Raw genomic sequence first — 72,089 nt, 5'->3', positions numbered from 1 at the left:
ATGTGCCAATTATTGCATTCTGTCAAAGCCTATTTAATTAGGCTTGTTATCGTTTTATTTTTCTTTGGTAAATAAAACATTATCTTTTCTTTTCTTTTTCTTTTTTTTCATGCCAAATTAGAAGTTTTTTGTTTGGTTGTCTTCATTCTAGTACTTGAATAGTGATATTTGAATGATTTAATAAGGCTTTCTAATATCGAACTGACATTTAACTTAATACTCCCTCCTTCCCAATAATGAAGTCCCGTTTCTTTTGGACACGGGTATTTAGGAGAGTTAAAATAGATGTAAAAACAGTAGGGACCACATAATTAGTGCTTTAATTAATATTATTTTATTAACTAATTAAATTGACTATTGACTAATACACAACAATAATCAGTTGTGGCAGCTCATCTTCTCTGCCATTCTCACTCTCTCTTCTCTCAAACCATTCTCCACTGCCCCACCACCTATTGCGGCAGTCCAAATCCCCGCCCAACGCCTGAGGCTCAAACAGCAACAATAATCTCCAACAATAATCAGTTGTGGTGGGTGTTTTATAGAGAAGAACAAGGTGGACGGTGAATGGTGGACGACGGCAGATCTTTTATTTTTACCTCTGACCTCGCGCCGGCGTTGCGGGAATTGAGAGAGGAAGAGGGAGGTCGTTGACTCAGAAATTCGGCAGCCACAGCAAGCCGCAACCCCTACTCGTCTGAAACCCTAAGCCCCAAATTTCTCGCAGCAAGCTTCGACTTTTGGCTTCGAGTTTTTATTGTCTTCATTCCCGCAGAGATATGGTTTTGATTTTTGATTTTACTGGTATTTGGTCGGATTTGAAGGTTTCTGGAATTGGGGAAGGAAAACGGGCGGCGGTCGTAGGGGAAGGAAGGCCGGTGGCGTGAGGGAAGGAAGGCTAGCTGCGAGCCTTGTTTCAGAGAGAAAAGGCGAGAGAGAGAGAGGGGGGAAAGGAGGGAGGCGGTGAAATTGGGGGTTGGGTGGAGACCCTCGCCGCTGCTGAGGGGCCGGCGAGTCGCTGCCCTTATTCCTGCTGAGAGGCGGTGGAGGCGGCGGCGCCTTGCCGTCGCCAGGAGAGGGCAGAGCCCTGGTCGCCGGAAAACGGGCGGCGAGGCAGGGGAGGAAGAGGGCGGAGGGAAATCTAGGGTTTGCAGTGGTGGCGGTGGAAGGTGAAGGCGGTGGAAGGTGGAGGGATTGGAATTTGGAGGTGGTGAAAGAAGAAGAGGAGAGAGGGGGGAGATGACGATTTGAGAGAAGAGAGAAGAGAGAAGTGAGGAGAGAGAGAGAGAAAGAGAGAGGCAAGTGGGTTGGTTTGTGAGAGGAGAGAGAAACATAATTAAATCTATTAATTGGATGCTAATTAATGCTAAAAAAGGAAAGGGGACTTGAATATTGGGACGGCCCAAAAAGGAATACGGGACTTGAATATTGGGACGGAGGGAGTATATTACATAAATGTACTATTTAGGGTTAATTTATATATATATTTTTTTACAAAATTTGACCAATTTTAGTTTGAGACATATTTTATAAATTGTTACATGTAATAACACATTTAACATTTTCTTTAGCAAAATAGGCATGGACACATTTTTTGGTAAACGGCCGGAGAAATGGTGTCGAATGCTTTCATAAAATTTGACATGGACTTGAATACTGATGTGGAAAATCATGTCATTATTTATTGGTATTTGGAAAACTTTGCCTATATATAAATTGACAAAATACAATTTTCTTGCAACAATTTGTAAAACATAAATACAACCTTGGATCTAGCTAGGTTGATGAATTTTTAGCAATTGGTCCCAACATTTATAATTATTGTATGATTCAGTGTTAAAAGAATAGATAAGACTTAGGTTTATATGAAAGCGTATAATATAGACAATAAAAAGATGAAGAGTGACAAAAGTTAGTGTAATATAACGTACCTCTATGCATAATTCCAGTAAAATCAATAATATGAGAAGAAATAATGTGTTTTAATTGGTGTGAATGATCTCGAGACAGATATAATATGGCAAAAATGTGAAATTTGACTATATTATTGAAAGCCAAGTTCATACAACTTTTCACCTAACTCGAAATTTAAGTCCATATTAGTGAACTTAAAAAACATGGATTAATTTATTAGTACATAATTAAGGATTTTACACGTGACTCCTAAACTGACTTTTTTAATAAACCACAAAAATTAAAGAAACATATTCCCTCGTACAAATTGTGTATTGGTGTCTGGGATTACATACCAAACAATCATAATTCGGAATCTAATATTATACGTATTTAACCTTTATTTATTATAATATATATTTACCTACAAGACTCTTTTGGTCATATTTGATACAAAACACCAGGCCATTTTATAAAACTTAAATATATAATATAGATTTGTGTGATTTTATATACCACATTCCAAAAAATATACATAAGACAAATCAAAATTATAACAATTATTAATTACAATGAAAAACATAAAGAAAGAGATAAAATGTAAATAATTTAAAGCTCCAAAATAAAACTAATATTATGAATAGAATAAAGTATATTTTTAATATATCTATATATTATAAATATTCTAATATAATCTATCATATATAATATTAAAATATTACTATAAAATAAAAATACTATAATGCATTTGAAAGTGCCGGCGGACGAGAACGTTTCCATATATATCCCTATGTAGGATGACTATAATTTTATGCCCATTTATAATTTATACTTCATATATACACCTTTCTTTGATTGAAATCTTTTAATTCATTATTTAGTTAAGTAGGAAAATAAGTGCAAAAAGAAAAAGACAAGAATTAGAAAATTTTAGGGGGGGATAGGTGTTGGGAAACTTTTATATTTTGATTTATATCAAAATATATCCCTTAATATGTTGATTTAGCAATTGTAATTAGGTTTTAGCTTATTTATTAAGAAGACGGGTTTATTTTTATAAGTACTAAATCAAGGAGAAACTCAACACGATGTAACAAGTTAACAACTGAAGAGCACGTACGTTTAATAAAAGTTGTTAATCAAACTAAAACTAAAGAATACACACTTAGCTGAAGCTAACGTACCAATCAACAAAAAATCTTTTCACCTGATCACAAGATAGCTTACGAATCAATGAAAGTACTTAGTTATAAAGCCACTGAAGTACTTAGTTGAAATATACATTGTCTGACACAAAATCTACAGACAATCTAATATTTATAGATTGTGTACTATGTTGTAAAATTGACAACGACATCTCACCAACCTTCAACGCAAAGTTTTCTAACGTGAAACAAGAAGGATCATTTGAACGGGCTTTCCGACGGCTCTTTCTCAAACATCCTCCTATATATACCTTATGGGTTCAAACACAATAATACCTAAAACTCTGCACGATCAAATTCTACAAGTCTTCTAAATATCTCAAGCTCAAGAACACTCTTTTAGTATAATTTTAAAGAAGGAAATTTTACAAGCTTAGAAGATCTCCAAAGTCTACAAATTATTCTACTCGAGATCTCATAGACATTTCCTTCGTGATTAGACGTATGCTATTTGTATACTCTAGCCTACTCGCTCGACCAAAATGATCTTTTAGTACTATTCTCATTGTTACAATTTGCTCATCCTAGTTGCAAAATACTTTTCAAACAACTTTCCTTCTATAAGAGTTAGGTTCAGTGTTAGAAAGTAGAGCGCAAATAAGCAACAGAGTGTTAGCCTTCTGAAAGCACAAGAGAGATTTTGGTCACAATCGGAAACCTTAAGTTCAGTCTAAGGTTAACTGCCATAAAACAAGGAAGCTTATGGTTAACTAAATTTTCCTGTTCAAACATGATTGAGGGAGTAGGAGCAATTTACTCCAAACCATGGTAAATCATTTGTGTGCTTTACTTTTCAGTATCTCGATTTGCTATATCAACTGTCATACAATCAGCACATGAGCCAATAAGTATTCCATTAAGGTTTTACGAGCAAAGTAAGTAACTAAAACCACCACATTCCGCACACGATCAATTATATGCTCAACTAATAAGCTCTTCAGCCATCAATAGATTTGCTAACTGATCATCACTCTAAAACTTGTTTAACGATTTTCTAATAGAACACTATGTGGACTGAGTCAGCTCACGACTAGTGGGCTGATCTTAAGTCACTTGAAAAGTCAACTGTTTTATAGACTTACTTGCTCTGCCATTCTCAAGTTAAACGAAAAGTTGTTAACTGTTGGATTCTTCTCATACACCAGTATATAGTCACTCGGGACCTATATGAGGGTTGTCTAAATGATTTTGGTAAATTGATGTTTATCGAACTAAATTGTATCAACATCAGTAGATTTGCATCCATGTTGTGGTGATGATACAAATTCTTTCAGACTCCCTAAAAGTGATAAACAATAATGATTTAATTGTCATCAAATATTCTTACATGTCAATCCTCTGCTTGTTGCAATAGAAATACTTTCACGAAAAATTAGCAAATCTCTGAGAGTCCACTTGCAGATAATAATGGACATCAGATTTTAGCATAATTTAACTATTTTTTATCAATAAGATTAGATTTAATAGTTATTGAAGCTATATAATAATAATTGCTAGGTGGAGGAAAAAAGAGAGCATATTTTAGAATTTTTCATATTGAAGTCATTACTTATCCTACATAATCTCGATGATATGCACATTGAGAAAAATGTGTTTGATAATATATTCAACATAGTAATGAATTTTTTGGGTAAAATAAAATACACTAGTAAATCTCGCAAATAATTAAGTAAGTTTTGTCGCAGGCTCGAGTTGTGAAGCATTGACGCCTTGGGGCGGTATCCAAAGGCTTTTTACAGATTTGATAATGATGAGAAAAAAATCTTATTAAAGTGGATAGAATACCTCAAATTTCCTAATGGCTCAACATCGAATAATGTTAGGTGTGTGAACTTGATCAATCTTTAATGTTTGGAATGAAAAATCATGATTGTCATGTTATGATGCAACGAATCTTGCCCGTTGCATTTAAAGAACTTCTCCAAAACTGTGTGTAAGAAAATAACTGATCTTTGTGTTTTCTTTAAATAATTGACATCCCACAACATTCAAGTTGACAATCTTCGGCAAATGTATCAAAACATTCTAGTCCTTCTATGCAAATTGGAACGAATTTTTCCACTAAGCTTTTTAGGCTCCATAGAACACCTTCTAGAACATTTGGCAGATGAAACACTGATAGCATGGTCGATTCAGTGTAGATGGATATATCTATTCGAGAGATACTTAGAAAATTTGAAAATAATGATAAAAACAAGGCCTAAGTCGAAAGATCAATTACAAATACATGCCTTGCTAAAAAAAGTCATTGTATTATGTTCTTATTACTTTGAAGAACATGTAAGAATAAAGCAACGAAATGTTCTTCATAAACTTTGCTTGTGGTTCATTATCAAGTGGTATGGAAAAATTCCCCCAATATGTTGTATGTTTTTAAGTATGCCGGTAGGGGATTTAGAAAGAAGTCAATCATATTTTTGCAAATGATGAATATGACGCTACACATTTGTATATCTTAAACTATTGCTTAGAGGTTACATAAATTTACACATGCATGGTACATGACTTCTCACTTACATACGTTATGACTATAATTGCAACACTATTATTTCCGTTTAACTTTCAATTATATATAGATTATTTGTTGATGAAATCAATACAAAACAAATTTTTCATCGAATCAACTTCAGATCAAGCTCGATAAGGAGTTTCCCGATTGGTTCAAATTACATGTAAGCTTTCGTAGACCCACACATTTGATAAGTCCCACTTTTCTATGGTTTTTAGTGTTCTTAAGATGTTAATTTTTTGCAGGGAATTGAGTGTCTGATGATTATTTTGTACTTAAATTGTTTTAACTTGTGAAATATGATACTTGCTCATACTTTGATTAAATCTACAAAAATATTAAGGTCGAATGAAGTTGAGTGATCTAAATGAAAATTGTAAATCATCTCAATATGAGTTCGTGGGCACAAATGGATCGCAAATTGAAGTTCAAACGAGGAAGATATATGATCAAACAAAAACACTAAGCGTCGAGACAGAGAGCACCCGCGGTCATTTTCCGCAGCAGCGGGAAAAGGTTGAAAATCTTAAATTCGGATCTCAGACATATTTTTATCTGTAATTTTGAGTTTTGTACTGTGTTTTTTTTCTGTGCTTATATATAGATCCTTTAATTGGAATTAAACACCTCTCTTCACTCCCTTTTTACAAGACAATGCGTTTTCAAAGCACTAAATCACTTTTGAGATTCGATCTTGTGTGAAGGTTTATAGTTTAGCTCTAAACTCATGCAAAAAATTAAAAGGGTCGAATTAAGTTTATTTTGCAAAAACATCCAAAGTTTGGACTGAAATTATAATTTTTTTCTTAAATTTAATATAAATTGTATCTATATACATCTCGAAAATCATAAGCAATCAGTATACTATAGTATACTCGTATAAAATATAATTTAAGCCGGACTACCCTTACCAATCAATAGTCATAGTCAAGGTGATTAAAAATAAAAGAAGTGGATATGGACATTTCTTCTAGATAAGCCATGTAAGAAACCACGTTACTCCTACCTAATAATTTGGCATTTTCTGGCATCATATATCAAATTACTAATTCCACAAAATCCTTCTATCTCTTTCTTATTTGTCTTCTCAATTTGGAGCCTTTCTAACTTGATTAAGGCATGGGATCGTGTTCATACTTTCTAAAAATTGGATTATGACATTTATAATAATTAAATACTTTATTTGTGATTTTATATATTTGTACAAACACAGAGACACACGAAGACAAATGTACACGATTCACAATTTTGATTTTAATAAGCTATTTATATAGTTTAGTATTCATTTTGAGAAGAAAAAAAAAACCTTGCATTTTAATAAAGTTTTCTTACTTGTGAGTTGTGAATAACGATGTAAACGAATCGAGGCGAATATCATTGAATTCGATTCATATTCATAAAAATAATTGCATATTCGAATCAGTATTCGAATATCTTTTGAATCTTATTTGCTACTTGTATTCGATTCATACACTAATTTGCGAATATTCGAATATTCATTTCAATTTTTGACAAGTGTATTTTAAACGATATAAATGAAATATTCTATTCAACTTTCTATTATTTCATTCAAATTGAATATACTCAATTCACAATTTTAAAGGAGAAAATATATAAAATACTCCCTCCCGTCTCATCTAAGTTGATCAACTTCTTTTTGGCACGAGATTTAAGAAACTAGTGTTTTAAATGTGTTTGGTAATAATTCTAAGCAAAAAATGGTTTTGATAATAAATTAAGTGAATAAGTGATTAGATGTTTCCTTACTTATTTTTATTCCATATAAGGAAATTGATCAACTTAGTTGGGACGATTCAAAAAGAAATATTGATCAAGTTAATTGGGACAGAGAGAGTAATATTTTAAATAATATGGACCTCACACATAATACATTTAACTAAAAAAATTCAATACATTAAAGCAGAGACGTGGTTAAGGCAACAACAATCGACAACATGCAGGGAACGAATTGCATGGAGAATAAAGAGTTTGCAGCTATGGTTTAGATGTTTAGATTTTATTTTCAAATTATGAAATACTTTCATTTGATTTTAATTTGGAATCAAAATTCTTTTAAAGCTTTTATTATTATTATTATTATTATTATTATTATTATTATTATTATTATTATTATTATTATTATTATTATTATTATTCCTTTTTTATTTAAGTAAATATTCTCTTTTTGTTTATTTTACTTTATATTCATTTTATTATTTATTTTTAATATGTTGGAAATATGGTTTTAGACCATTTCTGGAATTAAATATTTGTTATTTAATTGAAATAATTAGTGGATGTTAATCTACGTCTCGAGTAGATGAACGTGGTATACTTGAAGTCTCAAAACCGATTTCCGGTGAGTGAGATATTGTATATCAAAGTTTGGATGTTGAGAAGGGAAATAACACTTGTGAAGTGTTATTGTCTCACATTGGAAAACAAGGGAATAATACTCTTGTATAAGAATAGCTATGCTCATGGAGCTAATAACTTGTGGGCTTGCTAGTGGGCTTGGATGAAGGCCTTGGCCTCGCGCACACACACACACACGCGCCGCCGCCGACGATTGATTGGACGGGCGGGTCGGGTACGGGCCGCGGCCAAGGACTTGGATCTTGGTGCTTTGGGTGGTGTTTGGGTCCAAACTATATAATTTTTTGGACAAAATACTTTTGGGCTTTTGATTAAATTTTATTCTTGGCCCAACAGTTTATTATTTATTTCCAGCCCAACCAATTTTGCATCAACCCAAGCCTTATTAACGCTGAAGAAGCAGAAGCAGCAACATGGCTTGGCAGTTTCGAAACTGCACACTGTTTGAATTCAGAATTTGAATTCTTTTGAATTCTTGCAGCTAACTTCAATGTTGTAACATCCAGACAGTTACATAGTGGATTAATTTTCCATTATGCAGATTGAATTCCCCTCATGGTGAATGGCTTATAAATAGAGGTCTTAGTGCATAAGCATGACACACGAAAAATCTGCATTTCCTCACTCACTCTCACTGCATACTGCTCAGTTCTTGATTCCATTACGTTCGCCGGAGCTCGCCGGATTGTGGTGCTACATCCAACGAGACGTCGTCGTTTTACCTTTGGGGAAGATTCGCCAACACCGTGAGCACTACAGGGGCGATAATCTTCTTGCGGGAAGAGTTTCATCTCGACTCGACGCCTTTCTCACGTTTGTTTTTATTTTGTTGTAATCTCATTCTAGTCTCCTTGTTATTTCTAATCTGTTCATTTTCTTAGTTCAGTTTTCTAGCATCGATTGTTTTAGTTAGAGTTGTAAAAGTTCACTCGGTCGTGTACCCCGTTGTAACATAATATATATATATATATATATATATATATACATATATATAATATTTTTGAATATCGAATTAAATATCATGATTTTCGAGTCGTATTTGATAATCGAGAAAAAAAGCATTTGTATTTCATTATTTGTATTCAAATCATAAAATTTTGTATTCGAATATCAAAATTTGAATTCAAATTAAAATTATTTGACTCATTTACATATGTAGCGTGAGGACGCCTTTATCCATCATTGAATATATATTGGAATAATAATGGCTGAATTTTCACAAATATCACTACTTCGTTCGTACAAATATGTACTATTCACGACTCACACAAGACCTTTAAAGATGATGTCTCACTTGCGGATATCATAATCTAGTAACACGCTTATAACTTTTTAATTACAGTATCACACTCTGATTTTTTATTTTTATAATTACAATATCTCCCATTTTTTTGGTAAACTTTTTGCAATGTGCAGCTTATTAAACGACGTAATTTTATTATTAGAAGAAATTGGCGTCGATAGTTAAACAATTTTCCTCACTATTTAAAACCCACCCTGCAAATCCTATACAATTTGTCAAGGCCCAAATATTTTCTGTCAAAAGTCCTATGAATTTGAGTAACCATAATACGAGTACTATCCAAATTATAGTGGGCTCCCAGCAACCGTCACCAAAATAAGCCCATATTTAAACAAATTCCAAATTGTTTCACCATTGTATTAAGGTGAACACTGAGCAGAATCGAATCTAAATTCTAAAAAAAAAAAAGGCCCGAAAGAAATTAATAATTTTGGTTGGATTTTTCAATTTTTAAGATTCAATTTAGTTTGAAATTTTCAAACCGAATTATATTTTCAACTTTGTCACAAAAGTTTTGATTGAAACTGAACAGATAGAAATATAATATATATATATATATATATATATATATATATATATATATATATATATATATTCTTTTCTTGAGAGGAGATAGAAATATATATTACAATCAAATTATCTGAACATTCAGCCTTTTTGATTGATTGGAATTTATAATATTGACAAGTAGAACATTCATTTTTCTTTTCAAAAACATTTACGTATAAGTGAAAAGTTGCATATTGGTGTTTGTGAATTGGGCTAGTGGTCGGTGATTAATGCTCAAAGTCTGAGGTCCTAGAATTTGAGTCTATTGAGATACGATTTTTTTAAAAAAAATTATTTACTTGTGTAATTTATCAAAAAAAAAGGAAAAAAGTTTCATACCAAGTTTAAACTATCCTAATTGATTATTTTTCAAGTTCAAATTATTATGACAAGACAAACTCTTATTGAGTCATTTGATTTTATTAAAAACGGGTAATTATCACATCTTAACCTCCTTGTCAACTTTATTTAACTAGTAAAAAAAGCCTTTATTTAACTAGAGACACTTTAACACTTCATTCTTTTCTTTGAAAAGGTAAAAGGTCTAATATTCTATAAATTTAATACGTGGACTTCACTATCGTAGTACGAACGGACCAAAAGAAATTCAAGAAGCTAGTTTCTTCAGGGAATCAATAATCAAAATTAGGAACCTGACATTCTTAAACACAAATGGTTAAAAAATGAAAAATTATTGTCATTTCAATCCTAAACTTTAGACTTTATTGTAAATTAGACTCAACTTCAATAACAATTTTCTCTTTAAAAAAAACCTATTTCTAAAGTAACAAATCTTAATTAAAGTAGCATTTTCATCAAAATTGTTACTTTATTTTAATGATGTTTTACACATGAAGACAAATCGTGTTCATGACAAGGAGACAGGTAGGATAAGATAAAGTCATTGAATTTGATTGTCACCTACCTTAAAGGTAGAATGATATGATATGATATATATTATTATTATTATTATTTATAATTTTTTTTTATTGTGGCTTGTGACTTTGTGAGTGGTTGGAATGGATTTAATTATTGACATTTTCATATAAAATCGTGAGTCTCGAGTACTTAGTTATTTTTACAATTTTTCAACTATTGTATGAAAAATAAAGTTCATCTAGAATGTAGTTAGTTCAAGGTAACTGATGCCAATTCATATATTCTCGTCATAGTAACTAATTAACAAATCCATCTAGTGGGGAGGCGCTGTAAGGTGATCCCCACCATTACATCTCCCTTCTTCAATGCATTGATTATATAAGAGGCGTTATAATATTTATTTTTATTTAATTTTATTTTTAATATTTTATTTTAAAATCAAAATTTTATTAAAATAAATATTATATTAATTAAAAAACAAATACTTAAAATAAAATAAAATAATTAAAATTAAATTACAATAATTTTTTATGGCTCAATCGAATTAAAACGAGACCAAATGTGTTCATTCAAATCTGAGATGAGCCGAGCGTGAAGGTTCGCTATCTTGCACGGAGGATTGTCGAGCCACATACGTTCGAAATTCCGGCAGAGCTCCGATGCGAGAACGAGATGCGACTGAGCTGCTCGAAGCTTTGTTGGTGACCTCTTCTTCTTATGATGATGCGTAGTCGCCTTCGTCTTGGATGATCATATTATGCAAAATGATGCACGTGAACATGATGTCGCCTCCTTCTTCCAAAAACGAGCTGGTCCTTTGATGATTGCCCAACGAGCTTGAAGCACGCCGAAAACTCGTTCAATGTCCTTGTGAGCGGCTTCCTGCATCAACTTGAATCTCCTAATCTTCTCGTCCGAAGGAAAGGGAGGGCTCTTCATGAAAGTGGGCCAATCGGGGTAGATGTCGTCGGTCAAGTAGTACCCACTCGTGTAGTAGGAGCCATTGGCTTCCTTCCTTCCAGCCATTCGTTAAACAACGTCAATGCGTTGAGCACGTTGATTTCATTGTTTGAACCAGGAATCCCAAACAACGCGTGTCAGATCCACATATCTTGGGATGCGACAGCTTCGAGGAAGATCGTTGGCTCCCCCTGATCACCTCGAATGTATGCTCCTTGCCACGCCACTGGACAATCCTTCCACGCCCAGTGATGCAATCTAGGCTTCCTAGCATCCCCGGACCCATACTCGTGCAGTGCAAAAAGCCTTTGACAGTCAGCGGACATCAGCCTCCTCAAGTACTCTGCGCTAAAGAGTTGGACGATGACTCGACAGGATTTACTCAAGCACTCCAACGATGTAGACTCTGCAATACGCAAATACTCATCGTATTGGTTAGTTGCACCTCCATATGCAAGTTGCCGAATAACAACTGTGCATTTTTGGAGAGGTGTGAAGGTAGATGTGCCAAGTTCGTCATCCGAACTTTGTTGGAAGTAATGATCGGACTGCACGGCGTTGACGATCTGCAATAACAAGGGGTGGCGCATACAAAAACAGCACCGGAACATGGAATTAGTGTAGACAGAATTAGGGGCAAATTAATCATCGTAGATATTCCTGCTTCACGATCCCGATGAATGTAAGCTTTCTTCTTTAGCCTCCTTCGTCTAGGAGGGTTTCTGGCGGACCAACAACATTAGTAATTTCGTAAAATTGCAACACAAGTTGGGCGAATTGGTGAACACGTCGCTCGTCGCCGCTTGAGTCGGAGAAAGAATGGGAAGATGATGATGATGACATTTTGCTAGAGAAGAAGAAAGTATGCAGATTGGGAAGAAAAATAGGATGTGTGAATTGAAGTAGAAATGATGAGGTATTTATATATAATAGAAAGGAAATAAAAAAATGTGAGGGAGGGGGAGATAAAGAGAGAGCCATTGCTGAACGAAAAAAAATCACAGCCAATAGTCAATTTTATAAAAGAAAATTCATTTTTTTTCCCTCAAAAACGCGTGCTATCCATGCGATCACATTTTCTCCACTCCGTGCCTGGCACCAAGTAGCACGCCTAACACGAGTCCCGGGGGCACCCCAGCGCGCACGCATGCACAACGTGCCGACTCGGTCCGGCACGCCCCCGGCGCTAGAGATGCTCTTATGAAAAAAATTGTAAAGAAGTATAGGCATTTATAATTGTGAGTTTGAATTTTCACGTAAATGACATGCACGTCATCGAAATTCGTTGAATTAGCAAAATTTAACGGTACACTCTGTTAGAAAAGTGGATTTAAAGTGTAAATATTATTATTGATGGTAAGAAACATTGCTTGAAATATTTTGAAATTTTAATAACATCATTTTACTTCTTATATATGTGATGCCCCTTAATTATAAAATAAACAAATAAACAGTTGCATTTCTTCTTCTTGTAACATTTCTAAATCTACCTAATTCGACAAAAGAACTAAGTATATATCGACAACATAGTTGGCAATAAAGTTTGATTTGAAATGAGATACTATACCATGCATATTATTCTTTTGATTAATTACGTGGAATCCGATTTCCTAGATTCTTCACAAAGGATTTTCTAGTGTTTAATTTCATCATATGCATGCATATTTTTAGGGTCAATTGCTTCTAAAATAAAGAATTTTATAGTTAGTTCTTTTTCATGAATTTGAATTTTAATTTGTAATACTAATAATATGTATACATGTATAGCTTGTTGTAGTTTCCTCCGAGAGTAGAAATCTTAATAAATTAATTAATTCTAATATATTATAGCAATATGGTACAAAACTTTTCTTAGACTATATAATATATATGTGCTCTAAACTCCATGTTGGGGTGGGTTTTTAGCCACAACAAATTAAATCACTAATCTAAAGTGGAAGAGAGAGAAATTCGGTGTATAAAGGAAATTTAGTCGAGAAATATTAAAGATACGGTACAAATCTTCGACGTCCAAGCTCCCCAAATAGAGTTATGGCTAAATTCTGATGATTTGTCAGAGATGATAATTGTAGTCGAAGACAAGAGGAATATGACAGTGAATTAAGGTAGAATAAAAGTAAAGAACGATGAATATTTAGAAAATTGGAAAACTTTAGATCTGGAAAGAGTTTATAATGCGGGAAAATAAAGATTAAATAATGTGTCCATATATACAAAGGAAAATGAAGGGTATAGACGAATCTAAGCTGAGGGCATGGTCGTCTTTTCCTCAATCTTTTTACACGCTTTCTGGGGATAAACTTATCCTTCACAAGTTCACGTGTAGTATGCTTGTTGATGACGCCAATCGAATTTGATATGCCAAGATCCCCATATAAGATAAGGTTTATCTCTTCAGGGCATTGAACGTTTTGAGAAGCATGACATAGAGCATGTGCAAACTCCTTTATTCATTTCAATGTTGATTTGTTAATTATTATCGTGTCTCGCAACTGAGAGGAAAATGAAGGGTATAGACGAATCTAAGCTGAGGGCATGGTCGTCTTTTCCTCAATCTTTTTACACGCTTTCTGGGGATAAACTCATCCTTCACAAGTTCACGTGTAGTATGCTTGTTGATGACGCCAATCGAATTTAATATGCCAAGATCCCCATATATACAAAGGAAAATGAAGGGAATAGATGAATCTAAGCTGAGGGCATGGTCATCTTTTCCTCAATCTTTTTACACGCTTTCTGGGGATAAACTCGTCCTTCACAGGTTCACGTGTAGTATACTTGTTGGTGACGCCAATCGAATTTGATATGCCAAGATCCCCATATAAGATAAGGTTTATCTCTTCAGCGCATTGAATGTTTTGAGCAGCATGACATAGAGCATGTGCAAATTTCTTTATTCATTTCAATGCTGATTTGTTAATTATTATCGTGTCTCGCACTGAGAGATCACCATTGATTCTTTTCGTCAAGACTGATTTAAACGAGGTCTCTCAAGCTCTCCGTCATTCAATAAAGAATAATAATAAAATTCTTTATACTAATAGGTTTTCGGACACATCAGCTCTACTTCTCCAACAAACCTTAATTATCTTTTATTAGCCACACAAAATCATTCACATCAAACAATTTAGTTTGACTGTGGTTTGGGGGGACTTTTGGCAACAAAATGTAAATTCGCGTTATTTGTACTACAACTTAAAGTTAAAGAAAGAAAAATAAATTATTGACGCAGTTCATGATTTTAGAAGAAATTAATTAACTTATATTTTTATGATGGTATAGTATTATTATATTATATGTGTTTTATTTTATTAATGGTGAATAAATTCATAGATAACCTCAAATAATTTAATTATTTAATATAATACCTATCAAATATGCACTGAATATCTAAAGTGGCACATTAATTAATGCATATAAACTAGTTATAATTATTGACAAATGGCCAAACACCAAATACATATATTTAATTTGTCTAACTAATAATGCACATAAAAGCAGCAAATATACTAAGGCAAATAAATTATTGGAACAGTCCAACTTAATTGGAACTTTTCCTCAATTGACAAAACATCTCCATTAATTTAATTAGAGTTTTGTAAGTTTCTCAATTTTGATTCTGTTTATTGATTCCCATAAGCCCACTACAACCACACATATCAACACAAAATCAAAATGTTTCCTAAAATCAAGATCAGGTACAACTTGAAGGTTGGAGGGTCATTTTCAAATTTATAAATTTACCTCCCAAATACAGTTTGAATTATTGTCTTTTATTGAGGTGATCTTCGTCAACTAAATTTCTTTCAAAATTAAATCATCAATACATGTCCAAATTAAGAGTTTTGTTACTCCGAAAACATTTACAACATTTTTTTCAAATTAACTAATTGAAAAATACCTAGAGGGGGAAAAATTAACCTGGATTTGAATCCTGAAGTGAGCGAAAATTTTACTAATTTTCTGACATCGTTATTCAACTATATACTGTCTTATTCATACCTTATTCATTAATCTCACATCTTACCAAAAGTAACAATCTCACTAGGTGGATATTTACGTTGTAATCAAGTCGGTCGTCACGTGCAGTTCTCGCTGCATCATTGTGGCCGTCGGGTACTTTCTATTTTTTGTTTTTTCTCAAAATTTGTATTCCTATTTATCCGGCCCCAACATTTTTGGTACTAAAATGCTCTGTCACGTGTCACATTTTTACTGTTCCACATGAACAAGATGTGTGGTCCAGATTAGTATTACATACTCCCTTCGTTCCATTACAAATGTCCTATTACTTTTAGGCATGAAGATTAAAAAATGTGTAATTAGTAGATAAAATGAGTTGGTAGAAGAGAGAGATATAAATTGGGATTTGTAAAAATATAAAGAAAGAGTAAGTTGTGGGCCTATTAGTTAATTAGTCTTTTAATTATTTGCCAAAAAATGAATGAAACATTAGTAATGGGATATTCAATTATGGAAACTGAGATATTTATAATGAGATGAAGGCAGTAACACTTAAGGACATGATACTACATGAACCTAACCCTAGGTCAAGTACAATTACTTTATAAGTTAAGTGTAAAGGGTTTGTATTTTATACAGTCGGTCTTGCATGCGGCGGTCGCACTCCAGTGCAACGGGTCCACCCCGACCAGCGCCCCAGACCCGAAATCCTGAATCCTAAATTATTACATTTATTTATAATAATTATTACTTTGAATAAGCATGAAATATACATTTGTTCACACAAATGTATACTTATATAAATCTAAGTATTTACCTTCATTTAATATAAAGTATTATATTTTTCTAATCCCTAAATTCTATAAACTAAACCCTAAACCCTGTAAACTAAACCCTAAACCTGAACACCAAACCCTAATAGGAGTATTTACTTTTAATAAGCATAAGATATACATTTGGTCGCATAAATGTATACTTATATTAATATAAATATTTACCTTCATTCAATATAAAACATTATACATATCAATAATTACTTTTTCTTACGATAATAATTATTTGATCAAATAATAATGTAATTATTTATGCTCATTAAAAATAATCATTGTTATAATAAAAAGTAATATTTGATATGGAGAAATAAATGTTTCAAAATTATTATATTAATTGTAATTATTGTTGTAATAAAAATTATTTATTATTATAATAAAAAATAATTATTATTATTATAAAGAAAGATAGTGTTTTTAAAATATTACAATTTTCACAATATTGAAGTTAACTGCTTATATTAACATAAATATACATTTATGCGAACAAATGTATATATTATGCTTAGTAAAAGTAACAGTTATTACAAACAAATGTAATAATATTGGGAGCACGGATCAAATCCAAGTGGATCAAGAGCACGGGTTTGGATCCAGGTCGACCCGTCACACGCCTGTGCTACGGTCGCACAGGATAATTTGCATATTTTATAAGTTAAGAGATATTTTCATTTGATCCAATCCATAGACATATATATACTTTTCGCATATATATTTATCATTTGAGTCAATGCATCAAAGTATTCATAAGCAAAAATAAAAAATATCCACTAAGATAAAATGTTAAAGAGGCATTCTTGTGTACTCCATGGAACACCGTGCTCTATGACGCTAACACTATTTTGAAATGTCACTAACACTATTTTGTTTTACAAATGACACTATTGCATTAAATGGCACTAACACTAACACTATCTTGAAATGACACTAACACTATTTTGTTTTACAAATGACACTAACACTAACACTATCTTGAAATGACACTAATATTATTCTGTTTTACAAATGACACTATCATGTTATATAAATAACACTGTCGCGAAATGACACTAAAACTATAGCATGATAGTGTCATTTGTAAAACAAAATAGTGTTAGTGTTATTTTTATTTAATGCAAGTGTTAGTGTCATGGAGAGTACACAAGAATTTGCGAATATTAAAAATTAATCAATTTTTATTTAAGTTTACATTATTGCCCTTGCATGTATTTTAATCACAAAATTAGTATATATGGCCTGAATGGTTTGAACAGATCTTTGATTTCACCTTCTCCAAATCTATGTGATTTCCCCTTCACCAGATCTATGATTTATTCTCTCTTTCTACTTCTCTATTTTCTCTCACTAGAAAAATGACTGGTGAAGGAAATAGAGTTGAGACATTATAAAGTGGACTGCGATGACTTTAAAGAAGGAACTGAGTTGAGACACTGCTGCGCTTTTTTACGCGTGCAAGCGGTGATCTTTCCAGCTATGGCGTCGTCGTCTTCTCTTTTGTCTCCAAGCCTTCTGTTTTCTTCTGAAAATTTGTATGGGTAACTGAATATATGAAATCATCAGATCTTATTTTTAATTTTATAAATAAAATTCGAACAACCATTATTTTATTATTCTATGAAACTTTATGCATCAGGATTGTATTATGCGTGAGAAAATAATTACTACTTTTTGGCACAAGTTTACAATAGCATCCATAGTGAAGTGCTGAGCAGAAGCGCTATCTCCACTCTATCGTCTCCCTTCCTTCCACAGTGCATTGCGTCTATAAGAGATGCTATAATTTTCATTTCCATTTAATCGTATTTTCACTTTTTTATTTTAAAATTATATTAGTTAAAATAAAATATAAGATTTTAAAATTAAAAATATTACAATAATTAAAAATATTATAATAATTAAAAGAATTTAAAATATTAGAATTTTAAAATTAAAAATATCAAAAATAAAAAAAAATAATAAAAAAAAAAACAAAAAAAATGCTACCCAACCCCGGCCCAATTCCTTTATCTTCTTTTTCTCCTCTTCATTTCTTCACCCACCGCCTCACCTTTTATCCTTTTCTTTTTCTATTCTTCTTTCCCCATTTCTGTGCAACTCCTTTTATTTGAAAAATATATATATATTTTTTAAAGGGAAAATTGCACCTAAATACACAAACTTTGTCGAAAATCCATATTTGACGCGAAGTTAGGATTTTACATTTTAATACACCAATTTAAGAAGTTGTTCAATTTTGACACAATTTTGAATTCCGGCGATCGGGATATTGACGTGGCAGCCGGAATTGCCACGTCACACACACACACACACTCCACTCTCTCTCTCTCACACCCCACTCTCTCTCTCTCTCTCCACACGTCAGCTCCCCCACCCCACCCCTCCCCCCCGGTCGGACCCTCCTCCTCCCCACACCGCCGTCGCACCCACCGCCGCCCCTGCTCTCTCCACCACCACACCTCTTCCGTGAAGGTTGTCGCCTCGCCCTCAATTCTCGGTGACTGCAGCAGGCGAGCCCAAAATTTCAGTCGGCGCCGATTGTATATCAAGCAGCAGCGCCGCCTGAAACCCTAGGCCCCAAATTGTGGCCACGATTTCTGGCGAGCAGCAGCGATCCCCCGCCGTCGTCTACAACCTTCTGGAGACCGACGGGCACGGCGACTCAGCGTACTGCAGTGCCTTTGACGAGGAGAGCGAGTTCGACTGGGAGTCGAGATCGTCGACCTGACCCGAGGTCTCGGCGCCGGTGGACGCAAGGGCAAAGCGGCCGGCGGCAACCTGGATCTCGATCTTCGGTGGATTTTCGGGGAAATTGAACTTGGCGTTGCCCAGATCTTCGCCGAAGGCATACGCCGCCTTCTCCACCATGGTCAATCGGCGGCGGCGACCTGGATCTCTCAGTAGAGGGCGGCTGGGGGCTCGACGGCAGCGGTGTGGGGAGGAGGAGGGTCCGACCGGGGTGGCTGGGGGGTGAGCTGACGTGTGGAAGGAGAGAGAGAGAGTGGGGTGTGTGAGAGAGAGAGAGAGTGGAGTGTGTGTGTGTGTGTGACGTGGCAATTCCGGCTGCCACGTCAATATCCCGGTCGCTGAATTCAAAATTGTGTCAAAATTGAACAACTTCTTAAATTGGTGTATTAAAATGTAAAATCCTAACTTCGCGTCAAATATGGATTTTCGACAAAGTTTGTGTATTTAGATGCAATTTTCCCTTTTTTAAAAATTGGCACGTCCACATGATGCGCGCGCCCCATCCTTCTATCATGCCCAGCACCAGGCAAGGAGCCCAGCACGCACCACGGCGGCATGCCAGTGCGCGGCTCCCTCGACGCGTCGACTTGGTCTAGCGCTATAAGGAGTGCACTGTGGATGCTCTAAAGTGTCGTTCAATAAATTGATTTTAATTTTTTTTAAGAACATATATATATATATATATATATATATATATGGGCGGTTATTCAATAAACCACCCTTATTTTAAGAATTACGAACCAGCAAATATGCATGAATTTTATGTATAACACGCATGAATAAAATGTAAAAAGGCATGAATTGCGAAAAATAATTTTTTGCTACCTTTGTGATTCGAACTCAGGACCATGAATTTATCCAACAAGGTGATGAATCAACTGTAGATCTTGATGATCTAAGGGCTGAAAATGGTTCCTAATTTATATTTTAAGAAGCGTTTTTATTTTAACCTTCCCCTATATATATATATATATATATATATATATATATATATATATATATATATATATATATATATATATAAAAGCTCTTTTAAAATAGTCATTTTTAATAAGGAAACATAATATTTGGCCACTAACTGAAAAAACACAAAATCTGGCAATTTTTTATGTTTTAAGAATGTTTTGCCCTTAATTAGGAGTGACCGAATTCTGATTTGCGCGCGGGTTAGGCACATATGGCACTATTAGTGCCAAAAACACCAACCGAAAAAAAAAATCTAAGTAAATTAGTACTTTTGGCACTATTAGTGCCAATAATGTCATGCCCGAATGGTACTAGTGACCATAAGAGATAGTATATGGTATGACACTAATGGCACTAATATGACCATAAGTACCATTCGTGCAATACTACATAAGAGAGATTAATATGACACTAATATGACCATAAGTACCATTAGTGCAACACCCTAAATGGAGAATTTAAACCCTAAATGAAGAATTTAAACCTTAAATGATAATCTAAAATCTAAATGGATAATCTAAACCCTACGGGAAAGTGTTCAAAATGGTTATATAATTGTACTTATCTATATAAGACAAGACAGTGTATCAACACAAGTGTATGACACTATTGGCACTAATATGGTCACTAGTATCATTCGTGCATGATACTATTGACACTAATAGTGCCATGTGTGCCTAATCTGCGAGCAAACTCGAATCCGATCCGCCCTAATTAAGGGCAAAATAGTACTAAAACGTAAAAGATGGTTAGATTTTGTATTTTTCAATTAGTGGTCAAATATTGTGTTTTTTCTTCAAAATGATCACGCAAGTATATTGTTTCTAAAGAATATATCTTGGTAGCCTAATTCTCTGAATTCGTTTATGTTTGAGTGGGAGATTATTTTTGTTTGAATATTGAGTTTTTTTATATTTGTATTATTAAGATTTTTAAAGTAAAAAATTTTGAATTTACAATCAATAGGTTTGTTGTGAATTAAAATAAAAACTGAATTCACAATCAAGAATAATTTTGGATTGTGAATTATAATATAAAAATTCAAATTCACAACTCGGAATAGTCTTGGTTGTGAATTTGAGTTTTAAAGCTAGACTTCACAACTAGGAATACTCTTGGTTGTAAATTCGATTTTTAAAGATCAAATTCATAATTCGAGTTTTAAAGCTAGAATTCAAAACTCGAAAGTAAATTTAAATTTTAAAATTAGATTTCACAATTAGAAATAGTTTTGATTGTGAAATTGAGTTCAAAAACTCGAATTCACAACTAAAAAGTTAGTGGATAGTTTTTAAGTTTTGTATGCGAAGGATAAAGAGGTAAGTGTGTGGCTAAATTATTTACTTCCTCCGTCCCACTGTATCTGAGACTCTTTATATTTAAGGCGTCCCACTGTAAGTCAGACTCTTTCCTTTTTTGATAAAGATTTTACCCTTTAAACACATTTTCACTTTTTCACCTACAAACAAAATTCATTTTTCTTAATTTCCGTGTAAAAAAAATGTCTCACATACAGTGAGACGGAGGGAGTATTATTTTTTTTAATCTTAGTAGATAATCTTTAGTTTTACTATTTAATTTGAACATTTTTAAAGACCATTCTTATCATTTACCAATACCTTTACATGCCATGAGCTTGAATTCGTATACCTGTTAGACACGATACAAATCTTTATTAAAATATACTCCCTTCGTCCATCAATTTGTGTCCTAGGGGAAGGGTTATTTATCACTTTCCCTATGACACGAATTGGTGGACGGAAGGAGTAACATAAAAGATCCAAATATTTTTTAGGGTTAATAGTTACTTTTATTCATTTTTAAATATAAAAAATAAAAAAATTAAATACCCACTATAAAATAAAACTACAAAAACTATACATTTTGAATTTGAAATGACAAAGTTATCTTTACTTAAATCACAAATTTTGTTGAAATCGCGAACTTTGTTCGATATGCTCAACCAATGCAAATCGAGCTTGTCGAGCATTAATGGTAAATGCACTGATGCTCGACATGTCCGGCCATTGCGAGTCGATTATATCGAGCATTAGCATATTTATAGTAAATACATTAATATTAATGTTCGACCTTTGCGATTCGGGCATTAGTGGTACATACACCAATGCTCGCGATATACTCAATCATTGCAAGTCGAGTAATAATAGTCAAGTATTTTTAGAAAATGCACTAATGATCGACATTTGTCAATTGCAAGTCAAGCATCAGCGCAAAATATATTAATTAATACTCGATATAAGGGATAAAAAAACCTAAATTCATTAGGTTTTTTTATCCATTAGGTCCAAAAAAATGAGATTCATGTTCAGATCCATTAGATTTACAGGGTCTTGAGTCCTGACTCGGATCCATTCTTTCCCTTTAAAAGAGAAAAAAATGGATCCGGGTCAGGACTCGAGACCCTGTGAATCTAATGGATCTGGACATGAATCTCGTTTTTTTTTACCTAATAGATTTGGACCGGATCCTGACCTAAGTAAAAAAATACGGATATGGATTTGGACCAAGCAGGATTCGATCCAGGTCCACATCTGGAGTTGGTGATGCTGCTACATGTCGGCGGTAAGCAGTCGACGATCAAGAGATTGAGCGCGTGCGAGCTGACAAAGTGTAAGTTGGAGCCGATGAGTACCGGGGGCGGTTAAGTTGATGCCGGAGATGGGTTGTTGAAATTATAAAAAAAAAAACAAAAAAAAAAAATTAAGGTGCAGATCCACCCCTGAAGTAGAGGGTGCAATTAAACTCAAACGTTAACGGACACTTAACGGCGTTAGGTCAGAGGGGGGAAATTATTCGATTTTAATTAGTTCAGGGGTTTAGTTGATACCCCTTCAACTATAGGGGGCCAGACGTGAAAAGGGCCACCACGACATGGGCTTATTTGATACTTTTCCCTATTTTTTAAATTTTATCTTTGATAATCAGGATATACTATCATTTTGTCCCTATTTTTCACTATGATGTCTGCTCACCCTACTCCTATAAATACCTGCAATTCCAAGAAGCAAGATCGCTCGAATCTCAACTTTTGTTTTCATCTTCTCAAATGGATTCCAACACTGCATTCGACAGCTTTGTGTATCCAAATTTCTCCAAATTAGATTTAGAAAAATTCATTTGGCCCAAACAGGAAAACCACTCTTCGAATGAAGAGCTGAACGAGCCGTTGATCGACCTCGAGGGCGGCGCGGCCGCAACGGCGGATCTGGTTCGATCAGCTTGCCTGAGGCACGGCTTGTTCCAAGTGATCAACCACGGCGTGGATTTGAACCTCATAAATTCAGTAAATGATCACGTGAATTTCTTCTTTAATCTCCCAATTGATGCAAAAATGAGGGTTCATAGGCTGCCCGGCAGCTTTTGGGGCTATTCTTTTGCACATGCAGATCGTTTCTCTTTGAATCTGCCGTGGAAAGAAATTTTTTCATGCATTTTTCGTCAAGATGCCTCTGATTCTGAGGGGGGCCTCTTTTTCGAATCCGCATTTGGTCACGAATTTCAGAAGATAAGGCGAGTTTCATCGATTCACCATCTTTCTTCATTTCTTGTGTCTCAAATTTGCATGTTTGATGCAGTTGGAATATCGGTATAGTGTAAGAGGGTGTTTGCTCTCAACATCTTATTCACCAGCTTATATACTCGTTCAAAGTATTTGATAAAATAAGTTCAAAGAGCTTATAAACTTCCAAAAAAAAAAATATTCTATTTCAACTTATTTTTCTATACTCTTATTTTTAGCAATTATTTTATAAATATTATTCAACTATAATTCATTATTTTCATCATATTATACTCTCAAGTTCATCTCTATTCGATTTTCTCTCCCTAATTAAAAATTTTATTTCTATCTTATTGATTATAAGATCAATTATCCAAACACTTTGATAATTTATAAACTCTTAGAAAACTACATCTTATAAACTTTGAAACATTTTAAAATTCTTAGCCAAACACCCTCTAAATCCTATTTTATCTTCTATTAATTATGTAGGATGATGTTATTTTGTTCGCGTGGTATGCAGGTTTTGATAGATTTGCATGAGAAATTAATCTATCTAGCTAAATTATACTCCATGCGTCCTAAAAAATATATTCATAATTTATCATTTTAGTACGTTCTATATAAACATTTAGAGTCAGAGGATTTTTTAGGACAGTAACTTATGCTGATTTGGAAATTAGGACAAAAACTTTCAGACTTGTAAAAATATGACACTAATTTTTTTTAGAGTAAAATATGACACTAATTAATAAATGTCGTAAAAATAACACATTTCTCTGCCGATAATTGGCCGAGAAATGTCCTGCGGGTGCAACACTTATTAATTAGTGTCCTATTTTACTCTAAAAAAGTTAATGTCCTATTTTTACAAGTTCGAAAGTTTTTGTCCTAATTTCCAAATCAACCTAAGTTACTGTCCTAAAAAATCATAAAACTCTAAACATTTACCTTTTTAATTTTGAACATTATCTCACCACAAATCTTTACTTTTTTACCTCTACTTATTCACAAAAAAATCATAATAGCCCACCACTCCACTCACAACAAAGTAAAGCCCTTTCACCATTCACACCACATTTATTTAACATTTTTTAAAACTTGTGTCATTAAAAGTGCGACATATTTTTTATGGGACAGAGAGAGTAGGAGCCATTATCATTAATCAATGATGTTATCCTGTCCACATTTTAAATTTATGGTAATTACATCCACTACGTGAGGTGTGTGTTTTCTTGGATTTTATCTTCTTAAGTTAGGATTTGATAGATTGCATGAGAAAATTGCAGCCCGATCTCGTATTAATCTATCTCTTACTCTACCTAAATAATACGTCTTCGTCCATGAAAGAACTTTCTATTTTCTTTGTTTTGAACATTCACAGAAAAAAAATTCCTATCTACTCCATTAACTAATGTGATATACCTTTTTTTTTTTTTGGCAGATTGGATTTCGAAAAATATTGCGATGCGATGAAGAAATTGTCTCTAAGCATAATGGAAATATTGGGGATGAGTTTGGGGGTTGATAAAGTATACTATAAAGATTTTTTTGAAGACGGTAGTTCTTTATTAAGATGCAACTTCTACCCTCGATGCGAAGAAGCAGCCCAAACTCTTGGCACCGGACCACACTGTGATCCCACTGCTCTCACCATTCTTTACCAAGATCAAGTTGGAGGTCTCCAGGTCTTTGTCGACGACCGATGGAAGTCCGTCACGCCCAGACCCGGCGCCCTTGTCGTCAATCTTGGCGACACTTTCTCCGTAAGCTTATAACTCCATTTTTCATTTCAATGTGTACATTTTTTGTGGACGGAGGAAGTAATTAATTTTTAAATATGATTTCTGAATATATAACTTGTTTAACAAAAAGTGAAATTAAAGCTCAAGTCGTCATACATTATATTGCAATATACTAACGTCTTGATTTAAATTTCTTGCTAGTTAAAGTTTAAGTAATTATGAGAGACTTTGAGAAAGTTAATCCTTAATGTTTATAATAATATCTAAGAAAATGATTGATTGAATATACGACACATTTTTTTCATTAAAAAATGAGTACTATAATTAAACAAGAGACATTCTATAGTATCTCCCACATCCCTGTTTAATCAAATCGTACGAATTAATTTGAAAGTGATTAGACCACACTTAATAAAAATAGACATCTCCACTTATAGTCATGAATGACCCCTCTCTAATTACGAAGAAAAAAAAACTCATTTAACATAAATAATTACAAACTATTTGCATGTTAATTACCTATAAAATTGCACTTGACATATAAAGCAACTCTGTTGAATTTATGATCTTGTGTTCGAATCTCATTAATCAGATTTATGTTTGAATGATATATGTTGGTGTAGGCATTATCGAATGGAGTGTACAAGAGCTGCCCACATAGAGCTGTAGTGAACAAATCAATGCTGAAATAAAAATTTTATTGAAAAGAAAGAAAGAAAAGTTGTTACAAAACCGGTGTAACGAAAAGCAGTACAGCAAGGGACCAATGTAAGGCGCAACACGACCTAACGAAAAACCAAAAAACAAAACCACAGTTCAGGGGGACGGGAAATTCGCCGCCACAGATTACGGCCAAACCAAAACCCATCGGCGAGTCGTCCCCCTAAGCCGGAAGAAACACAGCTCAAGCACAAAAGAGCCAACAACAAAACCCGAGGGGGCAGCACTGGCCATCCAGAGAAATCTGCAGTGGCCGGACCAAGCCGAGCGGGCAGCACAGGATGCCCACCGAACGCATCATGAATCTTCCCTGCTCTGGTCACCTCCGGAACCACTCAATTGACAACCCGAATGTAAGGAAGTTGCCGCCTGTCATCCTTCACCAACTGTAGGATATCCGGGATCGTAAAATTCCAATAGCCTTCCTCCGCTACAGAAGAAGCCAAACAATCCGCAACCCGGTTCCCTTCCCTGTAGATGTGAGTGATAATAAAATGAAAACCAGCAAGGGAAGAGAGAACCTTACGCCACCGGCTGAAGAACCTCCGTAGTGAACAAATCAATGGAGAGAGTTTCAATGGTGTATTTCTTATGCCCTGCAGAAGAAAAAGTGATTAAGCCTCCAACAAATCTTGTGAGCTCAGAGAGGCTGAGACAATATCCAGATTTCAAGTGGTTGGATTTCCTCAACTTCACACAAAAACATTATAGGGTTGATGTTGCAACACTCCAAAATTTCACTAAATGGCTCATTTCCCACCAGCCAACCTAAACCCTACCTACCTACCTATATAGCCAGGGTTTTTTAGACTTTTGTCACCCCACCACCTTATATACATTCATGCAATAATTATACATGTCACATTTATGTATATGTATTTGGTGTGTCTAGCCTAGTACCTAGCTCCATCGTTTGGCTTGCCATTTATTATCTCATCGTGTGTTTGTGTTGCTATATTTATGAAGTTTCTACTTGATGTCTACTCTTTGTTTCCAATTATTTATTTCATTACATGTTAAATTAACTATAAGTAATTTACTTTGACGATGGAGCGCAGTCTGTTGGTAAGACGCCAACCAAGGTTCGAGTCACCTAAAAGGCTAGAGTGTGAGTGTGTTTTTTCTGTCTTTGAGTGTAAATTTTAAAAAAATAAAAATAACTATAAGTAAATCTTCCTTCAAAAAAAATATAAGTAATCTTGTAAATTGAATTATACGAAATGTATAGCTGTATCAAATAATTCCTTATACGAGGGTTGAAACAAGAAGGAATTAAAGATGAAAAAAGAGGAAAATTAATGTTAAATTCGACTTCGAAATCAGGAATGACTAAAGAATGAGAACTTGATCTATTCTCAAATTAACTGATCTCTATATCAAATGTGATCAAATATTTAAGTCTGCATTTTCACTTTTAAGATAGGCTACAATGTAAAGATAAGTTCATATATATATGTGTTAAAATCTGATAAATGATCAAGATTCGAATACAAATTAATACTATTAATCACCACAAGAATTATAAAAATTCTATCATGGACTTAATTAAATTAGTGTCTGACGGGTCTTGACCTATATATAAGACCATTTGACAGATATTTTTTTGATTTCAGAATTCGACTATACATGTCATGTAATAATCAATTAAAAACTAAAAAATGGAATTAGATACTAAAAAAAACTAAATACATTTATTAAAAATAATCAATCATAATTAATAATTATAATTATCAGAAATATGAGACATTAGAACTGAAGGAAAATAAAAATAAAATTAAAAATAGAAGGCTATCTAGTCTAACAATTTCATATAGTGGCCTTGATTGTAAATTGAAGACTGGTGTAAGAATGTCGCACTTATTCAGAAATTGATGAAGTATTATTACTAGGTAATATTCTAATACAACACGCGTAGGATCAGGGCCGGTCCTGTATCTCATAGGGCTCTAAACAAAAATTAGAAAATGGGCCTTTATAATTTTCTTTTATATTGACGATACAATAATAGTATATTAATATAAATTTTTTCACCCAATTATTCTGAAGAGCTTTCAATCAAAAGAGAAGAAAAGATACGGTATTAAGAATTCAAGACTAATGGTATGATCTAAATGACGAAAAGAACTTTCATATAACGAAGCTCCGTAAATAAGAATAAAAATAATTTTTATATATACTATATATATATATAAAAAAATTGGACCCCCTAAAATTTGGGGCCCTATGCAACAGCATATTGAGCATGTGTTCAGGTACGGGAGGATTAGTATCCTATTGTGAATTACTACATGTTTTGAATCGCCTTATAAAATGCGTGATATCTTTCACAACTTATATAATAAAACTATGCACATCCACAAATCATGCCTGTGTTATATAGGCTGGAGCCTATATATTAAGAATTGTCCCAATATATATGTAGGATTTTTGAGGAATCATTACGCATATTTTGTCCCAGAAAAAAGTATTGCACCCCAACATATTTTATCCGAAAATAAAAATCTTGGACTTTTCAGCAAATCGAAAATAGACTGTCAAAATGATATTCATCGGTTTTTCAAGTGATCGATCATGGCAAGATTGAAATTTGAATAGTAGTATATACTATATGATGTGGGATATGACTGGCTAAATCCAAAATGTTTGCACGAGGAGTGTCTTTAATGATTTGTGACTAATTGTAGAAGACAAAAAAGCATGGGTATATATGCATGGGATGTGTAAAATAAAATTAATCTTATATATCTCCGAAATTGTTCCATATTATGTCGTCATTTTTATGTTATATTTCATGTTTTTTTTTGGTAAGAAAAACTTCCATTCAAGAAAAAGGTACCAGCGGTACCGAACTTACAAAATTCGGGAGATTAAATCATTGGAGCTCCATGAAGAGAACTCCATCTCATTGTTCAAAATACCAAAGCATCTATTCCAACTCCAAAGTCTAGCTTTAAGCTCCAACACTAGATTCTTAGTCTCCCAATCTTTGCCCTCGAACCTCTTACCATTCCGTCTTTGCCACAACAACCAACAACATCCGACCCAGATCGCTTTCAACAACTTCCCAATCTTCTTGTCCTTGCAAAGGTAACAGAAGCTTCGCCAATGGTCGATCGGCGAAGCAGGCCGAACTGTCTGAATCCCGATCCACGGCTGAATTTCATTCCACACCTCCTGTGTTTTTTAGCACAAGGTGAAAACGTGGCTAATCGATTCATTGTGTGAGCCGCACTGTTTGCACATAACTTGCCCTTCACCAAGGTTGATATTCCGCTTTCTCAATTCGTCACAGGTCGGGAGACGTTTCCTCATCATTCTCCATGCATTGACGACTGCTTTTTGTGGTGCTAGCGGCTGCCAGCGTATCTGCACTTTGAGCACCATTCTGACATCTTCTAGCTTTGATGACCTCATACGCCGATGTTGTGGTAAAAATGCCATCTGAGGACGCGCTCCAAATCCATCTGTCTTCCGAATCTGCATCCAACACAAACGAAGAGATAAAGGAGGTTAAGAGATTAACGACCTCCATCTCCGTCTCCCTCAGCGTCCGACGCCACTTGAGCTCCCATTTCCATCTTCCCTCTTCCCATCTCCCGCACTCCTCGACTTTAACATCCCTCCTCAAGCAGAGTCTGAAGAGTCGAGGGAACTTGTGTTTTAAAGGTTCTGGTCCTGCCCATGGATGGTCCCAGAACATAGTTCCACGCCCGTTTCCCAGCCTACGGCAAATATTCTCCCTGAACCATCCATCAGTTCCCCTCCCTCCATCCTCAATAACTTTCGCCCACCAACCAGATTTCATCCCGCTTCTGCCCTCAAGTGTAAATCTCTCTCCCTCCCACTAAACCTCCCCATACAAGGATCTAACTACCCTTGCCCAGAGTAAGTCTTTCATGTCCCAATATCTCCAGATCCATTTAACAACCAAGGCCGAATTCACCCACTCTAAATTTCAAAAACCCAGCCCCCCCTCCTTTTTGCCCAAGCACAGCTCACTCCACTTCACCCAAGGAAAATTACCCCTATTCCCGACCCCTCCCCACAGAAAATTACGGCACAAGGAATTAATGGATTTCACAGTAGATTTAGGGATATGAGAGAAAGATAACTGAAAGACAGGAATGGCTTGCAAAACAGATTTCACCAAAGTAATTCTACCTGCCAAAGACAGCTTCAAATGCTTCCAACTATCGATTCTCTTCTTGATTTTCTCTACCAGATATTGCCAATCAACAATGCTTTTAGTCTTGCCTCCAACCTTAACACCAAGGAATTTAAAAGGAACATAATCCACTCTGCACTGGAGTTAATTAGATGCCATGCGTTCCAAACGTCCCTCCTCCACTCCAATACCCATCACACAACTTCATGTTTTACTATCATTATTGCATATTACTTATATATTACGATGTTCAAGATCGGTCTCAACTCCTGAGGTCCCAAAATTTAATTAGGGGGCTCAAAAATAATTTTGATGTTAATTAGATATAAAATTTAAACTCAAATTTTAAGTTCAATTTTAAAAAATTATATACAGACAACTTTCAAACCCAGTCTCTAATCTATAAAGTGTATGGGTAATTTTATTATTATTAGAGTAAAATTAGTACTCTATTATATTGCCATTATGTATACAAATGATAGTATCCACTAGATGTTCTTCTCAGAGTTAGAACAATATCTTAGTTACTAGTATTTTCGAATGTTCTAAATAGCAATTGAGACATATAAATGCTATCAACTTGTGATTTTTACAGCCAACTTTAGAGTTATTGTTGGAACAATCCAATTTGAGGCAAAAACAAATAGAATAAGAAACGAAAGAAGAAGACGAGTTTACGTGGTTCGGCCCAAGAATGACCTATACGTCCACGGAGGGTTAGGATAATTTCATTAACGGTGCCAGAGACTTCGTCGGAATTACAGCTTTACAATCTCACAATCTCAAGAAACCCAGCTCAAGATTACAAACAACAACTCTCTCGAAAATCCCTCTCTCTCAATGTATAGTGAAAACTAACTTGAAGAAGAAGAAAAACAGAGCCTAACTAACTCTCTTAAAAGCTCGCTGCAAAACAACAACATTTTGTATAAAACGTGATGCGACTTTGTTATTACGACTTATAGGTTGGCATAATGATCCCTCAAGTCTTTTCACCTAACAAAAGACCCCCACGAGTAAACTTTGCAGTCTTTATGGATAAGCTTGGCATCGATTCTACAGAAATTATGGAGTATTATTGGATTGCAATTATAAATAGACTCAGACTTTGTTTTTGAGTTCTATTCAAGCCAAACCTCTGCTTGGGTTTTCTTATTTATTGGTGATGAAGAGGACTCATTCAGGTTGTTGCGTTTTTATCACTCTCCTGAGATTTTGCAGAGTTATTTCGTGCTCCTCTCCAGATCATACAGTGTGTGTAGGTGTGGTCTAGTAAGTTCGTTTATTTCACGTTGTAAGCGTGAATTGGTGGGTTCATTTCTTTGCTTTCTTACACTAGTCTGTTGGCGTAAGTTTATATTGTTGGGTTTAGGTGGTGAATGTTTTGCATTCATGCTTAGAGAGTAGGTCGTTGTCTTGCTTTCAATTATTCATCGTTGGTGGAGCTTTGGGAAGATATAGAGACTAGAAAGATCGTGTCTTTTGTGTAAGTCCTTTGAATATCTTAATTTGATTAGTGGATAGTTTAACTTGGGCGTGGCCCCCCAGACGTGGGTGTTTTATCAATGAACTAGGTAACCAATCTTATGTTTTGTTCTTTACGGTTTCAAGTACACTTATTGCTACTGTGTCTCTGCACGTTCTAACTATTGTGTTTACGAAATTTGATGTGTATTGAATAAGTGACTATTTCAATTATGATTAACGTGGGTTTTTTTTTTTTGTCTTTAGATTAGCGTTTGCATTGCATTTATTTGGTAAATAGCGGGTCCCTTTTTTATTATTTTACTGACAATATTTTTTTGTTACGATCGATCTTAATTATATCATTCATTATAAATGTATGATACTCATTACAGGTAACAAGTACATATATATCGATCATAGTAAAACACAAGATCTAATTAATATAATTGACGATATTTTCCATAAACATGTGAAAATTAGGGACACAAACAATACTTATCTCTTAGTATAACTATTAAATAATAACAAATTATATCAAACATATATGCATATATATATGGGCAGAGTAATATCTATAGATGTAATTGTTAATTGTATATTAATAACAATAAGATACAATTTACATTAAAAGTATATAAAATTTAGATATCTCAAAACATGTGTTGAGTGTGCGAGTACATATAGTTATTAATGGCGAATTTTTAAATAATATTCTATTTAAATAGAATATTATTTAAAAATTCGCCATTAAATATTAAGTAAATCGTGTAATATTGGATCTATTTCACTATCGTTTCAGCCCAATCAATCCACCTGTTTCTGGATTGGGCTATGGTTTGGGTTAGTGGATGGTAATTTATATAGGGTGATTCTATTCATAGCCTCCATTTTTCTCTTTATAGCTCCCATTTTAATAATAATTAAAATTAATTAAAATTTTACTAATTTATCCTACATATTTTATATCCTCCAAATTAAATTAATTTACCAAATTTTTCGATTTGTGCAGCAATTTTATCTCGTTAACTCATAACAGTAAATTCTTGAGAAAGACTGTAATGTAATCCAAATTACACCTCCCTAAGATTGTTGCTGGAGTCGATCTGCCAATTCCGTTTTGCCCACACCCCCATACCATAAACACCAATATTCGGCACTTGTATAGTCTCCAAAAGTTTTAAAATTGTTTCCAGATTTTCATTAAATGTTTGGCCAACCATTTAATTTTTCCGGTGATCCTCCATCAATCAACCTAATTTTACTTGACTCCCCAACTCAACAACTTGTTTTTCAATGGATCTGACTTTTCCCAACCATTCCTCAACTTCACGTTTCCTTTCCTTTCTTTCAGAGAGCTCTCCATTCTTGACTTCCTCCTCAACGTCAGAGTTTTTAGAATGAGCTCTACATTGTTGTGTGCATTATTTGTTGTTTGTTCAACTTCGAGGCCAACTTTGCACCTCCGACTCTCACCGGAGAAAGGCTTTCGCCCACGGCGCCGTCGTCTTGCCGCCATTCTGAAGCTGTCCGATGGGCTCCAGCAGGGTGTCGGACAGAAAATTTCTCTGAAACAGAGATCAAAGTGGAAGGGGGATGAGAAATTAATTTAATTTGGGGCTATCAAGTATAGGGTAAATTGATAAAATTTTAATTATTTTTAATTATTATTTTAGATAGGGGGCTACAAAGAGTAAAATGGGGGCTACGAATAGAATCACCCATTTATAAAACCCGACAATGGTCCACTAGAAATATCTATAAACTATCATAACTAATCTCATAAGATAATATAGTTTAGAGAACATAATACATATTTTAGAATAGAATAATTTATCTTTACTAGATATGATTAATATTTCTAAATTATATAAAATTATCATCGGTAAATATTTCTCGAACTTGACTTTATAATAAACGGACCAGGTTGAGGACTCAGCTAATGGATTTGACATGATCGATGATTGAAAATATAAGTTGGATTGCAAATTTTATGAGGCAAAATGAAAAATAAAATATTATTATTATTATTATTATTATTATTATTATTATTGTTATTATTATTATTATTATTATTAGTAGTAATATTTTTTTCGTCCAATAATAAAATAGTCATTGCCAATATATAGATGTTTCGTAGACGAACGAAAATAGAAAAATAGAAAGATGTTTTGTAGATAGAGGTACGAAGCGAGTATAATTTATATATTTTGTAAAGGGTTAATTGTCTATAAATACATGAACTATATTTAAATTTTGACTTTTAACTTGATTTATTTTTTTAGTCAAAAAATACGTGAATTTTTAATTATTTGTAATTTGACCTGACTCTGAAAGTTCTCTAGCCAATAACTAGTTGTTTGGAGTCTGATGGATAATTTGAAGGTACCATTAGAACCTTTTGATGATACTCTCTAATGATACCAGTCTATATTGTTAGCTTTTGATCATCGAAAGTGACCGATATATATATATATATATATATATATATAGGGAGAGGTTCAAATAAGAACCACTAATAAAATAAGAACGGATAACCATTTTAAGTCATTCGATCATCAAGATCTACGGTGGATGCATCATCTTGGTGGATGGATGCAGGTGCTGGGTTCGAATCCTGAAGGGAGCAAAAAAATTATTTTTTTCGGATGCATTAAATTTAATAGCGGATGCATTAATTTGTATAGCAGATGCAGTAATTTTATTGGTTCTTATGTTCTCACGATAATTGTGGTTCTCACTATAACCGCACCCTATATATATATATATATATATATATATATATATATATATAGAGAGAGAGAGAGAGAGTGAGAGAGTTTCATGACATCAATTTTCATGCCAATTTCCGACCATTTTCAGTTACCAAAATTCAACAATATAAATATCATTAAAAATATCACGTCAATTAATAGTACCTTCTAATTGAGCATTGGACTCCCGACAATCAAGTTATTAGTCAACGAATTTTGGGCTCAGGTCAAATTCCAAAAAAATAAAAATTTATGTATAAATTTAGTTAAAAACCAAATTTTGGATATAGTTCGTCTATTCATAGGCAATTAACCCTTTTGTAAAAGGCGTGTATTTTTTAAATTTTATCTACCGAGGCAAGAGGAAAGGGTGTTTGAATGTTTCTTCTTATATATGATTATGATGAATGAGATTATATGAGTAAATTTTTTTATGAACAATTTATTTGCAGGTATTGATGAATGCGCAGATGCTAGACTACATGATTGCATGGAAAAAGCAACACACTTGGGAATTACACATGTTCTTGTCCTAAGGGATACTCTCCAAATGGCTGTTTAGCTGCGATTTTCTTCTAGAATTAAGCATCATTTACCATATTAATTTATTTGTAAAATAAGTAGACGATAGTTAATAAATAGTTTGAACAATTGCACGAAAATAGAGTAGTGCACAAATGCAACATGTTGTCCTAAGGGATTTTCTGGCGATGGAAGATACATATGCAAAAGTATTAGTATTATACATTTTAGTCTTTTTATTTTAGGTCGGATTATAAAAATGATTCCACATTTAATTTGTTAGTTGTTAGTTGTTAGTTGTTAGTTGTTACATTATACAATATCATTTTCAAAGTGTTGCATATTCATGCTCATGAATCTATTGATTTGTTGACATTAGAATTACCTCGAATTACACTGATTTGTCAACTTTCCTATTTCAAATACTCATCATTCAAATATTTGATTTGAAGAATCAAAAGTTGGGGTTTAACAAGCTGAATGAAACGAACATTTTTGACGTATTAATCGATATCCAATACTTTTTTATTGCAAAATTCACTCTGCTTAGCAAATATTGGATGCCAAAAAATTGTTCAGCCATAATCCAGGCTTGATTTTTTGAATTAGGGACCCAACGATATATAAATTTGTCTGAAATTGAATGTTTAGTGAACTGGCCCAATTTGATTGTGATCCTAATGACAACAAATCAAAAAATTGAGTAGAGAGTTGCAATACTTGGAAAAAATGATTTAATTTAGTGTCAAAAACATTTCTGAAACATCAGAGTATATATTAATCTGTCTCACATGTTTATGAAGATGAAGATGAAGATAAAAGGAAAACATTCATGGAGTAGAGATGATGAGAAGGTGGGATTAGTGTTCAGTTTCAATTGCTTCACCATCAGGTGTCCGTTTAAATAATAAAACTTATAACTAACCTTCAACATGTGATATTTTATTACAAAATAAAAACCCAAAAACTGCATGGGAATGCCTTTCCATTTACCATTGATCTATTCTTCTATTCACATTCAACGGCCTATTCTATTCGTAATAAATACAAACATCCAATCTTAACACATGTAAAAAAAATTTATCTTACGCCACTAAACAAATCAAAAACCAAGATCAAACGATGGAATATCCAGAATCCCAAGATTTTGTTCATTAGTTTCAGAAGAACCTGTTATTTTCTTCGTTGAGCACTCTGCTTTCTGCTTGAGTAGCTTTGTAGCTTCTTCTTCTAGTGCATCAAGATCGATACCTTCATAAAACCCATCGTCTTCGAAAACATCTATGCTCTCCCCCGCCATCTCTACAGGTACATGCACGGACGAGTTCTCCCGTGCAGCCCCAGAGAGTAGAGAGAACTCTCTGTCTAAATTAAGCATTGGCAGTGAGTGAGCTTGGTGGAAGCTGAATTTTCTTTTCCGGCTATCCGACCTGCTCTCGAGGATCTCCGTGGGAACCCCGTCACTTGTATCTTTGTTGTTCCTGGCAGTCGATTCGAAGCCAGTCTGAGGAGCATTGTTGTGTCTTGTCCCTGTTGAGCTTCCACTTCCATCCATTTTGCTGCTTTGGACCACGGAGTCAGGACTGTGGTTTGCGGGGAAGCTGGGCGGTCTTGGAAATGGAGATTGACTGAGTAATGATCGCCTGCCATTGAATTGAACTGGTAAAGATAATACAAGCTAATCCACCACATACTTTGATGAACTGAATAATTTTGAGCTAGTTAGATCATATAATCCTTCAACCCAAATGCATCATAAAATCTAACCTATCACCCAAAGTAAACGACCCTAAAAGAGAGATGAAATGGGGAAAGATGATGGGTGTTATCAATAACCTGTATATTGCCATCATATCGACCCTACTGCTGCCGGCTTGGGTATTAGAAGTTGTAGAATTCAGCCCATCATCTATGAAGCTATCCTCGTAGGAACTGCCGCCTTGTACATCTTCCTCATCATCAGATGCCGTAGCATCGGACGATACCCTAAACACGAAGCAATATTGAGACAGGCGCAAAACAAAGTGCCATATTTCTTCTGTCTACTTCGCTTATATGAACAGTAGAAGATGCACTTACTCTGCTTCCTCTTCAATATATGCTGCAGCATCTTCTGATTGCTTCTTCTTACCTGATTTGGGGGCTGGGGGTGTCAAAAGAAATTCAGTTTTCACAAGAAAGCCGATGCATAAACTCAATTACTATTACAATGCGTTTGGTTTCTCAAGAATAAAATTGGTCCCAGACTCCCAAATTACTCAAAATTGAATTGGTCCGAGATTAATTTTGTCACAGGGAAGGCCAAGACTCATAAGAGTCAAACAAGACTAATCCTATGTGGCACTATCCCCAGACTATGTACCGGATGAGTCTACCGACTGAACAACATATCATAAGACTAAGTCCTTGTCTAATCCACTAAACCGAACACTCCCTTAAGAGACATCCGCAACTGCAAGCATAAGTGACCCGATAACTCGTACTAGAGTGTGACAAGATAGCTCTATCATATAAGATAAATTTGCATTTTCATATATAAAAAGAAAATGGATAACCTTTGAGAAGCTTAGTTGATTTATGATTGTCAGCCCTTCTCGACGTTAAGAATTTTTCGCTTGCACCAGTTTGGTTCCTAGTTTCTGTTGAAAATTTTCTGTTGCAATCTCCGAGCTTGCGCAGCCTACGGAACTTGCACTGCTGCTCGACACTTTCGGGCTGGACACCACTATCTGGAAGCCAGTCTTTACTGCTGCTTGTGTTTGAGAGTTTAGTAACAGGAGTTTGCAGCTCTTTGACGACGGGAACAGGTGAAGAGCATTGTCCCCCTGCGCCTGTGTTGCAATCTAGTGGAGGTGTTTGAATGCCGTTGTCATTTAAACACAGGATATCCATCTCCTCCGAGCTGCCATTTACATGTTCCTTCTTCTTGTGTTCACAAGAGTTCAAGAAACGCTCGGTTTCCAAATTTAGAGAAGAAACGAGAGCAGGAACAGCAAGAACATCACGTCTGTTGCCCTTCCATGTCTCTGCATCAGATTCCAGACATAGGCATTGATAATCATACATGTCACGAGGAATGCTGTAACGAAGAGTTTCTGAATATGCATACCAGAATCATTTATCGGAGATTCTGGAACAACTCCACTTTTGATGAAATTAGTCAGCCTTGGACTAAGTTCGATATCTATAAGATCCTGGTCGGAGATATCCGTTTCATTCTGCATTCTGCTTGAAACCGGGGACTGGAGAATTTCCTCAGCCATGTCAAACTTCTTCTCGTCTTCTGCACTCGGGTTGCTTAAACTAAATTCGTGTACAGTCTCGTCAAGGGGTCTTGGGTGCAAAGGGTGATTATCCATAGGTTGCAGAGGAATCTCTGCATGGCCCTTGTAATCCTGCATCAAATGATACGGAGAAGCCACATTGCTAACTTCCGTTCGTTTAGAACTCGAGCCCAGAGGCAGTTGAGGTAATGATAAAACCAAGACATTTCCAACACCATCCACGGATACAAATTCTGAAGCAAAGAGGAAAGTATGCAACCAAGTTTTTGGTTTTTGCAACTCAGTCTCCTGAAGCTCTTGACCTGATCCTTCAGCTTCCTTATCCGATTCCTCTTCAGCACGATCCATATACCTCTCTGAATCTAGAACATTCCAGACAAGAAAACCCTATGGAATTAGAAAGCAACCAACCATAAAGATTCCAATGGTGTGTTAATCTAGAAACTAAAATATATGCCATTTTTCTTCTTTTCTTTATCTGAACCTTGATAAAATATATTCCAATTGTATCAAAGGCCTATCTTTTGCCACATGGTTACCTTCTATAACGTTGTCTTGACGCTCCACCGGTAAAACTCTCAAGCAAGGATCTGGAACATCATCATCCTGAATCAAGATAGTAACTCAAATTAATCCAAAAGATAGCCAATTGGATATAAAGGAGTCCGTGAACAAACAAACAAACCTCTGCTGAAGGATTGCGGTCGTGAGAATACGTTAGCTCTTGCAAATGCTGCATGGTATCTATTAGTAGCAGTGTTCTAGATGAATGCAACACGTCATTTGCAGGGGATGGATATGCCTGGAAGTGAGGAAAAGCAATAAGAGATGGTCTCCAAGCATCTTCTTGAGTAGCGACAAAATACTTGGCGAGCAAATCTTTCTCGGCATCTGTAATTTTGTCTTTGTATGCAGGCAACGGGGAGGGTTCAGAATCCTTCGCTTTTGATCCACGGGGAACATACTCCTCAATTGACATCTCAAGACGTCGCAGTTCTGGTTTGAGAGAATGTGGAACCTGCAATTGTGCGTGCAAAGGATAAAGACCTCGATTATTTATTCATCATGATCATGTCGGAGAAATTGAAACATAATCTGCAGAGAAAGCATACCATCCTTGGACTGGGATGAAAATTAAAGCTATTCGTGCCACCATTTATCATGTGCTTATTAATAGACCTGCTATTTGCTTGCTTTCGCATATAACCTCTCAGTTCTGACCCTTCACATGCTAAAACTAGTGAGCTTGTTAAAGAAATTAGTCAATTACTTATGAAAAGGATTTAAACTCATTTGTAAATAAGACGTAACAAGCAAGATCTTCATACGAAACCCACGAATAGAAAGGAAAGGATATCAACTCGTCCTTCATTCTTCCTCCCAGTCCTCCCCATACGTTGAATCATTCTCAAAGGCGAGACATTAGCATCGAAGCATATGACAAGATCAACTTCCATGATATCAAGACCTTCCTCACCAATTGAAGTTGCAACAATGACATTGTACCCGCCTGTCCGAAATTTCTATAGAGACAATTAAATAAACCACTGAGGAATGAGGATGGAAGACCACAAATAGAAAAAGTAGTACCTGTAAAACAGCTTGTTGAACTTTTTGCGATTGTCCTTTTGAGGTTTTTCCTGAAGAGAACAATAAGGTCACAAATTATATTTACCGATTCCAAAAATTTACCAAAACAGTGGGAGTTCAAGGGTTATTCAATGGATCTAGCATGTCTTGTGCACATGTGTTAACTGCGCCTCGTAAAAGCAAAGACCATCCTTGGTATCTCTATCATCTACGACTATGGAAGAAGCAAGACACTGGTTAACTAAAAAGGATAACTAGAGACCAGCTAGACTGCCAGAGTTTCGTTAAGACCTTGGCTGTCTTGTCGAACCAATTCAAGTGAAAATTCATCATAGAAAGAGTGGATTTACTATTTTGCAGGCCACATTAGCTCTAAAAGTGCATATAATTATGCAAAGCTTTGTTGATGAAGTAATAAATTTCAATATGTTAGCAGGGAAAAGCTACAACTGCAACATTTTCTGACATATATTCCCCTCAGTTCGTGAGGTATTTAGTCATGTTTAAAACAAAGAACAAGGAATCAAAATTGAATCAAGCATAATAATAATGGGAGAATTGATAAACACACCGGAGCTTTGTCCAATGAACTCTGTAGCTTTAACATATTCCCCAATGTTTTTAAGTGCATCAAGTATGTCCCTGAAGTTGAATGTTAAAGTTAGAAATAAATTTTTCTAATATTTCTCCATCGATTCAGCATCATAGGTTACAGTAATTTAAAGAAAGAAACAAAGATCCAGATAACCTGACACTACCCCGGAAATTTGAAAAAATGATCACCCTGGAGTTTTTTGGATCTTTCGCTTCTGCACCAAAATTCCTTAACATGAATAACACTGCATTTTTGCTCATATATATCAAAAATACTCAATTAAAGCAGAAAGCCAAAGAACACGGAGCTCAACCAAGGAATTCTTGAGACATCGTGCATTCAATCAATCATAGTGCGTTGTCTGAAGCCTGATATCACTAAAGGTTACAGGGCTGGCTGAATATAGGGTTTTCCTGTTGCTGGGATAATAGGGCAAGCAAGCAGGATGCTAGCCCCTAGACTGGATATACTCAATTCATATACAGGGTCAAGTTAAGCATGGCCTTTTCTTTTTTATAAACGAGGTAAAAATAAATTCGTCAAAACACTCATTCACCAAGACCGTGTTTTCTCTAAACGGATGCCATGTCCTCACTATCTAACCTCGAGATATCAATTTTCTCACAATTTTAAGGAGTGGGATAAAAGGTGACACGAGGTAACAAACAAATCTATCACAAGGTTCTTTTGGTTGTCATGTCCTGTTTCCTCCATCTATTTGCTCTATTTGTTCATCAATCTATAGAGAGAAAGTTTCCATAACAATAACATAAACCATATCATGTCAAAGAACAAAACCACAATGCTACGTACTGAAATGGTCAATCAGTACTTCCAGCATTTTTGCTAATTTGGGGCTCGGGGCACCGTGGGAAACAGTTTTCTGCATTAGAAGTTTTGCTTTCAAAAGTGCTTCATTTCTGCCTACCATTCGTGCAAACTGCCTGCATAATGGAGATGACTTAAAATAAAAACAGAGACAGATTTACAACTTTAAATGCTGATTAACCATGGCATACCATTGTTTCAATTTTTCATCAATCATCTCAAATGCAGGCCTTATACCATGGCTTGAAAGCAATTTCCTGAGATGATGCAACGTAAGAAGAGCTCCAAAATAACCCAAAAATTCACCTTGCCTCGATTGAGGAAAACCCGCAGGCGGCTTTTCGCAAAACATCTCCCTTGATTTAAGATAATCACAGGGGCTCAACTGTAAATTATAAATACATCAGGAATAAACGCATTTAACCATGATGTGCTAGTTCTGAAATTTAGCAACAGACTATTATCAATGCTCCCATGCTTTCCTTATATGATTTTCTCCAGGTAAAAATACACCAAACAATCTGAACCTTTTTCCAATTGTCATAGGCATCAAGATATTTCCAGGTTGAGCAACTACATAAGGGGGTACACATTAAAACCAAGATAATACTGATTAACCAGACATGGTTGTGGTTTTTCATTCTGCTAAAAGGATGTAAACAAATTTGAGAATCCGGCAGCCCGGAGCTCTGATATGCTAAAATGAATTTAGTAATAAGAAATACCCCCTCCATCCCACTTGAAACGTCTTACTTTCCTATTTAGGCTGTCCCACTTGAAACGTCTTGTTCCATTTTGGGACACTCAACAAATAACAAATACCCTCAACATAACTCAAAATTACACAATATGCCGCAAAAAGCTACTCTCTACATTCTCTCTCTTACTTGAGTTGACATAAATACCCCCCAAAAAGCTACTTTCTCTTTCCAACTTTGTTGTAAACAACTCACTTTATACCTAAATCACCTACACCTTAATACCCGCGCAGCGGCCGCGCCCAAAAGAAATTACACGTTTCAGGTGGCACAGAGGGAGTATTATTTTAGAGATACATAAAATGCATTCCATATTATGTATTTTCAGATATCTATTTAGTCATGCTTTGAGGAAGTTCAGGAGACCTTATGTTAAAAATCTAGGCCAAAAAGCTACAAAAGAGATAAAGAACTGAAAGAAGTAACTGAATCTAAAAGTTTGAACAATAGGATACAGGAACATACTGTCTGGATGTCTCTCTTTGGAAGCAGCCCAAATGTGCAAAGACGGGCATGAAATGGACGTCCAACTTCCAAAAGCAGACTATCTACTTCAATGGCTTCATCACCCATCGATACCTGAAAGAAATTTATTATTTTCTCATATGAGTCATAGAGTAGAAACCAGTTGATCATATAAGTAACTAGTACTAGTACCTGAATCAGTTCTATCTTTCTCTCGTGCACAAAAGGCAGTACATCGGGATCACTTTCATTTCGGTATTCGAGTGTAGATATTTGAAGATTGTCAATGACACGCTGGATTGTCTGCTGTTTAGCTGAATTATACCCAATAAGAATAATTTCACAAAAGCAGTCAGAATATCAAACCAACATCTTTCTGGTGGGTCTGTGCAGCACTTACATCCGGGTGTCGCAGTCAAAGCTAATATTCTTAGTTGGACTGAAGCATCCATCAACTGCAACATCGGTGCAAATTGTATAAGTTTATTTCAGGGAATAGGATGAGTAATTAGCAGGCAAGTTTCCATCAAGCTCTAAGCTAGACCACTGGACTCCATGTACTCGCCTATGTGATCCACTTAACATAGCTCAAGAAATGATGCATTTGTTTAGGCTTTACTGTACTATGTTTTGATAGTTCAAAGTCAAATTCAACTCACTTCACTCCAAAGAAGTATTTATAAGCCTCTTGTTTTCAATGTTTTCATAGTAATCAACGTAAATTGTAGAAGTAGATGTATAAGTAGAATGAATGATATATACAAAAACAAAATCCTAAAACCATTTCTTTTGCTATTTAATGCATTTTCCAGTCTAAAATACGTATATAAATATATAACTCAAGAACACTTGAAAGAAATAATGAAGCAGTATACCTCACGGACAGCTACACAGTAGGAATAGTTTCCTGTCGCACGATGTGCCTCATCAATCACCAGGCACACCAGATTCTTCACCAGACAGGAGCCTACGGCATATATATTCAATAAGGATTTTTTCAATTAAAGAAACATATGAATATAAAAGCAATGCAGATAAAATTCCTCAAAATCCTAATTTTTATGGAAAGACATCCCAATGGCCAATAAAGAGAAATGTAAATCTGGAATAGTTATTCAAAGGCATTAGAATCATAAAGTAATGTTCAATACGCTATTTTACCAGAAAATATACAAGAATCAAGGAGAATGGAATTAGCAAAGCCATATTTCTCACTGCACAGTTCACCAAGTGCTATTTGATAAATTTGAAATGGAAAATCGCTCAGCTAATGCAAGTGCTTAAGGCTTTGCAAGATTTATAAATACTACAAAACCTAGAAAATCCTAACTGACAAATATATCACGATTCATGAATCATATGAGAATGCTAGAAAATCTTATATCATCATTTTCTAGTTCCTACTATGATGTTAGATTAGTTGTGTTTCCAGTTTAGTAAATGCACTCCAATAACATATCACAACAAGTTGAGAAACAAACCAGATTGTATATCCTTCTCTAACACTTGTGGAGTAACAAAAAAAACACGTTTGCATTTCCAAAATTCTGCTCGTTTCGAAGGACTCGTTTGTCCGGTTAGATCAATAGTCCACTCCTAAGATCAGTTGAATCACAACTTTCTCAGTATAGGTACCAATATGAAGCATAAGAAATGTAAGTCCAAGAATGCTGTTATCATAGGCTTACTTGTGGAATTCCAACAATCTTATGACAAGCTTCTATTTGTTGCATCACTAGTGGTCGAGAAGGAGCAGCAAAAACAATTTTTCCTGCAGAAGAGAGTGGCAAGATTGTTTAACAAAGACTTCCAGCGTAAAATATTTGCAAATATAGGTAAAAACTAATATGATTATCAACATACTATATCATACCCCCTCCGTCCCTGAAAATTATGACCTTATTACCATATTTGGATGTCCCTAAAAATTGTGACCTTTCCTTATTTGGAAACAACCCAACAAACTTTTTCTCACTATTTACAAAAAGGTGTGGGACCCAATCTCCACTCAAACACAACTACCACGCTTTTTTTTAAAACCTGTGCCACCTCCATTGAGTCACATTTTTTAGGGATGGAGGGAGTATATAATTTGACAGTGGTCATCCTATGATGTCTCGTTACAACATGTACTTTCAAATATCATGGATTTACTCTTGTATGGGATATTTTTGAGCCATTAGTAGGCCTTATGAAAATAAGATATTACTTTCTGGGAACACCTAATTTTGGGGTCATTAAGATCAAATGAATGTATAAAACATTTACTTCTCATGTGCGAATTATCTTTTCATTGTATGGTCTAACTGAGTAAAGATTTGTTATGTTTTCATAAAACACCTAAGAAGGCAAACACACGATGTTCAATTCAGGCACACTAGAGAAAAAAAGGACATAACTGTAGCATTTGATGATTGAGACATCCAGTATATTACCACCATTACAGGATAACAATACCTTCAGGAAACCATCTGAAGAAATTATACATGACGACGGCAGCGATAAGAGTTTTTCCAAGTCCTGTTGGCAATGCTACTAAAGTATTGGCAAACAGCGCAGTCCTGGTAATAGATAACTGATAATCACGACAAGGGATATTTACTGCCACAGAAAAACAAGTGGACGAGTAAATTAACAAGTTGAGAACCTCCCAATGATATTCATACTTGCAGGAGGAACACTAAATAAAAAAAACAGATTCTAGAAGTGTTTGAAACGAGCTCATGACAAGCAACATGAAACATGAAGATCACAGTGGACCTCAATTTCGATTACATGAACTGTTTCAAAAAGCAAACAAAAGTTTATCAACACCTAAACACTTTGAGAATCACATGAGAAGCACTACTGAAATTTCGTTCAAGGTTTGTCACAGAAGTAATTCAGCACGATCACACTTCAGCAAAATTTAAACTTCTTTAAGAATGGCCCCATAAGGATTTCTATCGAATATTTTCTACACATTTGTTCAAACAGCCTCAGCTCAGAACCGGCACATCACAAAATAGGCCACAGCTATGCATTTAATCGAGCAACGCTGCACGCACAAAATTCTAGTCCTCATCACATTATTTAATATCCTAATTTACAAGTGAACATAAACAAATAAAAGAAAGGACATGATAGCTGATGTATATATACCAGGGTAAATCCATGTCTTGGCAGCCTCAGCATCAATGCTAACAAACTCATTAAGCTTCTCAGTTTCTTCACAAATATTATTCCCAATACTATTACTCATACATAGCTGCCCATACGAATTTCCCGCCTTTTCCTCAAATTTCCTTGAATTACAAGACGAAACCCCAATAAATTTATCTAAAGTAGTTTGCCTAGTTGAAGGAGCTGAACTAAGATTAGCCTCAAATTTCCCCTTTTTCCGCATTGCTTGATCTGTGTTCACAAACATCTCTTGTTTGCAGTTTGAATCAGGAACGACTGTGGGCATTTCAGCAGCAGTTGCCCGGCACGCCACATCGATTTCATGAACAGCTGCTTCCCAGTCGAATTCCTATTCAGCCAAAACAAATTACAAACAAAAGAAGACGCAGTAAATAAATTGAATGAACGGGGACTTACATCGTCGTCGTCCATGATTTGAAGAGGAGCGGATGCGGAAACCATAAGAGCTCTTGGTAAACAAACCAGTGTTTAATTTAATAGTGGGTGTTTGCCTGTTTGGGAATTGGAAGAGAGAGATGAGCAGAAAACCTCAAGTTGGATGGAGAATTAGCGGCAATTTTCTTTATTTTATTTATTTTTGAATTTGCAACTGTTGGTGGTGAGAGCCAAGCTCGTATTCGTAAATAGACATGGTTCGATTTAATGAATTGGTCGACCCCATCAATATTTAATTAGGTCAAGCCTCCGCCAAAAATATACATGAGTTTTTGTCCAAAAGTTCAAATACGCTACCAGCATAATGAATTTAGAGTTAAGTATCAAATAGGCCCCTATCATAGTGGCCATTTTCACGTTGGGCTCCCTATAGTCTAAGTTGGGCCAAATAAACTCCTGTAGTCCAAAAAATCGAATAATTGGGCCCCTAGCCCTAACGGTTGGTAAACGCCGTCCGTCTTTTTTTTTTTTCTTTTTTTAATAGGCGGTGGGCCCCGCCTTATATGCAAGCGCGGGTTCCTTAACAACCATAGCATACGAATCGTCTCTCCATTCTCTTCTCCTTCTTGCTTCATCATCGAACCAGAGCAACAGCAAAGAAGAGTTATTGTTTCTAAACAATACAAGTTTCAGTGCATCCAACAATACTCGATCAAGGTAAGTGTGTTAAGATTGTTTTTCGAATTTCACTGTTTTCGTACATGCAATGTGGAATGTGAAGAGGTTTTTTCTTTTCTTGTTGTTTGTGATGCAGCATGCCTCGTTTAACTTTCGTGTTTAATTACTGGGGTATATGGAAGAGGGAGTCTGAAAATGCACAATTGATTTATGATGGCTATAATTCTCTTGAAATCGAAGAGGAATTTGATAAGATGAGTTATGATCGTATTATGGCTGAATTTACTAACTTGCATGGCAGTAAACCTAATAAGGTGTATGCTTTAGATGAAGAGTATATTATTGAAAAGGGTTTAGTGCTACTGTAACACCCCGCTTTTTCCTAGCTAAATTTAGAGTAATTTTGAACTTAGAAGTCAGGATGATTCACACCGGATATAAAGAAAATGAATTTATTTTAATTCCAACAAAAATGATTTACAAAAACATTTGTAAATTTAGTTATTAAATTTATATGCATTGCATATTTATTTATATTAAGCATTTAGCATCTACACAAGCTATTTATTTAAGCAAACACTGAACGATTATTACAGTTTTCATAGTACAACCCGGAAGACTTTTTATTTTATTCAATCACCTACCTCTCCACCACACTAATCTTTTTCCCTACCACCACTAATATTTTCTTTTCCCTACCACTAATCTTTTTCCCTACCACCACTAATATTTTCTTTTCCCTACCACTAATATTTTTCCCTACCACCACTAATTTGTTTTCATACCACTACGCTTTAAAAAAAAAAATAGCTTTTAGTCATGCCCTTATATCCTTACTTCTCTCTGCACAACCAAAGTTGGAATTCATAGAAGCCTTTAAGCTCCAAGAGTAGTATCAAAGTAAGGGAGAGCGTGGGAAACCTAGGGCGTAAAGTTAGAGTGAAGATTGTGCTTCGAGGGTGAGTTTTCTTTGGTTTTTCTCAATAGAAAATGCTTTAAGACCATGGATTTTTACACATATGTGTGCTATATTATGTGAGGATATGTTTTATGATTTTGGATGATTATTTTGGTAGAGTTTATTGGGTGAAAAACCGTGCATGAGGTAAGGCAGCGAATCTGCCATAAGCACACTGCTCCGGCAGTGTATTGCAAGGCGATGCCAGCCATCCAAACGGTTCCCAAAAATTCCCAAATTAATTGTGTATCGTGTTTAATATGTTTTCTATACTATGGTAAAATTTAAGAATATTTAGAGCTCTCATGTTTTATTTATGAAATTTTAAACATCACTGCCCATCTGGAATATATTTTTGGTAAACCATATTTGGGAGGCCATAAGTCAAGTTTAAATCGGTGAACATCTTTGAAACTTGAGTATGTCACTCTAGACTCCCGTATCTTTCTTTTGGAATCGGCCTCACCATTTTTGAGTAAGGAAAACAACCGGTATAAATTTTTGAAATCTAGTTCTTATTCCTTGAGCCATCCAGTAGGTTTAACAAACCTACGACTTTGAGGTCTCAAAGGCCGACTTAAATCTTTGATTCTCAAGCCTATCTTTCTACTGAATATTCACTGACATGTTGGGAACTTACTTGTTCAGTTTTAGAATTTTTGGTGAAGCCTAAAGTGGTTTTTCCGATTTATGTTTTGAATCTGCCAAACTTGAACTCTTTTTGTGCACTGAAATTTAGACAGTCATATCTTCTAAACCATGAATTGTCTTGGAGTAAATCCAACTGGAGAGTGTTATGATCTCTCCCTAGTTTCCGAATTGACCCTTGGGGTTCCCAGTGGAGTTTTGTAAAGGGAGATATGAATTTTTAAAGAAAGCCTACTGACTTGGTTGTAATCTGGAAATCTGAAATTTTTATATTTTTGTTTGTTAAATACCCATCTTTGAGAGGGCATATCTTGCTCGTTTGAACTGTTTTTCATTCGATTCAAATTGGAGAATGATCCTTGAAATGTCTAGTTTCCAGAATGTCTTTTGGAGCCTTATTTGGAGATCCGAGACAAATTTGGTGTCTGTTGCAAAACAACCCCTTAAGTGCTCAAGTTGTTGAATTATTTTCTATGTATCAAAGTTTATTTTAAAGGATGTTTCATGAAAGATTTAGTATATGTGCGTAACGAGTTTGGGGCTTTGATTTTTTTTATCTCATTTGGGATTTTATTTTTAATTCAAAGTGGACTGCCTTATTAAATAAATTGGGCTGCATTTTTACTAAAAAAATGACTTGGTTTAAATTTACTAATTAGACTCTGATAAAGTTTAATTATTTATTTCTTTAAAGAATGATTTCATATTAATATTAATTATTATTATGTGCATATTTTAAGTAATTACTTATTATATGCTAAGCATGACATGAAATTGCATTATATTTTGCAATAAAAGTATTTATGATTTAATTGGTTTTAATTATAATTCCAATTATTAAAGAAAATCGAGTAAGGATATTGTTGGTGTCCTTAACTCAAGAAGTTTAGTTTTCAATCTTTATTATTAAATTTTGAAACCCGGCGTGATGAATCATAGAATGTTAAGCATTTTTCCCCAAGATATTAAGTTAGCTTCACGAGACCTATTAAGAATAGAATTTCTTGTAGGCTTTGTGATGACCAGGAGGATTAGCGCTACTTTTCCCAAGACAGGTTTTTATGTGTATGATCTTCAGGCTTTGCCTAACCAGGTGAGCTTACTTTCCAAATGTACAAAATATGATTGAGTTATTAAGCTCTAAATGTTTCAATTAAATGCAAATTGTTTATTTAATGTAATGAAAACTGTTTATCCAATAAAATGTTTATGTGCACTCTGCTCTGTTTAAGGCTCGCAATTCATGGATCGATCGAGGTTCTCTTATGGCCTAACATGTTATTTGAGAATTGTGTACACTTGTTAGTTGTTTCGGTGGGTTGATCTCCATCGGGCACTAATTCATGTAAGAGGCGTTATAAGGGTGCTTGGCTGGATGTGTTCCGGAGCATGTATCATGTAAGGCCTGCCTGGGTAGCGTCCCGAGGTCAATTCAACTTGTCTGAGTTACGTCCTCAGGGCAAGTGCAATGGGAGAAATGGATCCGTCGGTGGCTAAAAGGTCCGGGATCACAGCGAGTAACAGAAAGGGAGTGTGACATGTGCGCACAAATGAAAAATGTTTTAACATGCTTAGAAGTTCTTTCAATTTAAAACCTTCTAAGTCATGTCAAGTATGATTGGATAAACTGTCTTTATTAAAATATAAAATGTTTCAGAAAATGCATGCCCACTAAGTACATTAGTACTTAGCCCAAAAATACTTTCAAATGTTTTCAGGTTGGCTGGCCGGTGCTGACGGGACGGAGCTGAGGCTAGAGTTAAAATTCATATGTTAGACTTCCGCTGTAGCAATTACTCTTATACATCTTTTGTTTTCTCAACTTAAGATGACTTCATGTCGAGCTTAAATTTGAAATTCTAGTTTTATGCTAATGAAAGTTGGTTGTCAGAAACATGAAACAAAACTTGTGATCCAAAGGGGCATAGCCCGACTTTCTATCCTATTTTGGGTTTTAACGAGGTATTTCCCTTGTTTATTTCTATGAATTAGTTGCACCTCGATTATATTTATTCATTCAAGAATTGGGGTGTGACAGCTACTTAGGAATGATGAGCATGCTAAGAAGGTGTTTGATTATCTGGAGATCCTTGGGGCAACTGAAATTCTTTTATTTGCTGAGTATGATAGAGATCCCATTCCCCATATTACACCATTGCCTTTATTTGATGAGGAAAAGGAAGGTAATGACTTAGAGGATATCCATGGACTGGAGATTAAAAATGATGGTGAGGGGATTGATGATGCAGAGATTGGGGAAGGGATAGAGCTAGGAGAAAGTGGATTAGATGGACAGGAGGGGAGGGATGCAAGTGAAGAGGATAATGAAGATGATCCATTAGGTCTCGGTGATGGTTCAGAGACAGACTCTAGTACATATAGTCAGGATCTAACAGAGAGCGATGAGGAATTAGTGAAGGCAGCCGTTGTTGGGGATATAGAACAGGGAGTTCAAGGACATTTTGAACTAGGTATGACCTTTGCAGGGGCAAAGGAGGTTAGAGATGCTCTTAACACTTATTCTGTGAATTTTGGCTATAAGCTTAAGTTCTTAAAGAATGAACCTAAGAGGGTGAGGGTGGTTTGTATTGGTGACAGTACTTGTCCATTTCTATTTCTTGCATCAAAAGATGGGGATACAGAGGGTCTTATTGTTAAGACATTGGTGGCAGAGCACACATGTTGTAGGCAAAGACAAGTGCCTAGTGCTTCTCAGGCCTATCTTGCAAATTTTTTCAAAGATGCAATCTATAGAAATCCTAGGTTTACATCTAAGGATATACAGGGGCATGTGAAAGATCACCTAAAACTCCATGTCAGTCTTGGCAAATGCAAAAGAGCAAAGAGGACTATCCTCAATGCACTGCAGGGAAGCTATGTAGAGGAGTTCAAATGCCTTGTTGGCTATATTGACAAGGTGAAGGAGACAAATCCAGGGAGCAAAGTGGAACTCCAACTATCCAAGGATGAGTTGTCTAATGGCAGGAGGGTGTTCAAGAGGATCTTTGTCATGCTTGATGCATGTAAGAAAAATTGGCTAGGTGAGTGTAGGCCTTTGATCTCCCTGGATGGATGTCATTTGAAAGGGGTTACTTTCGGTTGCCTTCTCACAGCAGATGGAAATGAAGGGATTGTTCCTATTGCTTGGGCAGTAGTGAACAAGGAGAATAAGCAAAATTGAAATTGGTTCCTTAACTGGCTCAAGCATGAACTACAGCTTGGTGATGGATCAAGGGTGACTCTAATATCAGACATGCAAAAGGTTATGCACTGCTCCTATTCTTTTTGCATTCCAGTAGACATATAAATGAGTATTCTTATTGTTTCTATTGTATGTTTAATAGGGATTGATGAAAGCAGTGAAAGAGCAAGCACCAGAGGCCGAGCATAGATGGTGTGCAAGACACATCTATGCTAATTGGAGTAAGAAATGGAGAGGTGCTGAGCTGAAAAAGAGGTCCTGAGGAGATCCCCTCGTGGCAAGAAAGTTTGATGGCAGAACTTGATAGCAGAACTTGGTTTTTTGACTTGAAAGCATAACTTGAAGGAATTTGTATTTAGTTTCAGTTTGGTATTGTTTTTTGATGGCATGAAGCTTTTCAGTGTTTTTTGATGGCATGATAGCATTAACATGTAAACAAACAGATAGTGTTTCCAGTATGCATTCTGCATTTTTTTGAGTGCAAATATGTATGATATGTACTCCATAAAGATACTGCATTTCATTTCCAAAAAAGGGTGATCAAACAAATTACAATGGGCATTATGCTATTGCTAAATAGGCAAACACCAACCAAGAAGCAAGAAACAGAAATGAAACTAATCTAATTTTCTTCATCATTTTGTTTGAATCTTCCTTCATTTCTTGCACAACATCCCAAAGCATTCCAATTTCACACTCCATATCAATAGTTGCAGTTTTGGAGCTTTCATTCTTGGTCTTCATCAACTTCACATTCTCATTCTTCAAGTCATTGATAACCTCCTTAGCTCTTTCAGTTATCGGTTCGTCAATCCAATCAAAATAGCCACAATTCTTCGACTGGAAAAAAGGAAAATTTCAAGCCAACAAATTCAACTAAAACAAAACAATAGAAAGTTATAAATATACCTTCCAATTCCTACATCCATAGAATCTCCGACCCGGATTCTCCTCCGTCCATGAGGTCATTATCGAAGCCTTCAACCTTTTACCTTCAAATTCGCAAGTACAAAACTTTGGATTGTCTGAACCCTCAAACTGCCGGCGACTACGCCACGAGCTCGACCCAGATGCTGAGCCGGAATTGAAACTCATGTCTCCACTCGAAAGATGATAACAAACGAAAACCCTACGCTAATTTGCAGAAACAACGAAAGAAGCTCTCAATTTTTTCGCCCCTATTCGCGGTTTAGGGTTCTTGTGATTTGGAAATTTCCCAATTAAAAGGGGAATTTGAGCTTGCATATAAGGTGGGGCCCACCGCCGATTAAAAAAAGAAAAAAAAAAACGGACGGCGTTTACCAGCCGTTAGGGCTAGGGGCCCAATTATTCGATTTTTTGGACTACAAGGGTTTATTTGGCCCAACTTAGACTATAGGGAGCCCAACGTGAAAAGGGCCACTATGATAGGGGCCTATTTGATACTTAACCCATGAATTTATATACTACTAAAAGTTTATTTTATTTTTTGACTTTTGAGGAGGGGGAGCATGGGGTTTGATCTCTAGATCTCACTGCTCGTAGACAAGAGTTCGCATCGTTTGGAATTCTCTTGGGAACACTATAAGTTTAATTTATGGATCTTGATCGAGACAACCTCATACAAATTCTTTTTTGAAGGGGAAGTCATATATTTTATTCAAATCAAATTTGAATGTACAATATTCAAAAGTAAAGTCGAAAATTCGAACTTTCAAATCATTACATCTTATAAAGCTAAAGCAAAAGCAGCAAACTCGTGAACTCAAACCTAAAATCTTTAACCTTAAACATTAATCACACCTTAGTACTAAGCAAACACATGCATACAACTAACATAATCTTTTGATCGAGAAAACGTTGGTCCAAGTTAACATAAGTTACTCGATAACAATAATATATGCCATATTTTTATGTTATTAGTATTTTTAATTTTCAGATGTATGTTAATTACATATTTTTCTAACTTTAATGTTGTTATTATTTTTTAAATTTTTTTTAGGATAATTCAAGAAATATTGTTCAACTCCAAATATTATGAGAATAGATGTATGTGGTAAAAATGGACACTGGGAGTGTTTTTTTGAGTTTTGAAGCAGGTGGTTCTAATTCATAGCCCTTGTTTTATTTACTATAACCCCAATATAAAATAATAAAAATAAATTGACTATTTTACCCCTACAACCCCAAAATTATATACTTAGTAAACAATCATTTGCTTTTATATGCCACAATTAAATAGCTTTTGCAAAACTTGTGCATCAAAATATGCAGCCCCTTCAATTGGTGTACAACATTATTAAGAATTCGTACATGAGAATGGCTTCCTAGAAGTTTTGCTTTGAAGCTTTAGATAGAGCATGCATGACATATTACGTTTTTCAACTTCATTGAGTCATGAGTTGCCTTTTGGATGTAAGAGTATTGTATTTGGTGGAAAATTTTTGTTAGATATTACTTGTTATTCCTAAAGGCATCTGACAATGTTGTGAATGCCACTGTTTTTTTTTATGGTAGAGAATGCCATTGTTAATTCCTAGTATTTATGGCTTAATTGCACAATGTTATGATTAACTAAGAACATGATACTTCAAAATAGGTTATCCAACACAAAGTCTGCTGAGTTGAAAGATTTTCCAGAGTTGATTGCAAGTATTGGAGATGGATTAAATGGCAGCGATAACGATGGTTATGCATCTATCGATCTCCCTGAGGATATATTGATTAAATCATCTGAAGATCCAATAAGGGACATTGTTTCACACACTTATTTGTTTGATGCCAACAACATCCATGACCATTCTTATTTTAAATAACGAGCAATGCTTGCTCCTACTTTGGATGTAGTAGAACTCATAAATTAATACATGGGATCTCTAAATTTTTCGGGGGAGCAAAGATATCTCAGTTCAGGTAGCACATACAAATTAGCAATGACATATTTCAAGATATCCACACTCCTGAGTTCTTAAATACATTAAAGTGTTCTAGCATTCCAAATCATGAATTAGTTTTGAAGGTTGACACTCATGTTATGTTGATGAGAAACATAGATCATTCCAATGGATTGTGCAATGGGACAAGATTGATCATTACAAGACTCGGTATACATGGTTTGGAAGGGAAAGTTCTCACAGGACATCAAGTATTGATACCAAGGATGACACTGACACCAGTTGATCAAAGACTACTGTTCAAGTTTCAACCACAACAGTTCCCTATCATTGTTTCTTATGCAATTACTATAAACAAAAGTCAAGGTCAATCACTTTCTCACGCGGATTTATTTTTGAAGATCGAGGTCTGTTTTTAGCCACAGTCAAATTTATGTAGTTCTTTCTAGAGTTGCAAGTCAAAGGGGTCTAAAAATCTCGATATATAATGAAGAAAAAATAGATTGTTCATCTACTACAGATGATGTATATAAAATAATGTTTCAAAATTTATAATTATAAGATGACAAGTTTGCAATTGTCTTTTAATATGTTATTATTTTACATTTCTTTTGAGGAATTTAAAATGTTAGTCTTAAAATATAATATTTTAGTATTAATATAATTTATATAACAATTGTATAATAAAATATTTGAGTATATTTATTTTAAAGATTATACCAAAGTGTGTTTCAAGTTTAATAATAATATGTCGTATAAACATCTTATAAACTTTTATGTAAATGGATACATTTTAAAATAAATTATGAATCTTTTATTATTTTATTACTTGAATTTAGTTGGTGTATTCGTTCAGGATTTTAATAGATTTCTGCAGACTTTTAAAATCTGGGTTTATTCGTTCAAGACTTTTAAAAGTCTATGAAAATCTAGAAGTATTCGTTCAAGACTTTTAAAATTCTATAAAAATCCAGAGGTATTCGTTTCAGACTTTTAAAAATATATTAAAATCTAGAGGTATTTAAAAATCTATGGATTTTAAAATTGGACTGATTTTCATTGATTTCATTCAAAAAATACACATGAACAAATCCGACCTCCGACCACGAGAATTCATTAGATTTCATATTTCAGCGCAAGCTGAGTTCCAGCGACCGTGGCTTCTAGCCTTCTAGGTTCCAGTGGCCGTGGCTCGAAGAACGTTGGGTCCTAGCGGTCGCTGGGCCCGTTTAAATCTTTATAAATTGTTAGCGTCGTATTCAGTTTTTTTCACCACACAAATTTTTATTGCCTCTCAAAGAAAAAAGTTTAGGGTTCAACATTGGCTATTAGCAATGTATTCTCTCATAAATCTTGTATTTTCATATTATTTTCTTATTCAGTTTTTCTATTGCATGTGAGTTTATTCAAGTTTTTATTGTTTTTCTTTTATTCTTTGTTATATACTATATACATATATGTATTTTGTGTCTAGTAATATTATCATGGGAGATTCTCAACAACAATATATGAAAAAAAGGGCAGCCTATGAACCATGGACTAAGGAACAAAACGATGAGTTGTTAGAAATTTTGGTTGAGTCTGCGAATCGGGGATGGCGTGATAATAGTGGTATCTTTAGCAAAGTAACCGTTGAAGAAAGAATACTTCCTATTCTTAATGAAAGACTTGGGTGTAATAAGACTTATAACAATTACCTAAGCCGTATCAAATGGTTTAAGAACCGTTGGTTAGCTTATTCAACACTTATGAAGTTTAACTCTGGTTTTGGATATAACAACAATACTAAAAAGTTCACGGCTTCAGATGAAGTATGGGATGCGTACTGCCAGTTAACCTTGTTAGCAATAATTTTTTTAAATAATATAGTTAATTAATAAATTTGTTCTTTATTATGTTAGGCTCACCAAAAAGATGCATACTTGCGCTATGGAAATTGTCCGGATTATTATGACTTGGGAATTGCTGTTGGAAATGGTGTGGCTGTAGGAAAAAACTCAATTGGATTGGGTATAGTGCTACTGATGCTAGGACATTAGGAGTTGATGAAAATAGAGCTCCGCACATAGAAAAGTTGAATTATGATGCTGAAAATGAGGCGTTTGTAGACTAGCTCAAGATGATCCACCATCATCTGGTTCCAAATCACCTTTGGTATTCCCTGAAGTGTCTAAGGTCTCCACTCAGAGAAGAGTTGTTGCCAAAAGAAGTAGAGCCCAGTTTGACATAAATTCTGGTCATACTGAAAATAGTTCGCATCATGATTTCATGGAAGAAATTAAAAAAATAACTAACACTTTTGATGGAGTTCATAGCCTCTTAGAGAAAAGAGAAAGATCTTATACAACTTGGGATGCTATAAAAGAAATCCAAGATTTGGATGAAGACGTTCGCATCAAAACATTTGACTTGTTTGATACCAAGTCAAAAAAAGATGGATTTTTGAAAATGACTGTTGAGGAACGAGCAAGTTGGATAGCATACAAGATTAGAGGATAGTGATGATTTCAGTCATGTTTTGAAAACTATGTTTTTTTTTTCATCTTTTTATAAGTACATTGTTTTGTTGGTGTTTTGTTTTAAAACTTTATTTTGATCATTAATGAATTCGTATTTTTATTTTTGTATTTTAATCAAATGCCTTTATTATTATTTTTATTATTGTTTCATTGTTTATATGGCAGCATGAATTATGAAGATAAAATTGAAGATGAAATTGAAAAGAAGATGAGCTTGAACTTTATAAAAAGGTTAAGCTCTTGATGATGGAAACTAAAAAAATAATAATTTTATTAGGAAATATTATGATGATGCATCGGACTATTGACAACTCTTTGATGCGACGACCAAAGACTAGGGAAGGATATCATTTTGTACGTAATATGCTCGACGGAATTAGATCCAAACAGTTTTGCATAGAATGTATCCGGATGTCTTTATAAAATTATGCCGAATCATTAGAGAGAAAACTCATGTTACAGATACACGATACATATCTGTTGAAGAAATGGTGGCAACATTCTTGATCATTGTAGGACACAACAATTGATATGGTAATGTTCGTCAAAGGTTCGGTCGTTCGCATTTTGCTACTAGTCAAAACTTCAATAAAATCTTGAAAGCATTGAACACCATAGCACCAGACATGATGGTTAAACCGACTACAGCAATACCGGCTAAAATTCGGGAAAGTACAATATTTAATCATTTCTTTAAGGTATGGATCATTTCGATATTATATTACGTATCACTTATTTCTCTTGTAGTATATGAAATATTTAGCTTTCTTGTATAACATATTCACTTTATTTTAGGATTGTATCGGAGCTATAGATGGAACTCATATCCCGGCATGGTAACAGGCAGAGACGTAAGTAATTATCGTAGCCGTCATGGTATGCAATCGCAAAATATTTTGGCAGCTTGCAACTTTGATTTGCAGTTCATCTATGTGCTTAGTGGATGGGAAGACTCGGCCCATGATTCAAAACTTTTAAGTGACGCATTATCGAGACCAAATGGACTTCATGTGCCCCAAGGTAAATATTTCCTAGTGGATTGTGGATTTGCTAACCGACATCAATTTTTGGCTCAATTACGTTATGTTCGATATCATCTCAAAGAATTTGGTGGTCAAGGTCGTCACCCCAGAAATGCAAGTGAGTTATTCATTCTTCGTCATGCATCATTACGAAACGTGATTGTGTGAATTTTTGGTATCTTCAAATCACGATTCACAATTTTTAAAACGGCAACTCCATTCTCATTTCAAACACAAGCAAAATTAGAATTGACTTGTGCTGGATTACATGACTTTCTTCAAAAAAAGTGTCGTTTTGATGAATTTTCAGTCGAAGATGATGCTGCACCAAATCTTGAAAACGATGCAGACAATTTGAAATATCTTTCTCAAAGCCAACTACAACAAAGAAATGAAGCTAATACATGGAGAACAAGTATTGCTAATGCTATTTGGAAAAATAGGCCAATGTATGAAAACAATAGAAATGAAGATGATGAGAACGAAGATAATGTTTAGGGAGGTGTTTTGATGGATTATTTTTAAAATTTCGTTGGATTGTTTTTTTTTTTTTATGGATGTTGATGAATTGTTTTTTATATAAATGATGGAAATGCTTATTTTTTATTATTTTTTTTATAGCATATTTTTATGACGATTTAGTGCAATTTTTGCCTTGTAATTTCCAACTTTTGCAAATTTCAACTTGTTAACATTCAAAAATATATCAAACAACACTTGTGCAATTTGTAATTTTCATACATAAACACAATAATCCATCATAAGAAAACATAAACATAAGACAAATTATCCAAATCATAATACAATTCATCCAAAACATAAATAGAATCCAAATTCAAAAACAATCCAAACATTCATCCAAATAGAAAACTTAAAAAGATCACATATTTCTCCAAGCCTCCCACTGCAGCTGTAAATCGGCCATCTGCTGGTTATGTGCATCAAATCAAGCATTCATCTCTTGCCTCAATGATCCAATTGAAGAGTCGAAATGATTTTGGAATGCTCCAAAAGAAGAGTCAATGTGAGTACAGAATGAGGTCAAATCATTCTGAAATTGTTGATAGTAATCTCTCGACATTGAACCACTAGCTTCTTGATCTTCATTCCCATCTTCCTCTTCCTCTTGATCTTCATCTCTGTTCTCCTTTTCTTCGTTGCCACCAGCGGATGTGCCGGCTCCAGAATCAGTAAAAGTGGGAGGACAACGGCCCGATGCAATCTCGGAGTGTATGAACTGACTAACACAATGCCTTTTTGCAGGAGGAACTAAAGTGTATCAATCAGAAATCAACTGAGCTCCTCTTAGCTCACTAAAATCAATGAACTAAGGATCGAGTTCCTCATAACCACCCTGATTGCCCTTTGTGTCAGTTAGAACTCCGAATGCATATGCCAAATCAGTGACAATGGGACAAAAAGAAGCATGGGCAGAAGACCGATTCTGCATCTGAGTCATAGCCGTCCAAATAAAGTTTGAAATACAAACTTTTGTGCCATTTAAAGCACAAAACAACATTATACACTTCAGTTGAATTCACTTTGTTTGCATACTCCTTTCCGGACACATTATATGCAATCAATTTGTGCACAACGACCAATGCCGGATCTCTAATGTATCCATTCGGCATACCAGAAGAATTCCAATTCTCAAACCCCGTCAATTCAGTCCAAACTTGATTAGGATTAAATGATCTAGGTTTCTCGCCTTTGCCCCACTAGTGGAAAATCCAAATACAACTTTCATTCTTGCCAAACTAACTTGATAATCCCTCTCATTCATCCTAACTTTAATCTTATTCTTATCACCACTCACAGACATGGTAGTTAAGAATTCATAACACAGAGGATCATATCCGGAAAAATTAATATTCTTAGCAAAATTATCCATCCCCAAATTCTTTAAATATCTAATTACTCTAGCCTCAATTTGAAGATCCCTAATCAAAACCCAATCCAAATAATGAGGCCTAGTAATCTCTGATTCGATGAATTTCTTAAATACTCTACCCTCCCATTCAGAAATCAATTGAAACGGATACATGTACCTTTCCGTGAAATCTTTCTCCTCTTGCTCAAAATCTTCATCGGCCATGATATTGGCGTTTTTTGTTCGCACCATATTCCAGCGATTGTTGGAGGTGAGCGGCGGCGGTAGAGGCGGTGGAGAGGCAGCGGTCGCTGGGTGTGAGAAGATTGGAAGAAAATCTTGAGAATTTGAGGAAGAATTTGTTCTTGCGGCACGATGGAGGAAAAAATAGAATCATGGATCTGTCCAGCGTTCGCGCGATGTATATATACCGCACGAAGTGAGAGTTGTCCCAACGCTCAATTAACTCCAACGAGCGCTGGGATGGTAGATTTCAAATCCATCAAAATCACGTCAATTTTTTGTTAAATTCATCTAAAATCCGTCCAAAATCCGTTCAGAATTTGTACAGATTCTGTTTAGAATTCCAAAATACATAAAGAATCTGTGTGAAATTTGTAGATTTTTAAAATCCAGAATTTCTGAACGAATACACCCCTCTTAGTAACTTTCACAAAATTTATATTCATGTATTATTTAAAAATAATAATTAAACGGATAAAATTTTAACATCACACGTAACCCCCTGCATTGCACGGGTGAAACATTAATGCACTGAAAAACAAGAGCAAATGCACTAGTCAAATTGTTTGCGACTCTTGAAATAGTGAATAATTAATTTAGAAATTCAAAGTTATGCACTTCTGAATAATTGATTTGGGTTTTGGGCATTATTATCCTGAATCGTGATTCATGCATGATCCATCCCGATTAATGGAAAAGTGTAACCAAGTTGAAATTTTTGTTTCGTGATATGTGACATATGTCATGATGGGCTCATATTTTAGTGTTTGATTTTTGATTAATTGTTCAGTATTTTAAAAAATCGATAGTTTATATTATAACTAATAATTTAAAATGATATTTATCCTTGATTTTTGTATGTTTATGATTTCTTCTTGTATGGAATTAGTCTAATAACGGTCTCAAAAAATAAAAGAATTAGCCTAATTAGGGTTGGGAATTTCGGGATCGGGTATCGGGTACCCGATTACCCGACCCGAAAAAATCGGGTATCGGGTACCCAATACCCGAAAAAATCGGGTTCGGGTTCGAGATCGGGTATTTAGGGTGTTAGAAAATCGGGTATCGGGTATACCCGATCGGGTATCGGGTATACCAAAAATACCCGAATTAATTAATTTAATATATTTTGAATTATTTTAAATTATTTAATATATTGGCACAACTGTAATCCAATCCCAGCTATTTCCCTTGAATCCCTTCGGCCCTTCCAATTTCGCAAATCCCAAATCCCAAATTCCCCAATCCCAGCTCGCCCGGCCGCCCCCACTCCAGAATCGTTTCCGTTTCCGGCGACCCAGCGGCGCCCTTCGCCCGCCCGCAGTCGCCGTTCTCCTCGGCCGTCGCCGTCGTTCACAGACCGCCAGTCCCACCGCGACCCTCACACAGTCGCGCCGCCGTGCCGCCAGTGGAGCCCCGCAGCAGCTTGCTGCCCCCGCCAGCCGCGACCTCGCCCAGCCCCCCCAGCCGCTTGTTCCGCCGCCGAGTCGGGTATTAGGGTACCCGATTTCGTTTTTGGGGTCAGGGTCGGGTATAGGGTTCAGGGGATTTTCGGATTCGGGTACCCGATTTTTTTGGGTAGGGTACCCGAACCCGACCCGATTCACAGCCCTAAGCCTAATAACATAATTTGTTAAAAGAATAACAAATTACGTTTTATCGGGGTTTTTTCGGAAAACTAAATTAATGCGGGCCATGCGGCTTTTGAATAGTAATGGACGTTTTCACCCTAAAAAGGAAGTGATATACAAACTCCATCTTTATTTTATTGGAATATGATAATAATCTCGTTTACATAACTCCCAAAGACAGACAGATTCTTTCATCTTTTATTTTGTCAAAATCTTTTAGTAAATAATTAAATATTGTAATTCTATCACCATATACGTTAAACACCACTAACTTCGCTGCTAATTGATTCTACTAATTATTATTCTAAATCAATATCATCATACCATTTCAGATTTTTCAGCCGTTTCATTTTATTTTTTTACCTATACTATATAAAGATCACTTTGTAGACCTAATTATATTCGATTGAAAATAGTTTTGGGAGACTAAAAATATATAGAGAGAAATGAAGAACTTCGCAGTCACCTTCATGCTCTGCCTTGCCGTTCTTCTATCTTTATTCGCCCCTTCTCTTGGTACGAACATAATATTCCCATTTTTATGTTATTAATTGATTAAATATTTGCACTTTTCATATGTATGTTAATTACATAATTTTCTAACCTTGGTTGTTATAATATTTTAGGGCAAGCGTTGAAATATTGTCCGGCTCCAGCTATTCCGAGAAAAGGTGCATGCGCTAAAAATGGGCAAAGTGAGTGTGTTGTATATGTTTTGGGGGCTTATCCAGCAAGCAAAATGCCCACTAAAATTCGTTGTGTTGATGTAGGAAAAAATCAGAGCAAATGCACTAGTCAGATTCTTTGTTAGTCTTGAAATATTGAGGAATTAATTGGAAGAATAATGTTATGTATTTATTTTATTTGAACTTTTGAATAATGGATTTCGTTTTTTTAGCATATATGATTATCATGAGTAATGGATCCATCCGAGAGTAGTGCATGTAATCGAGTTAAAATTTTGTTGTCATATGTTATGCTGAAATTTGAGGTTTTTTGCTAATTTCGTCCATATTTACATATATAATTATTATGTATGTATAATCTATATAATAGTATATCATTATCTTTGCATATATGTATTCATGATATACCATTAATTTCACTATTTTATAAAGACTTATTATTAGAAATTACAAAATATGCCCTAATTATGGATGAACTAATATTAATTCCTAAAAACCAATTATCAATTAAAAATATAAATAAATCTAAAATTAATTATAATTTCTAATTGAATTAGTAAACTCTAATTAATAATTAAAATTATAGTAAATATAGTAATATAAATCAAAACTAAGGGTGCGTTTACTTTGGTGGTAAACTTTCATTGGAAAATGATTGATAGGAAAAGATGAGAAAATATTTATTTTTCTTATTTTTTTATTAATATTTCCTAGAGATGAAAGAAAGAGAAAATGTTGGAAAATATTTTCACACCCCTAACCTATGATATTATTATTATTTAACATTGGATAGAAAATGAGCTATTCGAAAAAATATTCCATCATATTCGGAAAAAAAAAATCATCATAGTAAATACGTGAAAATTATAGAAAATGAGTAAAAAATATATATTGTATCTCTTTTTACATCTAGGCCCAGTTTGATAGTCCCTTTTGATTTTCAGTATTAGATTAATCAGGATATAAATTATCCTGATAATTTAGTGTGGGTTAGTCATGATTTCTAATCTCAGATAGGTGTTTGATATCATTGGTAATTAATCCCAAAAAGTGTTTGGTATCCATTGAAATAGGTTGGATTAACATATCAAATACCTAAATTAGTAGCCTATGGAGGGGGTGGAATAATTAGTGTGGGTTAATCCCATGGGGGAGGTGGGATAATTAGTATGGGTTAATTAATCTCACAAAATAAGCCAGAGTCTTGGGATAAACCTGGAGTTGACCATATTAGTAACACATAATATCAAACACTACATAAATCCATATTAATTTAACTTATCCTGCTTTTAAACCTATATCAAACAGGCCCTTAAGGGCATATTAGCTTGTTAACTAGGCTTATATTTTCATTTGGTAGAGAAGGAACCGAATATGAGAAGCCCGGATTAGACGTCCGGCCCGGGCCTAAATCACTGTTTCATCGTGGATACAGGCACGGGGGTCTCCCTCGGTTAGGGAAGCTTGATTCTACAGTGAATCAAGTTATATTTTTTTTTCTCCAAATTTGCCCTCTACTCATTACTTTCTTTGATCCATCCACATCTCACCTGCACTTGAAGAAAAATGCAGCGGCAAGAGATTGTTGCAACAAGCAACAACAGAATGGGATCTTGTGTGTTTCATTTTAAAAAATGGGTGCTTTGTTAGCCATATATTTCCTTCTTTCTAAAAGAAATTGGGTTCTTGTGTGTTTGGGAAAATTGGCAAGAAAACCTCAAATTCAAATCGGCCAAAAAAAATTGGGGAAATCGACAAGAGAAGTGAGAGAAGGGGCGGCGCTGGACAAATTGGGGAGGGGCGGCGGCGCAGGAGTGGGTGTTAGTGGCGCCAGGAGGAGGGATCGTCTGGGTTTCCAGATGTGGATATGGAGGAGGCGACGCGCGACTGAATCTTGAGTTTTGATGGGGATGAGAGGCGAGAGGAAATGGGTTGTTGCTTTTTTGGGGGGTTTGCAGGGGAGGGAGGAACGCGGCAGTGGGCTGAATCTTCTTGGCGGTGGGGCGGGTCGGTGTTGGAGGGAGGGAGGCGGTGATGGGCAGATTCTCTTTGGCGGTGTGGGGGAGCCGGAGGTGCGACGGGCGCTGGAAGGAGAGGGGCGGTGCGGCGGCGGGGGGGGGGGGGGGTTGGGGTTTAAGACGGGATAAAAATGGTAGCAGACTAGCAGATCTCATAGGAGTAGTATTTTATTTTTTTAATTAATTTAATATAAGGTTAAAATAGTAATTTTACTATTTAATCTAAAATATCAAACAATTAATTCATGTTATCTAGATTTTAATCTTGATCTATCAAACATCACATTAAATTACATAAGTTTCATTTCCTACCATGGGCCTTCTAGTTATTAATTATCAATCCTTAACCCACATAGTTTATCAAACACCCCCTAGCCGTAGAGTTTATGCCGAAAGACAGTTAGCGATCGATCAACGACACGCACTTTATATCGACTAATGACAATCTAATTTATATAGCTTAATGGATTGAATAATTAAGAGCTTATTTGTTCGATCATTCAAATGCTAATCATATGTATTATCAATAATTATGAGTTCTATTTTAAGCTCGAGTCTGGCGGTGCTCGGCTCTTTGAGCTCGTAAATATGTTCTGATTCGTTTGTTTGCAAACACATTCGTGAACTTTGATCAATTGAGCCAATGCACTAACATCGTTAGATCGGCATTTAAACGAGCTAAAAGAGCTTGAGTAACAAGTAATTAAGAGCGCATTTTGAATATTTTTCGAGCTCCTTTCAAGAACTTTTAGTGAGCTCAAGCTCGAACACAATTTATACAAATATCAAACGAGTCAAGCTCGAACTCGAATACAATATTATTGAGTATTATATGAGCCAAGCTCGAACTGAGCTAAAATATATATTTAAATATTTAAACGAATCAAGCTCGAATCAGAAAGTATTTGGTTCGGCTCGACTTGCTTACAACCCTAAATCTTAATTAATTTTAAGTGTGATTAATATAAATTATGAACTAAAAATCTGTAATTTGGATATTCACGCGCCCCCAAAATTAAATACCACTAGAAGTAGAAAAATGTCATAATTCATATAAGGGGTGTTTACTTTGCATTATTGATAACATCGTGATTGATTATTTAAGTAATTAAACAAAAAATTAATTTTACTAATTTTATCCATGAAGGTTTAATTCTTCAAAGTAAATATTCACATAATTTCTACGGATGTTGACTAAGACAACCTTATACAAATTCGTATGTCACTGTCTTCAACTAGACAACTTCAAGGGAAGTTTTTAATTAAGAAATTGAACTAAGTTTAGAAACATTCAAAAAAGAACGAAGTACTAATTTTCGTGGGATATATGGACAATGTAATTCAATAAATCTTTACTTATTTATTGTAAGGAAAATATATGAGAATATTATCATTTACATATCACAACACAAGCACATTCTTTAATTATTTTTTGTCAAAAGCTTTTGGGAATTAAATTTCTTTTTCCCACTTTATACGATAAACACCACTAAATTCGCAGCTAACTTTTTTCTACTAATATCCTAAATCAATATAATCAAAAAATTTACATATATAAAAGCATCACTCGCAGAGATCTCAAACCTGCATTACCATTTCACAGGAAAAAAGTTTGGGTGAGTAAAAATATATAGAGAAGATGAAGAACTTGGCAATCATCTTCATGCTTTATCTAGCCGTTGTTCTACCTTCCTTCACTGAAAGATATTATGGACTAGATTAGGATATATTTGATATATTCTAATACTAAGTAAGACAGTTCAAGTGTGAATTCCTTAGTCGTAATTGTTGACTCAAGTGTGAATTCCTTAGTCGTAATTGTTGACTAAGGAAGACAAGACAATTTAGAATTGTCTTCTTCGCTTATAAATAAGGGAGCTTGGTCTTACGAATCGAATATGAAAATATACGAAAACATTAGAAGAGAAAAACACCTAGAGAGTACTATGGTTTCAATCGGAGATTTCCTAGCTGTCGAAGATTGAAACATGCACTGGGAATTGTTCCTGCATCGAATCGACATACACGTGGATACCTCTAGTGGTGGATTCAATTCGCAGGAATCGAGACGCATGTTTACTACACAACGAGTAAGTTAATTTTATTGTTGTGTACGTTTGTAATCTCTACACATGAATCAATTGTAAATCTAGATCTAATCCTTGAATGTATATTCCGCTGCGTATCATTAGATGATGTCAAGGATAACCAACAGTGGTATCAGAGCCCGGGGCTCGATTTACAATTGCTATTGTGTTCTAATTGATTATGGGTTAATGAAATTAGATTTTAGAAATCTGATTTTGAAGTATGAATTTAGAATTGAATAATTCATTGAATTGGGATTGATTTTCTATGTTGCTGGGCAACGTAGAACGCTGAAAGAAATTTTGAAATTGGATTTTGCAAAATGAAATTGGATTTTGTTTCAAAAGAAAACAAACGTACATGGTGTATAAATTGCCGTTGGGCGGCGATGCCGCATCATGACCGGCGTTCGTTCAAGCTGTCGGACGGCGACAGCCGCTGCTGTGCCATGTGTCGTGGGGTGGCGCTGTTGGGGCTTGTCTTTGTGCTGCGCTCGACAGCCCATCACCGTCGACACCGCCACAGAGGCGGCTCTCGACCACCGAAGGCGCAGCCGGGCTGAAGCCATGGCAACGACGCCAACGTTTGGCTGCTATCGAAAATTGCTGGGCATTCGAACCTATCGCCGGATCTGAGTCAACCACCGCTGGAGGCGGCGACAGGCGGCTCGGGGCTCGCTGCTGAGCTGCTCCTGACCGTCTTCCGCCACGTGCGTTGGGTCGCGGCTTCGAGCCGGCGTGCTTCTGTCCCTTCGAAACTGTTTCCCACTTCAAAAGCTCGAACGCCGGAGTGGTGCGGAAATGGTGGCTGAATGACGGCGGCGCGCGACCACTGTATCAACGACGACATCGCTTCGAGCGGCGTGCGATGGGAGGACGACTGCCGGTGGAGTTCTCGCACGGCGGAACTGCTCTGTCGCGGTAAGAACTCCGCTGCTTCCTCCGCTGTAAGGCGCTTCCCTCCGACGCGGCTTCGAGCTGCTATCGGCATGGAGACCTCCGGTAGGACACGATGTCGTCGGCGTCGCAGATGCAAGCGGCGGCGGCGTGGCTCCGGGCGTGGCGACGGGAAGGAGAAAGGGGTGGCGATGGGAAGGAGAAGGGGGCAGCGGCTGTTGCTGCAAACCCCTTTTTCCAAACCCTAGCTACTAAGATTGGGTCTTGGGCCCTAGGCTGGGCCTGTTTCTTTTGGACAGCTGGACTGCGGTTTAAATGGGCTAGGCCTGCATTTTAATTAAAGGCCCCTCGTTGGGCTGTAACAGTTCATAAAAAAAAAAAAAAATCTGTTGTTAATTTAGAATTAATAATATTAATCCCAATTTCAAAACTAAATTTATTAATTAGATTAATAAATTATGATTATTATTATTTTGGAAATAATAATATTTATTGTATGTTTATATTAATTTGGAATCAATATAAATTAATTAGATTAATGAATTTTATTTAGTATTATTATTTTGAAATAATAATATTGAATGTATATTTATATTAATTTGGAATTGATATAAATTGACTAATTCATTAATTTGATTTATAAATCATGAATTATTATTATTTTTGAAATAATAATATTTGATGAGTTTTTATATTAATTTTGAATTAATATATGAAATTATTATTTTTGAAATAATAATGTTGGAGTATTAATTTGGAATTAATACGAATCGATTAACCCATAATTTAATTGGAGAATAAAATTTTAATTAGATTAATGGATTTTATTCGTAGAGATTCTGTGTTGTTTTGTGATAAGCATGCTATTTGATTTTATGCTTATTATTTAACTATAGTAGTTAGAGACCGCTTTTATGCCTGGGTAGGCGGCACCCAGTAATTGTTTTGCTGTTTAATATTGGATATTAAATATAAGCAATTAGTATCACATGCTAAATCCCCACTAAATATAAGTCTTTGTGTAAGCACAAAACGCGTCGTCCATCATAATTGTTTGAGCAACCCATCCTTTTCGACCAAGAGTATTTACACCTAAGTGTTTGCTCTAGTCTACAAGGCCAAGGCTCATGCATAGGTTGGCACCGTGTGATGGGGTTGACTTGCTTGATCATTTGTGGCGTGAAACTCGACCAAAGTGATTAGAGGACGCAGATTAATTGGATTAATCAACCAAGAGTTGCAAAATGGTTGTTGCAATTGGCTTAGAGGCCTACTAAGTAATATTATTGTAGTCATCAGCCCAAGCAGAGGCTGCATAATATTGACTTGGATCTTGGACCACTATAATTTATGTTTAATAAATTCGTATTTCATGTTGGGGTCATAAAATATGCAAAAATAGTGGGAGCTAATCAAGACAAAATGCCTTGTTTGATTAGTATAATAATTGTGATCTTATTTGGTCGATTTTTTATTGCTTTCTTTTGTCTCTGTTTATTTATCTGCAACTGTTTTGTTATGTTTGTTGGATACGGTAAATTGACTAGGTCAAACTTTCTGGATTGACCGCGCAAGTTGCGTTTGGTGCTAAGGCTAGATATGATTGATTATGTCTTAGAGAAATCAATCAACATCATCTTGAATGTGACTTTAGAAACTTTCAAAATGTTTGACATTGAAGGTTATAAGAAACATATGGATGATGTAACTTCTGCTAAATGTGTCATGATTGTGTCTATGGGTTTGGAACTGCATAAACAACATGATCACATGTTTCGATTGAGATGTTGATGCACCTGAAGAGTGTTAATGCTTTAGAAGCTAAGACCATAATGTATGAGATACTCATGGATCTCTTCAGGATTAATCTACATGGAGTAGACAAGGTTTCTATGGATGTCTTGAAAAAGATTGAGTTAATTGAGAGGATGGCCACGATTGGGACGAGACTATCCGATATTTGTCTCAATCAACTTAATCTTGCAGTAATGATCTGTCTCATTTGTGAACTTCATAGTGAATTCAAAATGAACAATAGGACAGTGACACTGCCATGAGTTTCATGACATGTTAAGAACGATTTTGAATCGTCTTCCACTAAGGACAAATAAGTTCTTATGATTAATGCTTCTGCCAATTCTAACCCAAAAAGGAAAGAAAAGGTAAAAGAAGGATCAAAGAACTAAATTTTGCATCCTAAGGTGGAAACCAAAAGAAGCAGAAGTTACCCAAAGATGAAATGCCTTTTTGTCAAGAAAAGGACACTGGAAGGAATAATGTTTGATGTTCAAAACATTGGATGTTTTGATAGCAGAATTTGGTATATTTTTCATTGAGGTGAACATGTAACAACTCATACTCCTGGGTATTAGATACGAGTTATAGTTCACACATTTTTAAAATGTGTGTTGTCTAACTAAAAACAGGAGAGTGGGACCAAGGAAATTTGACTTACGCATTTGTTTTGAGCAATAGTTGCTGCTAAATGCATAATGTCTTATGGATTTGATCTATCTCTGAGTTTGTGGACATGTTAGATTGTTATTTTGTTCTTGGAATTACAAGGAATATAATTTACATTCTCGTGTTAGACATTGAAGTTTTTCTATCCATTTTACTTATAGAATTTATTCTACTTTGCTTAATGGAGATGAAAATATTTCACTTGAGAATACTTTATATTTGCTCAATGCGAACAAAATATCCTCAGTGTGTAAAATAAACCATCACAAGCAATGCGAATAGTCCGACTTAACTTTGGCATGTAGGCTTGATCACTTAATGAGAAATGATTAACAAGATCGAGAAAGTTAGACTATCTCACACTTTTTGACGTAAAGTCTTAAAGTGCTTGTGAAATCACATCTCAAGGTTAAAATGACCAACGAGCCACTTTCTAGGAAAAGAATACAAGCTAAAGTACTTGAGTTGATTCACATAGTGATATGTGGACTGTTTCCAACTTAAGCACAAAGTGGATTTTCGTACTTCACAACTTTCACAGACGATTTCTTAAGGTATGGAAATGTGTATCTTATGAAACACAAATCAGAAACTTTGAGAAATTTATGGAGTTTAAGTTAGGAGTCGAGAAATAACTTGGAGAAGTATTTAATCTCTAAGATTAGATCGAGAAAGAAATACTTAAGCCATGTGTTCGTCGATTGCTTGAAGTCATATGGAATCCATCCACAATGGACTCCTCTAGGGATACCTTATCTGAGTTGGGTATCCGAAAGGAGAAATCGAACATCATTAGATATGATTCGATCCATAATGAGCTTCTCAAAACTTTCAGTGTATCTTTGGGACCATGCCTTGTTTATTATTGCTTATATTCTGAACCAAGTTCCACTTGAATTAGTTGAGTAAATATCATATGATTGTGGTATTGAAAGAAGCATAGTTTTACACATATGTGAACCTTGGGTTACACTACATATGTAGAGAAAATGCTCACTGATTAGTTGGAATCAAAAGTGAGAAGTGTTACTTTGTGAGATATCCGAAGAAAACACGAGAATACTACTATTTTCTTGAAAAATATAAGTTCTCAGTTTTAGGATTGCGATGTTTCTTGAAAAGACTTGGTCTATAGAGAACAAGATCGTTATGACTTAGATCTTGACAAGATTTGAGAGCCACAAAGTCAACATTGAGGAAGAAAACTTGTTAGATGGTCTAAACAAGGATTTAGTGGGAGCTGTTCATGATCTTATTGGTACTGATGCACTACTTAGAGCGTCAGACACAACCAATAAGAGCAGTATTGAAGATTTTTGCAGAAATGCCATATTCTTCAATACGGGGGGAGATATGACATTGGATGTCGAAGATCCTTCATCATGATATAGCGGATCAACTTCCTCAAGTTCTTCAAGTTCAGAATAACGAAGAGCCTGCACAAATGCAACATCGTATAAGTTCTAAAGAACGTAAACCAACTAAAGAATGTATCTATTGATCTAGGATCAAGATGATAAAGAATTTGGAATTGGTGATGAACTTAGAACCTATGCGAAACTATGATAGTCATAGATTCTTAGAAGTGGCAAGAAGCCATAAAATCTGAATGGACCGGTTAGACCATTGGACCGGTTAGACCATAAATAAGTTATCATTTGGGGTAATACCTAATTGATGCTAATGATAATGTGCAAACCTGCAAGGCAAGGTTAGTGGCAAAAGATTATAGTCAGTGCGAGAGCATTGATTATGATGAAATCTTTTCGCCAATTGCAAAAGTCAAGTCCATTGAGATGTTACTTGTTGTTATGAACTAAAACAAGCTTCTAGAATATGGAACAAATGTTTGACAAAGAAATCAAATCGTTTGATTTTGGTCAAAAGTAAAGAAAGTATTGTGTTTATAGGAAACACAAGAATGAGAACACAATTTTCATCATCATTTATGTATGACATATTGAAAATGAAAATTATTGTACTCATGATGCAATCCATGAAAGACCAGTTGTAAATTTCCTTCATGGTGAAGGATTTGAGTAAAGCCTATTATATCCTTGGGATCAAGATCTATTGAGTTTGAGCTAATAGACTGTTAGGCTATCAAAATCCACTTACATAGACAAAATGTTAAGGCAATACTCCATGA

The 72,089-nt window shown here is 35.1% G+C and overlaps 5 protein-coding genes and 2 long non-coding RNA genes across 9 annotated transcripts; 4 read left to right on the top strand and 3 right to left on the bottom strand.

The window, feature by feature from the left end:
• Positions 1-11,811: 11,811 nt before the first annotated feature.
• On the bottom strand, positions 11,812-19,332 carry LOC131009739 (uncharacterized). Its single transcript, XM_057937147.1, has 2 exons — positions 19,111-19,332; positions 11,812-12,240 (listed from the first exon to the last, which is right to left on the bottom strand). Exons 1-2 carry the CDS (start codon positions 19,330-19,332, stop codon positions 11,812-11,814), a joined length of 651 nt encoding a protein of 216 aa, XP_057793130.1.
• A 3,881-nt stretch (positions 19,333-23,213) lies between these two features.
• LOC131010204 (gibberellin 20 oxidase 2-like) lies at positions 23,214-27,146 on the top strand. Its single transcript, XM_057937620.1, has 4 exons — positions 23,214-23,709; positions 25,143-25,464; positions 26,067-26,126; positions 26,729-27,146. Exons 1-4 carry the CDS (start codon positions 23,246-23,248, stop codon positions 26,933-26,935), a joined length of 1,053 nt encoding a protein of 350 aa, XP_057793603.1. The 5' UTR covers positions 23,214-23,245; the 3' UTR covers positions 26,936-27,146.
• Positions 27,147-35,988: 8,842 nt separating this feature from the next.
• LOC131010203 (DEAD-box ATP-dependent RNA helicase FANCM) lies at positions 35,989-46,406 on the bottom strand. Of its 3 annotated transcripts, none has more exons than XM_057937618.1 (23): positions 46,167-46,406; positions 45,729-46,098; positions 45,045-45,188; positions 44,276-44,358; positions 44,069-44,183; positions 43,463-43,554; positions 42,988-43,042; positions 42,780-42,901; positions 42,588-42,701; positions 41,556-41,749; positions 41,350-41,480; positions 40,690-40,750; positions 40,513-40,583; positions 39,942-39,991; positions 39,709-39,874; positions 39,464-39,591; positions 39,037-39,369; positions 38,891-38,957; positions 38,177-38,713; positions 37,623-38,093; positions 37,147-37,198; positions 36,904-37,053; positions 35,989-36,710 (listed from the first exon to the last, which is right to left on the bottom strand). In XM_057937618.1, exons 1-23 carry the CDS (start codon positions 46,209-46,211, stop codon positions 36,170-36,172), a joined length of 4,092 nt encoding a protein of 1,363 aa, XP_057793601.1. In that variant the 5' UTR covers positions 46,212-46,406; the 3' UTR covers positions 35,989-36,169. The 3 variants fall into 3 exon arrangements, with proteins under 3 accessions (XP_057793601.1, XP_057793600.1, XP_057793602.1); XM_057937617.1 differs by having other exon boundaries at positions 37,147-37,210; positions 46,167-46,405; XM_057937619.1 differs by lacking the exon at positions 46,167-46,406 and having other exon boundaries at positions 37,147-37,210; positions 45,045-45,148; positions 45,729-45,890.
• Positions 46,407-47,405: 999 nt separating this feature from the next.
• On the top strand, positions 47,406-50,394 carry LOC131010189 (uncharacterized). Its single transcript, XR_009096497.1, has 3 exons — positions 47,406-47,782; positions 49,440-49,522; positions 50,148-50,394. It is a non-coding gene; the product is annotated as an uncharacterized LOC131010189 (long non-coding RNA).
• Positions 50,395-50,477: 83 nt separating this feature from the next.
• Positions 50,478-51,893, top strand: LOC131009738 (uncharacterized). Its single transcript, XM_057937146.1, has 4 exons — positions 50,478-50,497; positions 50,560-51,580; positions 51,647-51,691; positions 51,774-51,893. Exons 1-4 carry the CDS (start codon positions 50,478-50,480, stop codon positions 51,891-51,893), a joined length of 1,206 nt encoding a protein of 401 aa, XP_057793129.1.
• A 299-nt stretch (positions 51,894-52,192) lies between these two features.
• LOC131009737 (uncharacterized) lies at positions 52,193-52,750 on the bottom strand. The gene is made up of 2 exons (XM_057937145.1): positions 52,541-52,750; positions 52,193-52,471 (listed from the first exon to the last, which is right to left on the bottom strand). The coding sequence occupies exons 1-2, from the start codon at positions 52,724-52,726 to the stop codon at positions 52,193-52,195; spliced, it is 465 nt and encodes a 154-aa protein (XP_057793128.1). The 5' UTR covers positions 52,727-52,750.
• Positions 52,751-62,197: 9,447 nt separating this feature from the next.
• LOC131010202 (uncharacterized) lies at positions 62,198-62,691 on the top strand. Its single transcript, XR_009096509.1, has 2 exons — positions 62,198-62,305; positions 62,416-62,691. It is a non-coding gene; the product is annotated as an uncharacterized LOC131010202 (long non-coding RNA).
• The last annotated feature ends 9,398 nt before the right edge of the window (positions 62,692-72,089 follow it).

This window comes from Salvia miltiorrhiza, chromosome 2 (assembly GCF_028751815.1).
Source record: "Salvia miltiorrhiza cultivar Shanhuang (shh) chromosome 2, IMPLAD_Smil_shh, whole genome shotgun sequence".
NCBI classification, from domain to species: Eukaryota; Viridiplantae; Streptophyta; class Magnoliopsida; order Lamiales; family Lamiaceae; genus Salvia; species Salvia miltiorrhiza.
Note: the sequence above shows the minus strand (reverse complement) of the source record. Positions and strands in the feature narration are given on the sequence as shown.

Excerpts from the sequence above, each read along its gene's own strand:
- LOC131009739 (XM_057937147.1), bottom strand. The coding sequence starts at position 19,332 with ATGGTGGAGAAGGCGGCGTATGCCTTCGGCGAAGATCTGGGCAACGCC. Across the intron at positions 12,241-19,110 it reads CTGAGTCGCCGTGCCCGTCG|ATCGTCAACGCCGTGCAGTC; the intron begins GTCTCCAGAAGG and ends TTGTTATTGCAG.
- LOC131010204 (XM_057937620.1), top strand. The coding sequence starts at position 23,246 with ATGGATTCCAACACTGCATTCGACAGCTTTGTGTATCCAAATTTCTCC. Across the intron at positions 23,710-25,142 it reads CACGAATTTCAGAAGATAAG|ATTGGATTTCGAAAAATATT; the intron begins GCGAGTTTCATC and ends TTTTTTTGGCAG. Across the intron at positions 25,465-26,066 it reads ATCTTGGCGACACTTTCTCC|GCATTATCGAATGGAGTGTA; the intron begins GTAAGCTTATAA and ends ATGTTGGTGTAG.
- LOC131010203 (XM_057937617.1), bottom strand. The coding sequence starts at position 46,211 with ATGGTTTCCGCATCCGCTCCTCTTCAAATCATGGACGACGACGAT. Across the intron at positions 44,359-45,044 it reads CTTCAGATGGTTTCCTGAAG|GAAAAATTGTTTTTGCTGCT; the intron begins GTATTGTTATCC and ends TCTCTTCTGCAG. Across the intron at positions 42,702-42,779 it reads GAAAGATAGAACTGATTCAG|GTATCGATGGGTGATGAAGC; the intron begins GTACTAGTACTA and ends AATTTCTTTCAG.
- LOC131009738 (XM_057937146.1), top strand. The coding sequence starts at position 50,478 with ATGATGAGCATGCTAAGAAG. Across the intron at positions 50,498-50,559 it reads ATGATGAGCATGCTAAGAAG|AGATCCCATTCCCCATATTA; the intron begins GTGTTTGATTAT and ends TGAGTATGATAG. Across the intron at positions 51,692-51,773 it reads TAATATCAGACATGCAAAAG|GGATTGATGAAAGCAGTGAA; the intron begins GTTATGCACTGC and ends TATGTTTAATAG.
- LOC131009737 (XM_057937145.1), bottom strand. The coding sequence starts at position 52,726 with ATGAGTTTCAATTCCGGCTCAGCATCTGGGTCGAGCTCGTGGCGTAGT. Across the intron at positions 52,472-52,540 it reads ATGGATGTAGGAATTGGAAG|TCGAAGAATTGTGGCTATTT; the intron begins GTATATTTATAA and ends CCTTTTTTCCAG.